This window comes from Dama dama, chromosome 4, assembly GCF_033118175.1.
Source record: "Dama dama isolate Ldn47 chromosome 4, ASM3311817v1, whole genome shotgun sequence".
Lineage (NCBI taxonomy): Eukaryota > Metazoa > Chordata > Mammalia > Artiodactyla > Cervidae > Dama > Dama dama.
The window spans coordinates 50343154-50415242 of record NC_083684.1 but is presented as its reverse complement, the minus strand read 5'-3'; the positions used below and the strand labels follow the sequence as shown (position 1 = coordinate 50415242).

At 41.4% G+C, this 72089-nt stretch overlaps 2 protein-coding genes, 1 long non-coding RNA gene and 2 pseudogenes across 14 annotated transcripts in view; 3 read left to right on the top strand and 2 right to left on the bottom strand.

Annotated features, from left to right (window-relative positions):
* Positions 1 to 6330, top strand: part of ZNF792 (zinc finger protein 792) — a 14042-nt gene extending 7712 nt beyond the window's left edge. For 3 of the 11 annotated variants that reach the window (XM_061138996.1, XM_061138994.1, XM_061138995.1), the window contains 4 exons: positions 1129 to 1282; positions 1512 to 1638; positions 2386 to 2508; positions 3154 to 6330. In XM_061138996.1, coding sequence (XP_060994979.1) covers positions 1229 to 1282; positions 1512 to 1638; positions 2386 to 2508; positions 3154 to 4778 — 1929 coding nt within the window. In that variant the 5' untranslated portion in view covers positions 1129 to 1228 and the 3' untranslated portion in view covers positions 4779 to 6330. Of the gene's footprint in view, positions 1 to 1128; positions 2509 to 2711 lie in introns of all 11 variants that reach the window. The other 8 variants (XM_061138997.1, XM_061138998.1, XM_061138999.1 and 5 more) reach the window with 6 other exon arrangements.
* A 6858-nt stretch (positions 6331 to 13188) lies between these two features.
* Positions 13189 to 17869, bottom strand: ZNF30 (zinc finger protein 30). The gene is given in 4 exon segments (XM_061139005.1): positions 13189 to 15438; positions 15441 to 16005; positions 16007 to 16059; positions 16062 to 17869. Coding segments are annotated over 4 exon segments (1578 nt in total). The 5' UTR covers positions 16621 to 17869; the 3' UTR covers positions 13189 to 15037.
* A 579-nt stretch (positions 17870 to 18448) lies between these two features.
* LOC133054217 (uncharacterized) lies at positions 18449 to 35649 on the top strand. Of its 2 annotated transcripts, none has more exons than XR_009692385.1 (5): positions 18449 to 18854; positions 22552 to 22903; positions 23632 to 23790; positions 27716 to 27886; positions 31460 to 35649. It is a non-coding gene; the product is annotated as an uncharacterized LOC133054217 (long non-coding RNA). The 2 variants fall into 2 exon arrangements; XR_009692386.1 differs by lacking the exon at positions 18449 to 18854 and adding an exon at positions 22197 to 22367.
* Positions 35650 to 35737: 88 nt separating this feature from the next.
* LOC133055064 (histo-blood group ABO system transferase 2-like) lies at positions 35738 to 44116 on the bottom strand (annotated as a pseudogene).
* A 16424-nt stretch (positions 44117 to 60540) lies between these two features.
* On the top strand, positions 60541 to 61323 carry LOC133055063 (histo-blood group ABO system transferase 1-like; annotated as a pseudogene).
* The last annotated feature ends 10766 nt before the right edge of the window (positions 61324 to 72089 follow it).

Genomic DNA, 72089 nt, shown 5'->3' with positions numbered 1-72089 from the left:
AGTGGACATACTGTAACACAATTATTGTTTTAAAATCTACCTAAAAACTCATCACATTTACATCTATTTAATATATTTATTTTTATTTATTTTTCCTCCAAAGTTGCATGGTTTATAGGATCTTAGTTCCCTGATCAAGGATTGAGCCCGGGGCCGTGGCAGTGAAAGCAACAAATCCTAATGACTGGACCACCAGGGAATTCCCTAATTTATTTGTTTTTTAACAATCATACTTAGAATACTCATAAAAATCTCATGAGACTTTAAAATAATCACTATCCTAAGTTTGTTTGTTTGGTGACAAACTTTGCAACAGAGACAAAATGAACCCATTTGGCTAATAAACCCAGGTAGAACAAAAGTTGTTTATATACATTATGTTTAATGTTAAATCTGAGATATACCTGTATTAATTTAACCAACAAGTTTAAAAGTAGCTCTTATTTACTAAAGATTATCCTAGATATATGAACTTGAAAAATATTTGGGTTGTTTTTTTATTACATATTTGAGAATTTTTATATAAGTGCTTATGTTTATAAGCCGATTAAATAGAGGTCTTTTACAAATTAATTTTGGCAGTGCCATCTGGAGGTAGCATACACATATGGACTTACAGACGGACACAACCAGAGATCATATAGTCCTCATTTTAAAACTTTAATCATGAATCAAGTACAACATAAAACTTACTGAGCATGTGTGCTCAGTCTATCAGTCGTGTCTGACTCTTTGCAACTCCACAGACTGGGGCCTACCAGGTTCCTCTGTCCATGGAATTTTCCAGGCAAGAATACTGAAAAGGGTTACCATTTCTTACTCCAGGGGATCGTCTTGATCCAGGGATTGAACCCAAGAGACTCTTGAGTCTCCTGCTTTGGCAGGTGAATTCTTTACCACCGCACCACCGGGGAAGCATATAAAATTTACTAGTTTATAAGTAACAGTTGGAATAAGTTAGATTATTTGCTCGGATTTTGTTCTTTGAGGAGAAGACAAATAAGATATGTGTTTGCCCTTGGCAAACTATTTTAAGGAGGCTGTAACTTAGAATTTCAGCCAGAGAGGCTTTTTAGCAGTTGATGTTTTAAAAAGTCTCTTTCTCTCTCTCTCTCTTTTCAATTTCAGGTTCTACTGATTGAGCTAATCCAGGCTCAGGCTCAGTGGGCTGTGTTTACATTCAAAAACATGATAAGGTTTATAACTTGAAGAAACAGAAAAAGAAAATATGCTTTCTCCTAGGAGTTTTGGAGTATCTTTGTCTCTTATCATATGCTTTAGGGTAATTATTAGGGGCCCTGCATTTCAGACACAAACTCAACTGGTATCTGTCTGCCTACCTGCCTGTGGGCATTTCTGTGGGCTGACACAGTAGTCATAGAAGGCGTGGAACCGGGGTCTGAGATCTCCCCTGTGTTGGGGAGCTGGGGAGGAGGGTGAACAGTGAACAGAGAGGGAGTCCTGAGGAAAGAAGTTGATCATGGAATGAACTGTCCCCATCATCATGACAGGGCTGTGTGACCTTTGAGGACGTGACCATTTACTTCTCCCAGGAGGAGTGGGGACTCCTTGATAAGGCTCAGAGACTCCTGTACTGTGATGTGATGCTGGAGAACTTTGCACTGATTGCCTCACTTGGTAAGGCTTTTACACCCACCCAGGTGTCCTGAGCTCATCTCTGCCCATTCCCTTTTCCCAAGAGGTGGTTCTTTCCTTCCCACAGCTGGGCTGTGGGCACTGCTTCCTCCCCTCCCCCCTGTCTGTTTTTTGGGCTGTGCTGGGTCTTCGTTGAAATGTGCAGGCTTCTCTAGTTGCAGTGAGTGGGTTTCTCTAGTTGTGGTGTACAGGTTTAGTTGCCCTGCAGCATGTGGGATCTTAGTTCCCTGACCAAGGATTGAACCCCAGTCCCCTGCATTGGGAGGTAGATTCTTAACCACTGGACCACCAGGGAAGTCCTCCCACCTCTTCAGGTATATGTGCTGTGGGTCCAGAGCTGAGCTGTGTGCAGGGTCCCAAGAGCTGTGTGCTCTCCCCAAGCAGCCTCAACATCTACTGTCTCAAAGCCTTGTGGGGAAGGGTCCCAGAAAGAGGAGTCTTGCAGTCAGCCCAGCAGATCCTGTCTGACTCAGCCACTGATCTCCTGGGTGATTGTTCAGATCTCTGACAGTTTGTTTGGCTCCTTTGCTTTAGCTAACATTCCCTAAGGCCTGACCACCAGGAATTCTAGGCACTGATGTGGTCACTGTTTGCCATGACCACTGGGATGTTCCTGCCAGATCTCCCTTGTGTGTTCCTTTTGTAATTATGTTTCCTTTCCTGTGTTCTATTGTGGGATAATTCACCTGGGCAAGTGCTGGTCCCTTACCTGCCCCATCTTCCCCTTAGGACTTACATCTTTCAGGTCTCACATAGTTGCCCAGCTGGAGATGGGGGCAGAGCCCTGGGTGCCTGACCAAGTGGACATGACTTCAGCCATGGCAAGAGGGGTGTATAGAGGGCCTGACTCAGGTAAGTGATGGGTGGGGGAGCATGTGACATCACTACTGTCTTCAAATCATGCCTGCCACATTTCTTGTGTTCATCATTCTTTTGGTGCCAAGCCAATGGACTTATATCTCTTCTACCTTTCCTTTCCTATTTTTGGTATGTTGACCACTGGTCATTTCTTCTCTGATTGGGGCCTCTGTCTGTGCCCCTCACTGTTTCCACAGCTCCCTCTGCAGCACTCTTCAGCATGGGCCTGCACTTCATGTGTCATGAGATGTGCACATTTCCTCTGATAGTCCTTGAACACCAGTTAAACAGTTGCAATTAGGTTTTCCCAGATCTGGACATACCCTTCTGCACAGCTCTCACAGGTTATCAGCAGCTGGAGTCCCCAAGAAAAGCTTTGTTGAGAACGGAGCTGAAGACTTGCCTTTCCATCTGATACTGTGCCCATCTTTGTGTCCTGGCTCCTGGTATGACCTCCCTTATTTCATGACCTTACCAGGCACAGGACTCCTGGGAAGACCATTCCTTATCTTGACCTTAGGCCTCTCATCTTGCCAACAGTCCCATGGACTCATTCCTGGGTCAGACTTGCATTTGTGATTGGATTGTTTCCTTCTATGAAAATTAACATGAATATCACCAGCATTTCTCTACTTTCAGATTTTAACTGTGGAACAGAGGGTGAGAAATCACCTGCTGGACTCAGTGTTTCTGTAGAAGTGTCACAGAACATGAACCCCAAGGCAGTTCCATCCACCCAGAAGGGCTACCCCTGTAACCTGTGTGGCCTACACTTGAAAAACATTCTGCATCTGGCTGAACATCAGGCAACACATTCCAAGCAGAAACCACACATGCATGAGGCACATAGGAAAGAGTTCAAGTTCAACGCCTACTTTCACCAGTCACAGATGCAGCAGAATGTGTACAAGTCTATTGGAAGGAATGAAGGCAGGGCCTTGCTTGTGAAGAGCTGCAGATATGACACATCAAAGAAATCTTTTGCATTCAGGGAGGATGGGAAGGCCTTTGTGGCCAGATGTGGTTTACTCCAGCATCAGGTCACTATCAGTGTGGGGGAGCCAGAGAAAAGCTCTGAAAGTGTGGTGGATTTTTCCACTGTGCAACTCCATAAGAAGTACAGTGAATTTGAGAATGCTCTCAGTGACAAACTTTCGCTTGTTCAGCAGAGAACCCACACTGGAGAAAGGCCTTATGAGTGCAACAAATGTGGGATATTCTTCAGCTTTGCTGCTGGCCTCTTTCAACACCAGAGAGATCATAATCGAGGAAAGCCTTATGAGTGTGGTGAATGTGGGAAATTCTTCAGCCAGCGCTCCAGTCTCATCAAACATCAGAGAGTTCACACTGGTGAAAGCCCTCACGTGTGCAGCGAGTGTGGCAAATTCTTCAGTCGAAGTTCTAATCTTATTCAACATAAGAGGGTTCACACTGGAGAAAAGCCTTATGAGTGCAGTGAGTGTGGGAAGTTCTTCAGCCAACGCTCCAACCTCATTCATCATAAGAGGGTTCATACTGGTAAAAGTGCTCATGAATGCAGTGAGTGTGGGAAATCCTTCAACTGCAACTCCAGCCTAATTAAACACTGGAGAGTTCACACTGGAGAAAAACCTTACAAATGCAATGAATGTGGGAAATTCTTTAGCCACTTTGATGGACTTGTTCAACATCAGATAGTTCATACAGGTGAACGACCGTACGGATGTAGCGTATGTGGGAAAGCCTTCAGCCGAAGCTCTGACCTCATGAAACATCAGCGAGTCCACACTGGTGAAAGGCCTTATGAGTGCAGTGAATGTGGGAAATTGTTTAGCCAAAGCTCCAGCCTCAATAGCCATCGGAGACTTCACACGGGTGAACGGCCTTATCAGTGCCCTGAATGTGGGAAATTCTTTAGCCAACGCTCCAGCTTTAATAACCATCGAAGACTTCACACTGGTGAGCGTCCTTATGAGTGCCTTGAATGTGGGAAAACCTTCAGACAAAGTTCTAATCTGAGGCAGCATCAGAAAGTTCACAAACCAGATAAGCCATATAAGTGCAATGAATGTGGAAAAGCCTTCAGCCAAAAGTCTACTCTCATCCGGCATCAGAAAATTCACACTAGAGAAAAGAGTACAGAGGGTGTTCTCCCTTCTTCTTCAGCACAACAGCACCTCCTAGAGATGAACTCTGAGAGTGGTCTTTATGAAGGAGCTGTCAGTCAGAAGTTGAACATTGTTCATCCAAATATCTATGCTGGAGAGATTCCCAATGGATGCTAAATAAATAGGAAGCTTTCTGGAGTAAGGCTACATTTTCTGATCCCAAATTTTGTCAGAGTTTTTGTCACTGCTAATGTCTGTGTAGAAGTCATCTCAGTTCTACCCCCTGGCAGGTCTCCAGAGTGTGTGCCAGCCACTTCCTGTTCTCAGGGAAGACAGGCCTCTGTTTCCTCTTTCAAGAGGGAATTGTGAGTAGCTTGAGACCATTGGAAGATGTCTTCCCTCCCGCTGTGACTGCTTTAGCTGTGATCATGACCCATCTTTGCCATGAAGACCTGATCTGGGTCCTACTGGCAGCTTGCAGAGGTTTCCTTTTCCAAGGACATTGTTGATCTTGTATGATGCTCATGATGGATTCATCCAGCTTCCACATTATCCATCCTTGACTTTACATCGCTCTGGTTTGGGTGATAAGGGCCTTATTGATAAAGTCACCTTTAATCTCCTGTATTCTGATAACTGTGTGGAGTGGGTTGAGAACAGAATGAAGGTCTTCCAAACCAAACAGGTCTCCAAATTTATTGCCTCAGTGAAGAGCAGGATGGCAGAGAACAATTCCCAGTCCAGAGTTGGCCTCATTTGTGTTGCTACCTGAGGTCTCCTAGGGAAGATTATAGGGCTTGGTGGGCCTAATGTTGTGACTTGAAGGGCATGAATTTTTGTAGATCAGAGGTTACCTTGAGGAAGGGGAGATTGTGCAACCTCCAGTGCATCTGGAAGCAGCCTGATTTAGGCCCATTTTTTTTTTTTTCCTGAGGATGCCTCCTATTCCTTAGCACTGTCGAGTAAACATTGTTTACCTGGTCTCTGCCAAGGAGTCATATGCCTTTGATGTCTAAAATCCAGTATATGTCACCTACTGTAAGACTTACTGGGTCCAATTGGCAGATTAGAGGGAATGTATCTGTTATAAAAGTGCATCCAAAATTCCCTTAAATGTAACTATGCAGGATTCAGGACTTGCAGAAATTCTCAAGACCTCCAGACCTCTGTCCTATACTAAGGCCACTGGCAGAGGAAATCAGCTAACGGTTTTGTGCATTATTGTAGGCTGTCTGCATTATTCATGTCAAAACCAGTGTTGTGTTAGCAGAGAAATGGGGACTAAGAGAAGGTAGATCTTGTAAGTCAGGGAGGAGGCATTTGTGACACAGCCAACCATTTTTGGTGCCAACACATGAGGAGAGAGGGAGTAAATCTTAAATTTTCTAAAATGAGTGGGAGAGCAGATTTTTACTTGCAACAATTTCTTTTAATGCTTTGTTGAGATATAATTTCCATGCAATAATTGGCTGTACATATTTAATGTGTACACTTTGATAAGTTTTAAAATATGTGTACACTCAGGGAACCAACACCACAACCATAATAATGAACCTATCCATCACCCACACAGCTACCTCGTGCCCCTTGACAATCCCTCCTTGCCTTCCCCAGAGAACTGTTAGCTACATCCCAAGGAAACTACTGATTTACCTTTTATTCACTGTGAATTTGTTTGCCTTTCCTAGAATTTTGTACAATGGGAAACATAAAGTATTTATACTCTGTTTTTGGTCTGTTTTTCTTTCATACAGCATAATCATCTTGAGAATCATCCATTCTGTGTATATGAAGAGTTCATTCCTTTTACTGCTGAGTAATCCTCTCCTGGGACCTTCCCAGATGGCAGAGTTGGTAAAGAATCCACCTCCAATGCAAGAGATGTGGGTTTGATCCCAGGGTCAGGAAGATCCCCTAGAGTAGGAAAAAGCAACCCACTCCAGATTCTTGCCTGGAAAATTAATGGATAGTGGACCCTGGCAGCCTGCAATCCATGGGGTCGCAAAGAATTGTACATGACTGAGTACACACACACATACACACACACACAGTTCTCTGATGAATGAATACCTTAACTTTTGGTTTTTTAATTTAAAATATCTCATAAAATATACAACATAAAATTTCCTATCTTAAGCATTGTTAGGTGTACAGTTTAATGGTATCAAGTATAGTCACGTTGTGTAACTGTCACTACTATTCATCTCCAGAATTCTTTTCATTTTGCAAAACTGAAACTATATTCATTAAACAATAACTTCTTATTCCGCCCCAAGCCCCTAAAAACCAATATCTAACTTTCTGTAATGGAATTTGACTACTCTAGTTACCTCACATAAATGTAGCTATATATTATCTGTCATTTTGTGACTGGCTTATTTCATTTAGCATAATGTCCTCAAGGTTCATCTATGTTATAGCATGTGTCAGAATTACTTTTCTTTTAAACTGAATAATATACCATTGTATGTATATGTCATATTTTGCTTATTCATTCATCCTTTAATAGATACTTGTTTCCACCTTTTGGTTATTGCAACTAATGCTGCTATGAACGTGGGTGTACAAATATCTCTTTGAAACCTGCTTTCTATTGTATACCTGACAGTGGAATTACTGGATCATATAGTAATTATATTTTTAATTTTTTGAGGAATCTCCATAATGTTTCCCTCAGTGTCTATACTATTTTACATTTTCAACAAGGGTTCTAACTTTTCCACATCTCTACTAACACTTGTTTTTTCTGTTTTTGTTTTTTCTTTTTAAATAATATCTATCCTGATGAGAATGAGGTGGTATCTCATTGTCATTTTGATTTGTATTTCTGTTAATGATTCATGTGCTTCTCTGTCATTTGTATATCTTCTTTAGAAAAATGTCATTTCAAGTCCTTTCCACTTTTTGAATAGGATCGTTTGTGTTTTGTTATTGAATTTTAGGAGGTCTCTATGATGTTGACTATTAATTTATTAGGTGTGTGATTTGCATATAATTTCTCCCATTCTGTAGGTTACCTTATTACTCAGTTGATAGTGTCCTTTAATGCACAAAAGTTTTTAATTCTCATGAGATTCAGTTGTCATTTTGTTGTTGCCTGTGCCTTTGGTGTCATATCCAGGAAATCATTGCCAAATTCAATGTTATGAAACTTTTGCCCCATGTTTCCTTCCAAGAGTTTTATAGTTTTGGGTCTTACTTACATTCAGGTCTTTGATCAACTTTGAGTTAATTTTTGTGTAAGGTGTTAGGTAAGGGTCCAGCTTCATTCTTTTGCAGGTGGATATTCAAATTTTCCCATTGATTGATCTTCATGTCAAAAATTATTTGACCACATATTGGAGGGTTTATTTCTGGACTCTATTCTATTCCATTAGTCTGTACTTTTATCTTTATGCCAATAACTCACTATTTTCATTAATGTGGCTTTGTATTACAGTAAGTTTTGAAAATGGAAAATGTTGAGTCCTCCAATATAGATATTCTCTTTCTTTAAAAAACAATTATTTTTTCTAATTGGCAGTGCTGGGTTTTCATTGGTACACCTGGGTTTTCTCTAGTTGTGGCAAGTGGGAGCTATGCTCTGATTTTGTTGCATGGGATTCTCATTGCAGTGGTTTCTCTTGTTGTGGAGCATGGGCTCTAGGGTGCATGGGCTTCAGTAGTGCAGCTTGTGGGTTCTAGAGTGCAGGCTCAGTAGTTGTGGCGCAGGGAGTTAGTTGCCCTGAGGCATGTGTGATCTTCCTGGACCAGGAACAGGAATCTGTGTTCCCTGCATTGGCAGGCGACTTTTAACCACTGGACCACCAAGTCCTTTGATCTCCTTTATCAAGAATGTTTTAGCTATTCAGTGTCCCTTGAGAATCCATATGAATTTTTGTATATATTTTTGTTTCCCTCCCCAAAAAAATGGTTACTGGGTTTTTGATTGGGATTCATGAAGTCTTTAGATTGCGTTGGGTAGAATCAACATCTTAACAACAATCAGTCATCCAATCCATGAACATGGGTTATGTGTGCCTGCTAAGTTGTTTAAGTTGTGTCTGACTCTGCAACCCCATGGACTGTAGCCCTTCTGTCCACAGGATTCTCCAGATAAGAATACTGGAGTGTGTTGCCATGCCCTCCAGAAGATTCAAGGGGATCTTCTTGACCTAGGGATTGAATCCACATCTCTTATGTCTCCTGCATTGGTAGGCAGGTTCTTTACCACTAGCGCCACCTAGGAAGCCTGAAGGTGGGATGTTTCTATATATTTATGTCTTTAATTTTTTTTTCAACAATGTTTTATAGTTTCTATAGTAAAGTTTTTACCTCCTTGGGTAATTTCTAAGTGTTTTATCCTTATTGATGCTATTGTAAAACAAACTGTTTTCATCATTTTCTACTCAGATTGTTCATTGTTAGTATATAGAAATGTAACTGAGTTTTCAGCAATGGTTCTGTACCCTACTTTGTTGATTTAATTTACTGTAATGGTAATTTTGTGGAGTCTTGAGGGTTTTCTAGATTTAAGATTATTTCATCTGTGAAAAAAGATAATTTTACTTATTCCTCTCCTCTTTGGATGCCTTTTATCTCTTTTTCTTGCCTGATTGCTCTGACTAGAACTTCCAGTACTATGTTGAATAGAAGTGGTGACAGTGGCCATTCTTTCCTTATTCCTGTTTGAAAAGCTCTTAGTTCTTTACTGCTGAGTATGATGTTAGCTGTGGGTTTCACATATATATCTTTTATTATGTTGAGGTAGTTTTCTTCTATTCCTAACTTGTTGAGTGTTTTTATTGTGAAATATTGTTGAATTTTGTCAAATACTTTTTCTGTGGCAAGTAGATGATCATGTTGTTTTTCCCCTTTATCTTGTTAATGTGATGTTAGATTATTTTCATATGTTGAATGATCCTTGCATTCAAGGAATAAATCCCACTTGAACATGGTGTTTAGTCCTTTTAGTATGTTCCTGAATTCTGTCTGCTAGTATTTTGTTAAGGATATTTGAATCAGTGTTCATAAGAAATATTGGTCTGTACTTTTGCTCTAGTATTTTTTTCTGGCTTTGCTATCAAGGTAAATGAATTAGTGTTCTCTTTCAATCTTCTGGAAATTTTTGACAAGGATTGGTGTTAATTTTTCCTTAAATGCTTGGTAAAATTCACTAATAAAGCCTTCAGGTTCACAGCTTTGTGTGTTGTTGGGAGATTTTTGATCACTCATTCATTTTGCTTAGTACTTAAGAGTTTTATTCAGATATTCTCTTTTTTCATGACTCTGTCTTGATAGATTTTGTGTTTCCAGGAATTTGTCTATTCCATCTAAGTTATTCACGTTTTTGCATACATCTGTTCATAGTACTCTTGTAATCACTTTTATTTCTGTAGAATCAGTTGTAATGTTTCCACTTTTATTTTTGTTTCTAGTAACTTGAGTCTTTAGTCATTTTAGCTAACAGCTTGTCAATTTTGTTAATCTTTCTGAAACACCATCTTCTGGATTCATTGATTTTTCTCTATTGTTTTTCTATTCTTTATTTGATTTATCTTTAAATCTTACTATTTCTTTCCTTATAGCTTTTAGTTTAGTTTGTTTTTTATTCTAGTTCCTTAAGTTGTACAGTTGAGTTATTGATTTGAGATCTTTCTTCTTTTTTAATACATGCTTTAAAGCTGTAAACTTCCTTCTTAATACTGCTTTTGCTGCACCTCATATGTTTTGGTGTGGTATGTTTTTGTTTTCTTTCATCTCTGACTATTTTCTAGTATTCTCTGTGACTTCTTCTTTGTTCCGTTGATTGTTTAAGAGTGTATTGTTTAATTTCCACAAATTTGTGAATTTTTCAGTTTGCCTTTTATTATCGATTTCTACCATCATCTGGTTGAGATTGGAGAAGACACTTTGTATAATATCTACCTTTGAAGATCACTTAAGCCTTAATTTGTGGCATAACATGATCTATTATGGAGCTGTCCTATGTGCACTTGAGAAGAATGTGTTTTCTGCTGTTGTTCAGTACAATATTATGTACATTTCTATTAGAGTTAATTGGTTTATTGTGTCATCAAGTCTTCTGTTTCTTTATTGATTATTTTTGTCTGGTTGTTCTGTCCATTACTGAGAGTAGGTATTCAAGTCTCCAAGTATTATTGTCGAGCTCTTTTGATTCTGCCATTTTTTGCTTTGTATATTTTCTTGATGTGTTATTAGGTGCTTAAATGTTTATAGTTGTTATATCTTCTTGCTGTGTAGAACCTTTTATTGCCATGTGAAATCTCCTTTGGCTTTTGTAACCTTTTCCCCCCTATAAAGTCTGTTTTGTTTGCTACTAATATAGCCACTCTTACTCTCTTTAGTTATTATTTGCTTGGAATATGTTTTTCCCTCCTTTCACTCTCAATGTACTATAGTTGGTTCACTTTTAAAAAGTCCATTCTGTCAATCTCTATCTTTTGATTGGATAGTTTAATTCATTTACATTTAAAGTAATTACTGATAAGGAAGGATTTACTTCTGTCATTTGCTGTTAGTTTTCTATATGCCATATAGCTTTTTTTGTCCCCCATTTCTTATATGACTATCATTTTAAATTTTAATGTGAATTATTTTAATTCCCTCATTTCCTTTTACATATATTCTATAGGTATCTTCTTTGTAGTTATCGTGTGGTTACCATCCTAAAGTTATAACACTATAATTTGAATTTATACCAGCCTAACTTCAATAACATATAAGAACTCTGCTTCTATACAGTTCCATCTCCAACCTTTTCAATTACCGATGTCACAAAATTACATCTTTGTATTTTGTATATCCAAAAACATAGACTAATAATTATTCTTTTTAATGTATTAGTTTCACAAATGTACAAATTTTTAACTGGAGTTACAGACCAAAGTTACAATAATAGTAGTTTAAAAAATTGCCAAGGTATGTACCTTTACCAGTATTCCTTCATATAGCTTTGAGTTATTCTAATGTCCCTTTATTTCAATCTGAAGGACTCCCTTCAGCATTTCTTGCTAGGCATGTCTAGTGGTGACAAACTCCCTTAGCTTTTTTAAATTTAAGAATTTATTAATCTTCACTCCCTTCTGAAAGACAGTTTTGCCAGATATAAGATTCTTGATTAACAGGTTTCTTTCCTTCAGCAATTTGAACATAACATGTCCATTGCCTTCAGGCTTCCAAGTCTTCTAATGAAAAAACTCTTGTGTATAATCTTACTGTGTATCTTTTGAATGTGACAAGTCACTTCTCTATCATTTCTTTCAAGGTTCTTCATCTCTGTTTTGATTGTGATTTCTTTTTCTTTTTGGCTGCGCTCATCTTTGTTGTGGTGCTAGGGCTTTCTCTTCTTGCAGTGCATGGGCTCTAGAGGGTGTGGGTTCAGTGGTTTTGGTCCAGAGGTTTGTGGGATCTTAATTTCTTGACTAGGGAATTGAATCCGAGCCCTCAGCGGTGAACGCTTGGCGTCTTCACCACTTGACCACAAGGGAATTCCCGAAAGCAGTTCACTTTGGTGATCAAAGGGCAATCTTTCACCCTGGTAAATGACATAGATGAAAGATCAAAAGCTAAGATTATATTTAATGGTAAAGAACTATATGTTTTCTTCCTAAGATTAGACAAGAGCCAAGATGTCCATTCTCATCCCTTCTTTTCTACATTATACTAAATGTCCTAGGAAATGCAGTAAGAGAAGGAAATTCAGACTAGACAGGAAGTAGTAAAAGTATCTTTATTCACAAATGACATGGTTAATGATATCATAGGAAAGAAAGTCAATATGCAGGAAAATTATATATATAATTTTCCAGTTATTCAGCAATATAATTTATCATAATATTAAAAATTATGACATACTTAAGTCTAAGTTTAACAAAATATGTAGAAAACCTGAACACTGAATATTATAAGACATTGCTAAGAAAAATTAAAGGCCTAAATAAAAGGAGATATATATATATATATATATGTTTATGGACTTGTGGACCAAACAGTGTTAACATATGAATCTCCTTATTGATCTATAGATTCAGTGCATTCCATATTATAATCCTCAAATCCATTTTGCCCTATAGAAATTGACAAGCTGATTTAAAAATGTGTAAATGAAAAGGACCTTCAACAAAGCAATTTGAGATGAGCAGCAATTTGGTACTAGAAGAACAAGAGACAGATGGTACCAGGGAATTGGGGAGTTTTCAGAAATACAAGTATATTTATATATTTTGCTAATTTTGAACAAAGCAACTCAATGGAGAAAGGCAATCTCTTCAAGAAATGGCCCAAGAATAAATGAATATTCCTTATTTTAACAGATAAATTGATTGCATACACTGTGATAATTATTGCATAAGTGGTAGGGTTAAAGAAGTGAACTATCAAATTCTGGCTTTTAATCCTGGTTTCCTGTAGGCATTATTTTTCTAATTAATTTTGTTATTTTAAAATTAATGTTCCAATTACAGTTCTTTCTTCATAGCAAAAGTTCTGATACATAGGTATCTTTTTATTATTCTTTCCTGAATAGGCTACAATTTCAAAATTTATTGTATATTGTATTTATTGTATTGTATTACAATACTATTTATTGTATTGTAATACAATGAATACAATTTCAAATTTATACATACATACATGTGATCCCTTCCCAAATGGAGATGTTAAAAATATCCCTATTCAGATCACTAGTTACAAAACAGGAACTGTATGATAGAAAACTCCAGCAGTGATTACCTCTACCACTTCTAATTAGTATTACTAATTACTATCAGTTGTTTAGCAATTAGTATTACTAATTATGGAAAACTCTGATATTAGGTGTTTGCAAATATATGCAGTATTACCTTGGAAGTGTTCTTCAGAATCCAGTGAAATCTTTTTAACTTACAATATAGAAAAAACCTGGAGTTGAGGAACAAGTTAAATGACAGTGTGAGGAAGCAAATATAGAAAGTGAGGCATTTGGTAAACAATATCCTTCAAGAAAAAGGTGGGGTTTAAGTGCAAAAGATTAATATTCAGGGGCAAAGTCTACAGCTTCCTCTTACATGCACAAATAACTACATACAATTAGAAAAGGAGATAGAAATAAAATAAAATGTTACCAACGATGTCAGCAATTTCACTATTCCTTCTACTTTTCTCTATGTTGAAATTTTCATTTAAAAAAAGTTGCAAAAGAAATTTCCAAGTGGACAGTTTAGTTTTCCTTTGTACTATTAATTTCCATCATATCCTAAGTTTTGAACAAAGAATGCAGACTATAAGCTATTCTCAACAACTTTACACACATTAAAAGGCTGGGTGTCTTTCATGAATTGTTTGATTCAACTTAAGAGGTGAGTTCTAAATTAATGTCGTCTCATGTTTCTTTCTTTCTACAAAGTATTATCCAGGAAGATTTACCTAACATTCTGAAATGGATGCATGGAGGGACAGGCATTTCTAAATTAATTACACCTGTAGGGTTTTACTCTCAAAATTTCACTACCAGTTAAAAACTACAATAATAATAAAACTAATAAATATTGAAAATATGTTTTTACAAGTATGTAAATTCTATTATCATCACCATCTTAAAACAATGCCCTGAGATGAAAAATATGGTGCCTGGTATCAAATAGGTTGTTAGATGTAGAATGACAATGATGAGAGTTATTATGTGTGACATGGCTAAAGGCTTTCTATTATGTATCATATTCAGTTAAGTTCAGTTCAGTCACTCAGTTGTGTCCAACTCTTTGTGACCCCAAGGACTGCAGCATGCCAGGCTTCTCTGTCCATCACCAGCTCCCCGAGATTACTCAAATTCATGTCCATAGAGTCAGTGATGCCATCCAACCATCTCACCCTCTGTTGTCCTCTTCTGCCTTCAATCTTTCCCAGCATCAGGGTCTTTTCCAATGAGTCAGCTCTTTGCATCAGGTGGCCAAAGTATTGGAGTTTTGGCTCCAGCATCAGTCCTTCCAATGAATATTCAGGACTGATTTCCTTTAGGATGGACTGGTTGGATCTCCTTGCAGTCCAAGGGACTCTCAAGAGTCTTCTCCAACTGGTTTTTAAAAATTAGGATGAATTATCTGATGTTCCAAATGATTTAAAAGCAACTGGAAGGCTTTTTAATTCACTTATTCAATCATATTAGAACATGTCATAAATGCTCTCAATATTAGGAGCATTAATAGTGTTTCCCACTTTCTCTGAATTGGCCACCAGTATGATGATGATATTCTGATAATCTAAACACAGGAATGACAAGTGAAGGCTTTCTTACGTTTTCTGAATTATATATCATGAATTCTCTAATAAAAGATAAGAATATTTTCTAAAAGCCTACCAACATATTTTATATTCAAAAGATTCTCACCAGCACAAATTCTCTGATGCTAAACAACATTTGAGCCATACATAAAGAACTTTTTAAATTCCTTAAATTCTTAGGGATTGACAGCCATGTGATTTCTCTGATGTGCTTTACGGCCTTTATGTCTAAATGCCTTCCTGCATTTTTTACATTTAAAAGGTTTTTCAACAGTGTGTATCCTCTGATGTTCAGTAAGGAATGAATTAAGTTTAAAGGTGTTTCCACATTCCTTACATTCAAAGGGTTTCTCACCTGTATGAACGCTCTGATGTCCAATAAGTTGTCCATGCACAGTAAAGGCTTTGTCACATTTGTTACATTCATAACATTTCTCACCACTATGAATTCTCTGGTGTTGAACAAGGTAAGAGCCAGAACTAAAGGCCTTCCCACATTCCTTATACTCATAGGGTTTCTCACCAGTATGGATTCTCCCATGTTGTGCAATGTATGAGGCATGACTAAAAGCTTTGCACATGTTTTACATTCATAGGGTTTTGCATCAGTGTGAATTTTCTGTTGTTGTATAAGATGTGCATATACTCTAAAGGCCTTTCCACATTCCTTACACTCAGAGGGTTTCTCACTAGTATGAACCCTCTGATGTACAGTAAGTTGATAGCAACTAATAAAAACCTTGCCACACACCTGACATTCATAGAGATTCTCACCAGTATGAATTCTCTGATGCTGAACCAGCTATAAGCCAGTACCAAAGTCCTTACCACCCTCCTTACACTCATAGGGTTTCTCACCTGTATAAAGCCTTTCATGTTGAACAAGGTATGAGGCTTGACTAAAGCCTTTTCCACATTCTTTGCATTCATAGGGCTTAACCCCTGCATGAATTCCCTGATGTGCATTAAGAAATGAACTAAGTCTAAAGGCCTTTCCACATTCCTTGCATTCAAAGGGTTTCTCACCAGTGTGAATACTCTGATGTCAAGTAAGCTGTCCATACACAGTAAAGGCCTTCCCACATTCCTTACACTCATAGGGTTTCTCACCTGTATGAATTCTCTGATGTTTAATAAGGGGCAGGGGAGCTAGTGCTAAAGGTGTTCCCACATTCTTTACATTTATAGGGTTTTTCACAGTATGAATTCGCTGATGTTGAACAAGGTATAAGAAGGTACTAAAGGCCTTTCCACATTCTTTACAGACAAAAGGTTTTTCACCAGTTTGAATACTCTGATGCCAAATAAGCTTTCCATGCAGTATGAAAGTTTTCCTTTCATTCTTTACATTCATAGGGCTTCTCACAGTTATGGGTTCTTTGATATTGAACAAGGTATGAGCTACTATAAAAAGCTTTTCCACATTCCCTACATTCATAGGGTTTCTCACTAGTACACAGACTCTGATGCACAGTAAATTGATGGCAACTGCTAAAGGTCGTCTCACATTCCTTACATGCATTTGGTTTCTCACCAGTATGAGTTCTTCCATGCTTAACAAAGGCTGAGCCTCTGATAAAGGCTTTCCCACATTCCTTACATTTTTAGGATTTCTCACCAACATGCAACCTCTGATGTACAGTGAGCTGATGTCCATTGCTAAAGTTCTCTCCACATTCTTTACACTGGTAGGTTTTTCCACTAGAACATGTTCTCTCATGTTGAACATGCTTTGAAACTTGACAAAAACTCTCCCCATATTCCTGACATTCACTTCATTTCCCTCTATTAAAATTTCTCTGATGCAGAGCAAAAGATGCACATTTTTTTAATAGGTGAGAATTTCTTTATAGCTGATTATTTCATCCTTCAATGGAAAAATCTGAAAGAAAACAAAAATTCCCAAATATTATATTTTCCTATAGGAGAAAAATTGGATTTCAATGGAAGGAACAAATTGAAAAGAGTATCCATTAAAAATAAGTAAACTAGATAATACTAAAATACTGTTATGAAAATTTTAAAAAAGGTCAAAGAGGAATGAAGAATGAGAGTATGTAAAAATAGAAAGGCTGGTGATTAGCAACAAAGGTTTCATTTCTGATACTTAGATATGGATGAGAATCTCTGAAGAGCCTGTTAAAAAACTGATACTCAAGCACCATCACAGACCCCATGAATCAAAACACACAGGGAACATTCCTGGGAACTAATATTTTTTTTAACATTTCAAACATGTTTCTGGTATAGATGAAATTTCATTCCCCACCTCCTTTTATACTTTACACTTAGAACAGAGTGCACATATCTTTCCATTAGTAATATGGTCCCTGCTTACCTAATCAGGCCTCATATCAAGTCATAATTCCCTTTGTTCCCTATTTACCTCACTTGCCCCTTTCAGCACCTGGAATGTATCACAAATTTTCTCATCTTTGGTTCCATCTGCAGGTGGCATCAACTCCTCCAAATCCTTTGGCACATGTTGTTTTCAGACTGGATTTTTCTCATCCTATATATGGTGGTGGTGGTTTAGTTGCTAAGTTGTGTCCAACTCTTACGATCCTATGGGCTGTAGCCTGCCAGGCTCCTCTGTCCATGGGATTCTCCAGACAAGAATACTGGAGTGGGTTGCCATTTCCTCCTTCAGGGGATCTTCCTGACCCAGGGATGGTTTAAGGTAAAGCATCACTTCATCAGGAATACTGAAAACTGCTAACCTTGTCTAAGGATGTCCATGCTTTTCTTTTCTGTTCTAATGTTTTCATTCTTGTCATTCCTACCTGTTTCAGTTGCACAATTATTTCTCTTTGTTATGATTTTTATTTCCCCCAAACCTCCCTCTAGTAGATAGTATTAAGGCCTTCATGACCTTTGCTTTCATCATGCCTATGGAGATACTGCATCACATGGAAAAAGGTATATAATCAAGTTTATCCCATTAGCTGATATATCACAAGGTGATTGTCCTGGATTCTCTGGGAAAGCCCTTCAAAGAGCTTTCTCTTGTCTCAGGAAAGAAGGGGAATCAGAGACATTCAAAGTGAGAAGATGAGACTTTGCCACCTGCTGGCTTGAAGACAGAGGGGGCCACATGGAAAGCATGAGAAAAGAAAATCTGCCAATAACCAGAAAGAGGTTGAAAGAGGACTCCATGTGCTAAGGAACTGCAGCCACAGGTGGTACTTTGTTTAGCCATCGCATGCTGAACTTCTGACCTACAGAACTATGTGGTAATAAGTAAGTATAGTTTTAAGCTACTAGTTTCTGGTAGTTTTTCACATAGTGGTAGACAGCTAATATACTTCCCAAGAGCAAGTCCAACCCCTGTTTCATTCAGCACTGAGTGGACAGATAACTCTCTAGCACAAAGTAGCAACTGATTACAAAAACAAAAACAAATACCTAGACTGAAGAAATGAACTAGGATATTATTAAAACACACTATTAAAAATAATTAACTGATAATCCATTAATATGAAATAGGGAATCTTTGAAAAAATAAACAGTTTCTGGAATGAGGCAGGGAAAATACAAGGTGAGCCTGAGGAAGTATGGAAAATTTCAAAGATTCATGGCTTTGGCCAAGAATCAGAGAAGACAACATGGAGCTCTGTGTGGCAAATACAATAACGAAAGGAGCACACATGATTATTTTGAATCATACATTCTTAATCTATGAGAATAAAAGATGAATCCATGATAACTTCTGTAAAAGGATAGAAAAAGTAATTTTTAATCCTTTTCACTATTGAATAGCCTCATACTTAGTATTTAACTACTAGTAAAGAATCAAATACTTTCTCTTCTGCTTTTCACTGGTACCCATGTTTTCAAGATAACCAAAAAGTGCTAGTTTAAGAGATAAGAAATAGTTACAGAAGAAACAATTGTAACAGAAAGTGTGTGTTTTCTCAGTTGCTTCAGTGGTGTCTTACTGTTTGCAACCGAGTGGACTGTATCCTGCCAGGCTCCTCTGTGGGGATTCTCCAGGTAAGAATACTAGAATGGGTTCCCATGCCCTTCTTTAGGGGATCTTCCCCACCCAGCAATTGAACCCACATCTCTTGCATCTCCTGCATTGCAGATGGATTCTTTACTGCTGAGCCACCAGGGAAGCCAAGAAGTAGGAATAGAAAAAACAATAGTAACAGAATATCTTACTGTAAATAATGATATTTTTTTTTCTGATGAGGATTAACAGTCATTGTTAAAATCATTATGACAAGTTGCTAAAGAAATGAATACTTCTTGACAACAAAGTAAAAACATAGATTACTCTTTAGTCACAGGGAGAGAAATTATTTGAAATAATGCAGGCATGGACTGTTTTCATTCTATTCCTGTGGTCAATTGTAGTAATGAACACAACCAGATGTCTTCTTAAAAATACATATCACCTCCTGTGATGTATTCCAGACAGAAACATTTACCTTTAACAACAAGGAGTATAGTACAGAGAACCAAATTCAATATCTTCTAATAACCTATAATGGAAAAGAATCTGGAAAACAACTAGATATATATGTGCATAACTGAAATACTTCGCTGTATACCTGAAACATTATAAATCAACTATACTTCAAGTAAAACAAAAGAGTTTTTTTTTTTTTTTAAGTTTACATTAAAAAAAATATTGTCATGCTATGTGATAAGCCCATAAGGGCATTTTGACCAAAATCAGGCCACTTGGATGGCCAACAAAGATAAGCACTGAATTTGTACACAAAAGTTGACTGGAAACTTGGACCAGATATGTTATCTCATTGAACTAAATAATAGCCTTTAGGATAAGTGTAATATGTTAGTCACTCAGTCATGTCTGACTCTTTGGGACCCCATGGACTATAGCCCACCAGGCTCCGCTGGCTATAAGTTTTCCCAGACAAGAATTCTGGAGTGGGTTGCCATTTCCTACTCCATTGGTTTGAACCTCCTTGTCTGAATGTAAACTAGGCTGTACAGTTCTGCTGTGAACAGATTCTCCTTTCTCCATTCCTACATTCTAATTGAAGAAAGAGACCATGTCAGCCAAACCAGAACTTGCTTTGTGGCTTCAGGATAAAATTAAACCATGGGAGAAGGAAAATATAAACAATATTCATCTGGCATTTACAAACATCTCAGTGGCTCAGTTTTCTCATCATTAAAATAGGGATTTTTAAGAATATCAGCTACTATATATGGTTTCCTTGAAGAATAAGAAAATTCAGTTAAAACACTAGGACAGAATAACTTCTTAACATGTGTTAGCTATTATTTTTGCAGAACAAATATTCTGCAAAAATATTAGATCTGGGCATGGAACAACGGACTGGTTCAAAGTTGGGGAAGGAGTATGTCAGGGCTGTATACTGCCACCCTGCTTATTTATATTCAGAGTACATCATGTAAAATGCAGGGCTGGATGAAACATGAGCTAGAGTCAAGATTGCTGGGAGAAATATCAATAACCTCAGATAAGCAGATGACACCACCTTTATGGCAGAAAGTGAAGAGGAACTAAAAAGCCTCTTGATGAAGGTGAAAGAAGAGAGTGAAAAACCTGGCTTAAAACTCAACATTCAAAAAACTAAGATCATGGCATCTGGTCGCATCACTTCATGGCAAATAGATGGGGAAACAATGGAAACAGTGAGGGACATTATTTTCTTGGGCTCCAAAATCACTGCAGATGGGACTGCAGCCACAAAATTAAAAGACACTTGCTCCTTGGAAGAAAAGCTATGCCAAACCTAGACAGTGTATTAAAAAGCAGACACATCACTTTACAGACAAAGGTCCATATAGTCAAAGCTTGGTTTTTCCAGTGGCCATGTACAGATGTGAGAGTTGGACCATAAAGAAGGCTGAGTGGCAAAGAATTGATGCTTTTGAATTGTGGTGCTGGAGAAGACTCTTGAGAATTCCTTAGATTGCAAGGAGATCAAACCTTATGGAAATCAACCCTAAATACTTACTGGAAGGACTGATGCTGAAGCTCCAATACTTTGGCTAACTGATGCAAAGAGGCAACTCATTGGAAAAGACCCTGATGCTGGGAGAGACAGAAGGCAGGAGGAGAAGGGGATGACAGAGATCAAATGGTTGGATTGGATGGCATCACCAACTCAATGGACATGAGTTTGAGCAAGCTCCAGGAGATGCTCAAGGACAGGAAAACCTGGTGTGCTGCAGTCCGTGGGGTCGCAAAGAGTTGGACATGACTGAACAACTGAACAACAACAAATACATATATGTGGAATCTAGAAAAATGGTACAGATGAACGTGCTTGCAAAGCAGAAATAGAGACACAGACACAGAGAACAAATGTATGGATACTGGGGCGTGGGAGATTGAAATCGACACATATACACTACTTTGTATAAAATAGATAACTAATGAGAACCTATTGCAGAGCACAGGGAGCTCTACTCAATGCTCTGTGGTAATCTAAATGAAATCTGAAAAAGAGGAAATAAATGTATAGTTGATTCACTTTGCTACATAGCAGAAACTAACACAACATTTTAAAACAACTATACTCCAATTAAAAAAAAAAAACTCTGTTTTTATTATAGATTGCTTATTGGTTATTTCCTACTACACAGGGATCCCCTAACATGATGGCTAGGCCTGAAATTAATGAGCTCATATAAGATGCTTTCACTTTATAACTCAAGACATCTTCTGGGTGGTTGGAATGGAAATTTTCCTTCAGAAGCCCAGGACTGCATGCATAGAGAGCCACTTCAGTAGAGTCTCTTTGAGACTGTTAGGAAGTTAGGCATAAGCAACGAGGGGAGGCCTGGCTGAAAGGGATGCAAGCAGATCTCTAAACTCCATCCCAGACACACCCAGGAGAGCTCACAGATGTGCCACAAAATAACCACAGAGACTTTTCAACTCCTGCACATGTGCCCTAGGTACACAGTGGATACAAAATGACCACAGGGACTTCCACAAGTAACCTTAGGCAGTTAGGTGTCCATTAAGGGCTCATGAATATTCTACATTTAATTAGAACAGACAGAATTATGGGAAGACATAAACAACACAACTTACTGTTATAACTTATAATTGTCAATCAGCCTTGAGCATATGCCTATTTGCGTTCTCTTTCATTGACTGGTAGTGGGTGCAAGCCCTACTTTGCACTGGGCATAACCAAAAGGAGGAGACTGGAAGTATAAAAGGAGGAAGCCAAGCAAGATCGATATAAAGGATAAAAAGAACTCCTTTGGGAATGTCAGACTAATAAAAAAATCTATTTCAGTTGAACTCAGCTATAACTTGTCTATTGTTCTACATCTTTTGGTCCATTACTTCAAGTTTTTGTACCTAGGAGACAACAACTGAGGAAGAGAAATAAATCAACCTGACAAGATCCTATGGACTGCAGCCCTCCAGGCTCCTCTGTCCATGGGGTTCTCTAGGCAAGAATACTAGAGTAGGTTGCCATGTCCTCCTCCAGGAAATCTTTTTGACTCAAGGATTGAACCAGTGTCTGTCTCCTGCATTGGCAGGTGGGTTCTTTACTACCAGCACCACCCGAAAGCCCAGGGCTGCATGGGAAAGAAGTTAAAATTTCATTGTGTCCAAGGGTAGATGTCACTGGTACACTCCCACTGCTATGATGAGGCCCCTTCTGGGTTGTCCTGACCTTCAATCATTGTTTAATCTTCCTTGACCTTCACTATCCCTTCCTAGTCTTTTCTAGGGTGCTCAGCTCAGCCTCCTTTGGGTCTGGATGGCACCCAGTCTGATACGGGAGACTGCCTGCTCAGATGGCAATCAGAGAGTCAATTTCCACCCTGGACAATGGGTCTTAACTTTTCTGAGTGGCTGAACACCTTGGAACTGCCAGGAGACAGCACCGGCTTTGTTTGAGAGTCCTGCCTGGACCCGGAGGAAAGGACTCCAACGGGAGGCGTTCTGAGCGTTTGGGATCAGAAACTGCCCCTTGGGGCGAAGGAAAAACCGGAAACCAATGTCTTCACGACCTGCAATTGCAGAACTGTATTTGAACACGAGCGAAAGTGGGGTACAGGCTCGAGGAAAGGTAGGTAGGTGGGTTGGTGGGGACAGGGGGTGATCCCAGACTGTGGAGACGCTAACGGTCTGTGACTGAGGAGAGGCCTGGGGGCAGGAGGGCCGAGTGCCAAGATTGCTGAGAAGCGCAGTTTGCGTGTCGTGGGATCCTTGGAGTGGGCGGGGAACCTCAGAAGTTCCAGCCGCCGGCCCCTCCTCCGGAAGCACTCTTGTTCAACGGATGTTGGGTGCCATCATAGGAATGGGCAAAACGGGAAACAGAGAAAGTGCGCGCCCAAGGGCGCGCGGATATGACAACAAAAGGCAAAGGGCGAGGTCCAACGGCCCATCCCCGGCTGAACTCTCTGAGCTTCGGGCCTTTCCTGACCAGGTTACAGGCGCTTACTACCAAACGGGCCCCTCCAGGTGTGGAGACTGCCTGGACAGGACAGCGGAGGCTCACTTGGCAGCCAGCATCTGTGAGCCTCTCACCTTCCCCCTCGGTCCCTGTCTCCGGAGGCGGAGGCTGGAGCCACTCTGATCCTCCCAGCACAGGGAGCCCCGGGTAGCGGGAGGGCGAGAGCCCTGAAGCTCCTGGGGCAACCGGCGTCCGCCCAGGCAGCCCTGCAGGCCGCAGAGGGCGGGGGGCTGAGGTGGGGAGGCGAGACCAGAGCAGCAGGGGCGTAAGACCCCTCAGCATCTTCCTTTCAGGCAGCTGCTATAAAGGACACATTTTTCCTTCCTCTCCTCCTCATACAGTAGTTGAGAGCTCCCGACACTACCTCCTCCCTGGTCGTCTCCAGCCCCGCTCCATGCCCTGGTGCCAGGGAAAGGTATGAACCAGCAGCATTACCATCTGGGCACTGAAGCTTTCCGAGGTGAAACCTGGGACGCTGCTTTCCACAACATCTTTTCCTGGTAACCATGTTCTCTCTTCCTTTCTTCACATTTGATAAAACAGCATATAAGCCTTATACTTTTTTTTTTTTTTTTAAGGTGGGATAGATGATAGCAGCAGCCCAGAATTTGAACCCAGTCCATCTGATTCTAGAGCTCCTGAATTTAACCACCTGGGCTGTGGCACCTCATCATGCCAGCATCACTTATAATTAAACAAATTAGTCTTTATGGTACTTATTGCAAAATTCAGTCTTAAATTGAGAACATTAGGGAAAACCACTAGGCCATTCAGGTATGACCTAAATCAAATCCCTTATGATTATACAGTGGAGGTGACAAATAGATTCAGGGGATTAGATCTGGTAGACAGACTGCCTGAAAAACTCCAGAAAGAGGTTCATAACATTGTACAAGAGGCAGTGACCAAAATCATCCCAAAGAAGGAGAAATGCAGCAAGGCAAAATGGTGGTCTGAGGAGGCTTTACAAACAGCTGAGAAAACAAGAGACGCAAAGGGCAAAGGAAAAGGGGGAAAATATACCCAACTAATGCAGAGTTCCAGAGAATAGCAAGGAGAGATAAGAAATCCTTCTTAAGCAAACAATGCAAAGAAATAGAGGAAAAGAGTAGAATGAGAAAGACTAGAGATCTCTTCAGGAAAATTGGAGATACCAAAGGAACATTTCATGCAAATATGGGCATGATAAAGGACAGAAACCACAAGGACTTAACAGAAGCAGAAGAGATTAAGAAGAGGTGTCAAGAATACAGAGAAGAACTATACAAACAGTATCTTCATGACCCAGATAACCACAATGGTATGATGTCTCACCTAGAGCCAGACATCTTGGAATGTGAAGTCAAATGAGCTTTAAGCATTACTAACTACTAACAAAGCTAGTGGAGGTGATGGAATTCCAGCTGAACTATTTCAAATCCTAAAAGATGATGCTGTTAAAGTGCTGCACTCAATATGCCAGCAAATTTGGAAAACTCAGTAGTGGCCTCAATACTGGAAAAGGTCAGTTTTCATTCCAATTCCAAAGAAAGGCAATGCCAAAGAATGTTCAAACTACTGCACAGTTGCACTCATTTTACATGCTAGCAAAGTAATGCTCAAAATCCTTCAAACTAGGCTTTAATGTATGTGAACCTAGAACTTCCAAATGTCCAAGCTGGGTTTAGAAAAGGCAGAGGAACCAGAGATCAAATTACCAACATCCGCTGGATCATAGAAAAAGCAAGGGAATTTCAGGGAAACATCTACTCCTGCTTCATTGACTATGCTAAAACCTTTGATTGTGTGGATCACAACAAACTGGAAAATTCTTAGAGATGAGAATGCCAGGCCACCTTACCTGTCTCCTAACAACAGGTCAAGGAACAACAGTTAAAATCAGACATAGAACAATGGACTGGTTCAAAATTGGGAAAGGAGTACATCAAGGCTGTATGTTGTCCCCCTGCTTATTTAACTTATTTGCAGAGAACACCATGCAAAATGCTGGGTTGGATGAAGCTCACGTTGGAATCAAGATTCCCAGGAGAAATATCAATAACCTCAGATACGCAGATGACACAACTCTTAATGGAAGAAATAAAAAAAGAACTAAGGAGCCTCTTGATGAAGTTGAAAGAGGAGAGTGAAAAAGCTGGCTTAAAACTCAACATTCAAAAAACCAAGATCATGGCATCTGGTCTCATCACTTCATGACAAATAGATAGGGAAAAAATAGAAACAGTGAGAGACTTTATTTTGGGGGGCTCCAAAATCACTGTAGATGGTGACTGCAGCCATGAAATTTAAAGACGCTCCTTCGAAGAAAAGCTATGACAAACCTAGACAGCATATTAAAAAGCAGAGACATCATTTTGCCAACAAATGTCTGTGTAGTCAAAGCTATGGTAGTCATGTATAGATGTGAGAGTTGGACCATAAAGAAGGCTTAGCACCAAGAATTGATGCTTTTGAATTGTGGTGCTGGGAAAGATTCTTGAGAGTCCTTTGGACAGCCAGGAGATCAAACCAGTCAATCCTAAAGGAAATCAACCCTGAATATTCATTGGAAATACTGATGCTGAAGCTGAAGCTCCACTATTTTGGCAAACCTGCTGGAAAGAGCCATCTCATTGGAAAAGACTGATGCTGGAAAAGATTGAGGGCAGGAGGAGAAGGGGGCAACAGAGGATGAGATGGTTGGATAGCATCTTCGACTCAGTGGACATGAGTTTGAGCAAACTCTGGGAGATAGTGAAGGACAGGGAAGTCTGATGTGCTGCAGTCCATGGGGTCGCAAAGAGTTGGACTTGACTTAGGAACTGAACAACAGCAAAACTTTTCTCTCAGCAATGTTTGTAATAAAGATCAGCTAATTACAACCTAAAAGAAGAATATATGAGATCATATGTTTGCATGTGTTCGTGCTCAGTTGCATCCAACTCTTTGTGACCCCACGGACTGTAGCCCACCAGGCTCCTCTTTCCATGGGATTTCCAGGAAAGACTTTTGGAGTTGGTTGTCATTTCCTCCTCTAGGAGATCTTCCTGACCTGGGGATCGAACCCATGTCTCCTGGCTCTTCTGCATTGGCAGGTGGATTCTTTACCACTGAGCCACTAGGAAGCCTGAGATTAAAATGTTCACAAAATTTATGTTACTTGCTATCTGGCCATTTCATAGAAAGCTTGCCTGTGCTATAGTTTTCTGTATACAGGTCTTACTTAGCTTTTTGCTAACTTATTCCTAAGGGTTTTCCGGGATTTATAAATGTTAAATAATGTCTTTAAAATAGTTCATTGGTAGTACAGAGAAAATATATTTATCTATCTAAATCTATCTATCTAATGTTAACCAAAATTTCAGAAATGGAGACTTAATTGAGATAAATAAGCTTTTATTTGTGGTTTGTTATGACTGCAGCCCATGAGGAGGTTTATAAAGGCAAAAAAAGAAAAAAGATTATGTAAATTATGTGCCAAGAATTAAAATTGGAGCTGGCACAAAGTAAGGGTGTTTGTAAAGCAAGAATAGGTTGAGGTCTGAAATGATTACCCAGTTGCAAAAGTTGGGGGGTTGGCATGGAAAGAGACTTTGAAACTACAAGGTTGCAGCTAGTAGCTTTTAGTAGATATTGTTTTGAAAAAGTCTAGTGGTGTCCCTGAGTTTGATATAGTTCAGAGAACATTTAAATTCCCAGAGATGCAAGAATGTGTTTAAATTGACTTTCACAATGGCCACCCAGCTCCATTTTGGATGTCTGAACCAGTTACACCATTCTGATTTTTAAATGCTTTTAAAAAGCATTTAATCATCATTTGCAACTAGGCTATAATTGCATGTTTGTTCCAGGAGTTTTATATGATGATTCTTTGATTTTTCTATACAGATGATCATGTCTTTAAAAAAAAAAAAAACCAGTTTATCTCTTTTCTTAATCTGTATACCTTTTATTTTATTTTGTTGCCTTACTGCATTAACTAGTATTTCAGTGTGGTGTTGAGAAGGAGTGGTGAGAAGGGAAATCTTTGCCTTGTTTCTGATCTTAGTGAAAAAAACTTCAGGTTTCTCACTGTTAGGTATGCTGATAGCTTTAGGTTTTTGTAGATATTCTTTACCCGGTTGAGGAAGGTCCTTTCTACTCTTAGTTTACTAAAAGAAAGTGTAGTTGCTCAGTCTTGTCCGACTCTTTGCGACCCTATGGGCTCCTCCATCCATGGGATTTCCCAGGCAAGAATCCTGGAGTGGGTCGTCATTTCCTTCTCCAGGGGATCTTCCGGACCCAGGGATCAAACTTGGGTCTCCCGCATTGCAGGCAGATTCTTTACCGTCTGAGCCACCAGGAAATCCCGAGTTTGCTGAGAGTTCTGATTTCAAATGGGTGTCAGAGTTTGTCCAGTGCTGCTTCTGCATCTATGGACCTGACCATTTGATTTTTCTTTTTTAGCTTGATGATGTGATGGATTGTATTACTTAATTTTCATCTTGCTGCTGGACTGGTTGTTGCCATCTCTCCCGTCACGACCTCTGCTGCCACTTCCTGTGCTCTGTCGCCTGCTCCATGGTCCAGTCTACCCACTTTTGGGTGCACAGATGGATGGATCGCTCAGGTGTCCTGGTATGCTGGGCAGAAGCATTTTTTCCCCCTCAGTTTTAGAGATCTGATGAGCTGTAAATCAAAGGGGAGAGAAAAAAAGAACAGGTCTCACTATCATGATGCTGATGTCACTCCTTTAGATGTTGAACCAGCCTTCCATGACTGGGCTAAATCCCACTTGGTCATGGTGTGTAATACTTTATATGCTTGTTAAGTCACTTCAGTCTTGTCTAGCTCTTTGAGACAGCTTGGAGTGTAGCCCTCCAGGCTCCTCTGTCCATGGGACTCTCCAAGAAAGAGTACTGGAGTGGGTTGCCATGCCCTCCTCCAAGGGATTTTCCCGATCCAGGAATCGAACCTGCATCTCGTGTCTTCTGCATTGGCAGGTGCTTCTACGCTAGCACCACCTGGGAAGTCCAATACTTTATATACATTGTTGGATGTGGTTTGCTTATAGTTTGTTGAGAATTTTTAGGTCTATGTTCATGAGACATTGTTCTGAAATTTTCTTGTCATAGGTATCTGATTTTGGTGTTAGGGATGCTGGCATCAGAGAGTGGGTTGAGGAAGTCTTTTCTCTGCTTCTGTCCTCTAAAGTAGATTGTAGAGAGTTGATATAATTTCTTTCTTAAATGTATGGTAGAGTTCCAAGAGTACCCATTTGGGCTTCAGGCTTTGTGTTTGGGGAAGTAACTATTGAATTCATTTCCTGAAGAGATTTAGGCTTATTCAAATGGTCTGTTTCTTCTTGTGTGAATTTTGGCAAATTGTGTCTTTTGAATAATTGGTCCATTTCATCTAGTTTATCAAATTTGTGGGCATAGATTTGTTTATGGTATTCCTTTATTATCCTTTTAATGACCATGTAATCTTAACAATGTTTCCTCTTTCATTTCTGCTATGTCTCTGGGGAGGCCTCCTTCTGAATGGGTCTCCACAGAATTGTTAACTTTTCAGACTTGTCCACACTGAGCTTCCAGAAACTTGTCAATGACAGTTCAGATTTTCCTTCTCTGGCACTGGTTCCCACAGTGGTTTCTGCTCCCGAGTCTTTGCTCTGGTAAGCTGTGACTCCTCCTCGGATTCACCTGTCTCTCCAGTCTTAGGGACAGTGGTTTGCCCTGTGGGCTCACCTCTTTCCCAGATCGAAGAAAATTTGTTGATTTTTCAGTCTGAGCTCTTTCCTTGTTAGGACAGAGTGGCAACCCCCAGGCTCCTTAAATGTGAAACTTGAAGTCTCCTTGTCTTCTTCTTTTTTAAAAAAATAGTCCATAGTCTGGCCATCCAGGCATGGACTATGGTTATTTTATTTTATTTTCTTGCACCAAATGGCGTGTAGGATCTTAGTTCCCCAACCATAGATCAAACCTGGGCCCTCAGCAGTAAAAATGCAGAATCCCAAACAACCGACCATGACAGAATTTCCTCGTCTTCATTTTTGGAAGGAGTTTCTGAAGAATTGCTTATTAATTCTAAGTTTTATCTGCTCTTTATCTGTCTTTATTTGCTCCCACATCCCTAATAAGCACTTCAGCTTTAACATATAGTCTTTGTCTTTCCTTCTGTATTGTAAATTCCTTTGGGGCAAGAGATGTCTTTAAACTCTGTATCATTCGGCCCAGCAGAATGTTTAGTACAGAATCATCACTAGATAAATAACAAAACATATAACAGCTGAGGAAAATGGTGTTTTTCTTTTTCTCCCAGCTTCAGATAGTTCTTATAACAGACAAATTGTCTTAGACAAGAAATATTTTCAAGAAATAAGTCTAGTGGAGACAGCAGGATTATACAGTCAGCCAGATCTGGGTGTCGCTGTTCAGTTGCTCAGTTGTATCCGACTCTTTGTTACCCCATGGACTGCAGCACGTCAGGCTTCCCTGTGAAATTATTACTATTGGGATTTGCTGTTTTAGGCCTTTAGAGTAATGCCAGAAACCAATTATTTTTCCAAATTGGTCTTTTCCAGTTATTTCCTTGAAAGAAGGAACTTTTCTGATTTTTATGGAGCATGAAAACATTTCCAGTATAATATGTGATATCCTAAACCTAAAACTGCAGTGCTTACAGAGTGGCTGTAGATGCCACATCCATCCTCTCTGGTAGAGTTATGAATATGTGGGGATGAATTGCCTAAGTCTAAATGAAAGAGAAAGACACAGATGAGACATTTGATTATCTTTAAAAGCCCAGAATTGTTAACTGTGTTTCCCTGAAACACACTTCAGTGTGATTTCACACTTCAGTGAAATCAGAGGGATGGGAGAGGAGCATAGAGGGAAGAGGCAAGAGAGGCTCACCACTCTCTTCTCTGAGCTTCAGTTCCTCATGGGTTGCCATCCCTCACATTTAGAATATTTAGATTTCAGGGACTTCCCTGGTAGTCCAGTGGTTAAGACTTGGCACTGCCAGTGTAGGGGACACAGGTTGGATCCCTGGTCTGGGAACTAAGACTCCACATGCCATACAGAGTGGCCAAATTTTTTAAATTTTTCAATAAAATATGGAGATTTCAGATTCAGCATATGCAGTTGTAGAGTATGGCTATACCACATCTTATTTTTAGTATATATATATTTATTTATATATATTTCATGTATAAACTTTGTATTATAGTCTTGTTCTTATTCATTGAGCCTTTGCTCATATATCTTTGCTCTTTTACCCAACTGCAGAGGAAAAATTCCCTTGCATGACTGGTGATATGTTGAGCCTGATTTGATTTTTCAGAGTTCTGTAGTTCAGCAAATAGGATGCAGTTTAGCCACACCATATATATATATGTGTTTATGTGTGTTTATAGGGGCTTCCCTGATAGCTCAGTTGGTAAAGAATCCGCCTGCAATGCAGGAGACCCTGGTTTGATTCCTGGGTCGGGAAGATTCACTGGAGAAGGGATAGGCTACCCACTCCAGTGTTCTTGGGCTTCCCTTGTGGCTCAGCTGGTAAAGAATTGGCCTGCAATGAGGGAGACCTGGGTTTAATCCCTGTGTGTTTATATAAGACCAGTCATATAATATAGATATATAACTGGTTTTGTATAAACTTTAAAAAATATATATGACTGACTTTATATATATATAGGAAGGAAATGGCAACCCACTCCAGTACTCTTGCCTGGAAAAATCCCATGGACGGAGGAGCTTGGTAGGCTACAGTCCATGGGGTCGCAAAGAGTCGGACACGACTGAGCAACTTCAAGTGTTATATATATATATATGTATGTATACACACATATATATATGTATATAGGCTTCCCTGGTGGCTCAGTGGTAAAGAATCTACCTGCAATGCAGGACCACAGGAGACATGGGTTTGATCCTTGAGTCAGGAAGATTATAATATATATATATATATATATATATATATATACACACACACACACACACACACACACATATAATCTAAGAAAGAAAGGGCATTTTGAGGCAAGTGGGTAAGGCAAAGGTGGGGGCAGCTTTAAGCTGCAAGAGGATACTGTCCATCCAAGACCAGAGGAAAACTAGCCTTTAGCTTGAACTGGCCAGGCTAACAGTTGAAACCAGGTATGAATGACATGGTTGATACTTACTGATCTCTTTCTTCTCTCTACAGTGGAACTTCGCGAGGCCAGTGTGTTGACTTCTGACCAGTCTCATCTGAAACCACATCCTTTTACACAGACATAAGCACTCTGAGGTATTGGGCCTCCAGCTTACTCTAGGAGGACAGAGAGCAGATTAAGTTTGTTTGACATAACTAGAAGGGGCTGAGCCTCTTCCCAGAAGAGCAAAGTCCATTCATGGTAACTACTATCAACTACCTTTTCTAGATAGCATTTGCTTCTAGTTGCAGAGACATTGTTTCTTTCAGCAGAAGAAAATGAGTGGATTGGTGATCCAATACTTCTATCTCCAAAGAAACGTGGATGGGTGATAAAAGTGCCCGAGGTGAGATTGCTGATTGCCGTGGCCATTTCAGAGCTTCATTTGCTCTGAAAGATACCAGCAAAGTTACTGACGTTTGTGTTTGTTTAGTAGTATTCATGCCTCCACATTAGAGAGAGTGTTCTGGGTGGGGCCCAGGTATTCTGAGTGACGGTAAGAATAGACATAGCTTCCTAAAAGTGTATGGTGTTGTTCCATTAGATTGTGGTATGACCATGAGCACCCAGCCAGTCTGAATGGTGGTGGGAACATAAATATCTAGAAGCATAGGTATGGCGCTACCTTTTCCCATCATATAACCTGTGCTCTGAACTATGTGCCCCAAGTACTCTTGACGGTTGCCCTTCCAATCACAGATATGATGCTGGCCCATCAGACAGCAAAAGATGTGCTGTGTCCAGATGGGCACGAGGTGTCTGGTGGAAGGCAGGGACAGCAGTGTCTTCTGGCATGTGTTTCTTCTCAGTGGTGCAGACTTCTCCTGGAGTAACAGATTTGCTCTTGGCTGGGTGGGCCCAAGTATTCAGATCAGATGCAGAAAGAGAAGATGCTAAACACTGGGATGGTGTTGGCCCTTCCTGTTGCAAAACACATGCTCTGTCCAGGTGGGACGCAGGAGTTCTCACTGTAGGTAGGGACATAAAGACCTCTAAGCATAGGTGAAGTGCTCACCCTTTTGATGGCTATAGACTATAGGCACAAAAAAAAGTGTCTCCAGCACAGTTATGGTTCTATATCCTTATCTGCAACAGATGTACCCTGTCTGGATGGGTCCCAGGCAATCTGAACACATGGAAGGACAGAAGTGTCTTCTGGCGCATGTTCCTTCTCAGTGATGCTCTCATCCTGTGGTAGCAGGTGGCTGGGCTGACTCTAGGTGTTCTTATTATAGGCAGGAAGGAAAGTATCTCCCAAGACAGATTTGCTCTCAGTAGCGCTGGCTTCTCCAATTGTAACAGGAGTATAGTAGGCTGACAGGACCCTGGAGCTCAGGTCTAAGCCTTCTTCCCCCAAATTAGCTGTGGTTCTGGGTGTCCCACTTGGCCTTGCTCCAAAGCTGAGTGTTTCAGACATGGAACTGGGGCCTGGGACATACACAATGACCCCAAAGCTGCCACTACCCACAGGTGCTGAAAATCCCTTAAATGCAAATGGTTCTCAAGGGATGTTGGCAAAAAGTGAGCCGCAGTCCTCAATACTGTGCATTCTGGTGGCAGTTCCAGAGCAAGAAAGAGTGAAATGAGGTGAAGTGCCACCAAAGGCTGGTTTGTTGTCCACAGGGATGTCAGAGTTAGAACATGGGATGTCAAACTCCTCAGAGCTGAGTTGTGCTACTTTGGGGTTCCAGGGATGCAGTAGACGCTAAGTGGGAGGATTAACTGGGGCAGCCGGGTTTCCCAAAGGGACAGCTCTTAAAGCTGTCAAGAGGAGGCAAGAAGATAATAGACTGGGAGTTGGTTATGGTAATCTACATCAATTTCATCAGAGTCAAAGACAGGCTTGGATGCCATGTCCGAAGAGGTGCTGGTTATTGGATTGAGGTGACTGCAGAATCAGTGGTAGGTGAGCCAGAAAAGACAAGGGACACTGGGGAGAGTGACTCATTCTGCTGCCCATATAGATCCCCAGCTGCCCCAAAGGGAAGTTTGAAAATTCAGGTAGGGCTGCGGACCATAAAAGCAGGTGGGCAAGTGGTGACTGACCTTTGCAGGGCATATCTGCTCTGTACTGGGATAGACCTGGTAAAATGCCAGGGAGCTCACACAGAGGAAGTGATTGCAGAAGCAGTGATGGACTGGTTGACGAAGTCTGGGATGCTCATGAAAGGGATTTGAAGAGAAGTCTGTAAAAAAAGAGGGAGGAGAATCCACCCACCTAGGTGAAGGTGATTCAGTTCTACAGAAGGTAGGCTTTGAGGAGAGGAGGGAGGTGTCAGGAGGTACGGTGAGAGCAGAAGATCCTGGGAAACTATGACTGAGGAACTAGATTGCTGATAGCATCTGTTCATTCTCGTTAGTACCTGGAACCCCACATATGGGTTGGAATCTGGAGTGAGGAACAGCAGCAATAGCAAAAGAAGGAGAGTTTGAAATTGTGCATCTCATTTCATGACTGATATCTGGTGTGGGGGATTAGTGACAGGTCAGTCAAATCAGTGGCTACTAATGGGGTGGTCTCTGGAATCTGCAAGGGGAGAGTGGCCAGTGGCAATGGAACTACAGTCCCTGGCAACTAACAGTGCAAGGGAACAGGCAGGTTGAGTGGCAGGCTATCAGCAGTGGCCTCAGTTTTATCCTATGGTTTTGGTGGTGCTGTGTTCTTCTCCAAGCCCAGGTCTTCAGCAATGACCGTACGCTGGAAGGTGGGACACAGGGCCTTTCGCTCGATCCCACGACAGCGGTAGTAGCCGCAATGGTGGCAGCAGTAGTGGCATTGCTGTGTTCTGTTTACAGAGCCCACAACTGACAGATGTGGGTTGAGAATTTCTCCTTGACAATGTATCTGAAAGCCTTCCTCTCTGAGTCTACTTCTTTGACTTCAGTGAAGCTGAAGAACTGAGTCAGTGCTCTTCATCAAGCTTTCTCAACCACTCTGGCCATAGGAAGCAGACTGTGGCTGGGCCAGACAGGCCAGCTGCACTTGGATCACTCTTGCAAAGAGGCCAGAAGCCTCCAGTGGGGCTGTGTGGTAGGGCCTTTGGGAAATGAGCTCGTAAAGATGCCGGTGATATCTTACCTAAGCTCTCTTCTTGAAATAGAGGTTTCCCTTCAGAGGCTCAGGACTGCTCCCAAATACATGACAACTTGTCATCAGGAGCCGAGGTGCTGGTGGTATACTTTTATTGCTGTAAGGACCCCTTTTCTGAAAGTCCTGCGTTTTGGACACTTTTTGATTCCTTCCTCCTTAGATATTCCCTTCTTTCACATTCCCAGTGTCTTCAGCTCAGTCTCCTCTAAGTCAGGCTTTGGAGGGTGATTGGATAGCCCAGAAGGAGAGTCAGTTTGTACCCCTGAGGGAAAATATTGACCATTTCTCAGTGGCTAGACTTTTTAAGATACAAGCAGACACCAGAGGCTTCTTCAGAGAGCCCCCTCCCACCCAATTCAGGACCCTCAGAGAGGAGCACTGAGGCTGTCTCATCTGATACTGCCTCTTAAGTAACATGGAGGGGCAGAGGCACTGGATTCACATAGAACTGCCTAAGAAAAGGGCCAGGAGAGAGACAGGGCAGTGGGATTCCCTCAGCCAGAAAGGAAACACAGGTGTAACCAGGGGTGGGGAAGGGGCCGGAGTGAAGCTTGCTGAGCAGGTTGCCCACAAGGGGCAGTTTGTGCACTGTCTGATCCCGGGAGCGTAGAGTTCACGACTTGGGAGAGTTCTCTTAGCGACCTGCTCCTCCAACGTAAAGCATGCACTGTTCGATCTGATGCTTTAGACACAGGAACATGTGAGAGAGAAAGAGCACCAGCTGGGCACCCACCAGCAAATAGCATAAGGAAAAAATGCCAAAGGCAAAGGATGAGGCCCAGAGGCCAAACCCCAGCAGGACCTTCTAGAGCTTTCTGACTTTCTGCTGCTGGTTGCGAGTGTTTGGTTTGACAAGATTGTTCAGTACTATAACTTCCAAGAGCCTGCATACCTGTCATCCCCAGGTATGTGTCCCCACGTCTGTGCGCACTTCAGTGCCTGACTCGAGGGCAGCAGAGGCTGCCTGTGCCTGAAGGTCCACCAGCCCTTTCTCTGTCATCACTAGTGGGCAGAGTCTGCTCAAAGCCAGAGCAGGAGAGGAGCCTAGATGCTACCAGTGTGGGGGCCTTGTTTGTGGGAGGCTGGGGCAGAGAGACTGAAGTTGGGAAGATGGGGGTGGGGGCGGGGTGGGAGGGCGGGATGCTCAGCCCTAGCCTTGTCTCATGTAGTTACTGTGAATCCAGACATCGTGGGACGGCTACAGCAGGGCACATGCTGAGACATGTGGTGGGGGGGCGGGGGGTGGTGAATTTACCCCAGCCTCTTCCTTTCGGATGCCCCCAGTTAACTCCTGCAACCCCGCCTGCCCCCTCTGTGATGGTAGGTCAAGGCTCCGAATACTGCCTCCTCTAGAGGCCACTTCAGCTCCACTCCAGCTCCTGGAGTCAGGTGTGCCTTTTCTGTGGCCACCCTGGAGAGGCAAGATCCATGCGCCTCACCAGCTGGACTGTGAAGGTTTCTCACGCAGAGATGTGGCTGTTGCACAACACATTATCTCCTGGCAGGCAGTTTCTCTTAGTTTTACAAATTTGGTAAAACAGCATTTAAGCCTTAGGCTGTTTCGAAAGTCACACAGGTAGTTAGTAGCTCAGCTAGAATTTGAGCTCAGGCTGATTCCAGAGCTCACAAACTTAACCACCAGCCTATGGTACCTCCTCTGCAGGAACGCATCATATATTTCCATTTTTGATACTTAATGTACCCTGTAATGAACACTGTCACTGCCTATGACAAAGTCTTCTTGGGCTCACCTCATATGTCAGCCATTGGCCACAATGAGCTCCAGTCTCCCAGGAGATGTAGGATAGTTACTGTCAGTTGGCAACACATCCGCATGATGAAGTTGTCTTTTATATGAGCCTGGCAGCAAACTTCACAACTGTGAGAGATCTTCTCCCATGTGCATGGACCCCGGGCACACCAAGTGGGTGGTGGATCCACCCTGGCCACCTACAAGCCTTCATGCCCCGAGGGAACCAGTCACTATTATAATTTATGATTCCATACACTAGCTTTCAGTGTATGATGAACTGAGATGAATAACTTAACTAGCTTTTCTAGTCCACAAGAGTATGGTATAACTTTCCCTATACTTAGGTCTTTTAAAACACTTATTTTGCTGCACAGGGTCTTAGTTGTGGCATGTGGGACCTTAATTCCCCAACCCGGGATCGAAACCAGGCCCCCTGCATTGGGAGCATGGAATCTTAGCCACTGGACCACCAGGGAAGTCTCTCCCTATATTTAGGTCTTTTGAAAAAAATTTCTTTCATAATATTTTGTAGCAGGGTTCCATAAATTCCAGCTTGTTGGTCAAATTTGATCCACAGCATGTTTTGTTGTCCCAATGAGCTTAAAATGGTATTAACATTTTAAAAACATTGTGAAAACAAAGTAAAACAGAGGAATATGCAACAGAGACCATACATAAACTGCAAAGCCTATAATAATTCCTGTTTGGTCCTTTAGAGCAAAAATTTGCCAACCCCTGTTTTGTATTAATAGTTTTGAGTGCATGGGTCTTGTACAGTGTTTGCTAATTTGTACTTTAGTTCTTTATGAGGTCTTAAAAATGCTACTGTAAATGGTATCTTTTAAGTTTTAGCTTTCAGTTGTTTACTGGTAGCATAGAGAATATAGAATTGGTTTATATATTGATTTTTGTATGCTGGAAACTTGTTAAAATCACTCTGTACTTCTGGTAGTATCTTTGTAGATTTCTCATGATTTTCTACATACACATTCATGACTTCTGTGAATAAAGAGAGTTTTTAAAATTTTTTTAATCTGTATTTTATTACCTTTATGTTTTTTTCTGACATCTAGTAAAATATCAGATACTGATGGAGAACAATGGACATGCTTTCCAGGTCCCAGATCTTAAGGGAAAAGTGTTCAGTACACTGTTAGCTGAGTTCTTTGTATATTTGCTTCATCACATAAAGGAAATTCCTCCAATGTCTCTCTGGCTGAGAGATTTTTTTGATAGGGGTTGGTATTACTCTGCACAAACATTTGAAATAATCATATGGCCTCTTCCCCTTTATTCTCCTAATATGGTGAATTACATTGACTGGTTTTTGAATGTTAAACCAACCTTGATTCCTGAGACAAACCCCATCCAAAGGGCTGGTCATGTTAGATCACCCTCTTGTATTTGGTTGGATTTGATTTCCTAAATTTCATTGAAGATTTTATGCCTATGTTCCTGAGAAATATTAATTTTTACATTTCTGTATTATGTTTTTGTTTTATGGTAATGCTGTCTTCATTGAATAAGTTAGGAGAAATCTCTTCCATTTTCAGAGTTTGTGTAACATTGGAAAAATATCTTAATTTTGTAATAGAATTCATGGGAAAACCCTACAAAAGTGAAATTTTCTTCATGGAAAAATGCTCATAGTCACTTGTTATTCCTAGAGTGACTGTCCAATCCATAGTGATGCCTCCACTTATACCTGATAGTGATAATTTCAGTTTTCTCCTTTTATTTCCTGGTCAGTCTTTCTAGAAGTTTGTCAATTTTGTTAATCTTTTAAAAGTCAATTTTTTTGGTGTTAATTTTTCTCTACTGTATATTTTCTCTTATCATTACTTTAGTTCTGTCTACTTTGGATTTATTTTTCTATTGCTATACTGTTAAAATGGAAAATTAATTCACTGCTTTACAATATGTATTTTAAATTTTGTAGCCCTATTTAGTGTGAAAAAAGCCAAGCACTTCCTGACAGACAAAACTGGGCCTATTCTACTTAGCTATTGTTGAGGCATATTCTCTACATCTGTTATTTGAGATTTAGAATTGCAAGCAAAGAAACATATGCCTGCCAATTTAAAGTAGAAAGATAACTTATTGAAAACCTATCAGAATCCCTGGAAAGCTAGAGAACTGAATTCAGCAAATAGGAATGAGGGAGGTCAGGCAGCCAAAGCATGCTAAAAAAGCTACTTATTGGGTCTCTACTGTCCTTCTCTGGGGCAAGGTCTGGGGCAAGTCTGGGGCAGAGGTATCTGGTCATCAAATATATGTCAAGTGCCTACATCCACACCAAAGCAGAGCCTGGGCATGATGAATGACTAACACTTTTACTTTAGGATAGTACTGTGATGGTATTTTATTATTTGGACTAAACTGTGAAATCACTGATTGTTGGAATTAAAGTTTTCTGGTGGTAAAACACATAGGTTGCCAAGTGCCAAGAAAGAGGACCTTGATTTTTGCATTGTGTTCTCCTCCTACCTCACACTACAACTTATTTTCGACTTCTGAGAAGTGTTAGTCGCTCAGTTGTATCCAACTCTTTGCGACCCCATGGAATGTAGCCTCCCAGGTTTCTCTGTCCATGGATTCTCCAGGCAAAAATATGGAGTGGGTTGCCATTCCCTTCTCCAGGGGATCTTCCCAACCTAGGGGTCAAACCCAGGTCTCCCGCAATGCAGGTAGATTCTTTACTGTCTGAGTCACAGGGAAGCCCAGAAGAGGAAGGAATTTGGCTTAAAGCTGAAGACTTTTTTGCATCTGCTTGACCGAGGCTGAGGCAAGTCCTGTGAGCCTCTCTGTCACAGCAAACAGGAGACTGTGTGCCTGGGGCCACCTTCCTTGTTCTGGAGAAGATGTCATCTCTGATCCCTTGTTTGGCAGGATAGACTGAGATTGCCTGCCTCCTCCTTTCTGAAGGGTGTTAGGAGTACACTGTGAGAAGCTAAAGGTGGGGGCAGCTCTAGGAACTTACCTTAACCCAGGAACCATGCCAGCCAAATGGTTATTGGTGGTGGGAGGGAGGGGGATGGGATGGCTCTGGGCCTGAATATACTTGGGGAGGTGGTGCTAGGCTTCAACCAGACAGTAAAAGGAAGCATTTTTTCTGCTAAAACTGGTTTTAATGAAGGATGGCATGCCAAGAGGAAGACTCAGGCTAGCTGAGCATGGCCCCTCTCTGAGCCATTCCTGGAAGCTTTGCTCATCAGTTTTTCTTCTTCATGACCCTAAATCTATACCGATATACTGCAGCAGCTGCTGCTAAGTCTCTTCAGTCGTGTCGGACTCTGTGCGACCCCATAGACGGCAGCTCACCAGGCTACCCCGTCCCTGGGATTCTCCAGGCAAGAACACTGGAGTGGGTTGCCATTTCCTTCTCCAATGCATGAAAGTGAAAAGTGAAAGTGAAGTCGCTCAGTTGTGCCCAACTCAGCGATCCCATGGACTGCAGCCTACCAGGCTCCTCTATCCATGGTATTTTCAGGCAAGAGTACTGGAGTGGGTTGCCATTGCCTTCTCTGATACCGATGTACAGCATGGACCAAATTCTGTACCTGATTTGGCTCCAAATAATTGAATATTTGACTATCCCACATGTACTCAGGGGAAAGGATCTTGGGGGGTTTGTGGTAAAGCAGGTATTTGTTCAGGTGGCTCTCATCATTTTGTGTGGCCTCAATGTGATTGGCCTGGTCAACCATCATCGCCTCATGGCAGGCCTTGGCAAGTCTGTAAACCTTGGGCATGGACCCCCCAAATAAGGCCCCTATATAATAAAATTCCCCCTTATCTTCAGGAATATGGGCCTGTGACTGAGGCTGGTGTTCATATTCAAAGTATTTCCGAGTCAATCCATAGAAGCCAGGATGGAGGGTGCTGAACAAGGAGGAGATGATCTCCACACCCACATCATCACTAAACTTCATATCCACATTTGCACACACAAGGTAATCCACCTCCTGGTGGAAGCGCTGCTCAATAAAATTGCTGATCACCTCCATGCAGTGAATGGAAATCTGCCAGTGGGCATACCTCTGGACCTTGAATATGACCATCTGCCGTCCTTTCTGAAGGGGAATGCGAGGAACATAGTCTGGTCGATCAGTGAAGATATAGTAGTTCACCCTGTGTCCCACCATAAAGTACATCTCAGCCATCTCCAGGAACAGCTTCAGGTGGAAAATGTCTTTTTTTTACAACAAACACAGTTAATCCAATGGTGATGTTCTGAAGCCAGAACTGCTCATTCACGATGTCAGTGCTGAAAGTCCCATTCCAGATGATGGGAGTCAGCCAGGGGGTCACAAGAAGGACATCTTTCCTAGGTGGTACAAGCACATCTGGTGGGGGATATACCATCCTTGATAATTTTACACTTTGTGGGGTGCAGTGTTCTTTAATAGTTACATTTGCCTCAGTTGGGATGTTTTCCAGTTTCTGGTTTCTGGGGTTCAGGTAACAATAGCCAAGAAAGGCTATGATGAAAATTGTTAGAAGAAAGTTCACTCGATGAAGCAAGCAGCATTTTTGTGTCCCAGCCAGTATTTGTAGTACCTGGGCCATGCCTGCATGACAGAAGAATGTCACCTCTTGTCTTCTCCATGATATGGGGGCACTCATCTCTCCTGACCTTCCACCCTCAATGTTCTCCCCATGGCAGGGTGAGACTGAACGGCCCCCACTCCCTGCTCACTACTCCAGCAGTGCAGTCTCCCCTGAGGCCTGACACCAGTGCAAGGGGACACCTTGACCCAAGGGCATTTTTTGGGGGTGCCCTGTGGAGAAAGATGGGATCCTGGCAGGGCCTCTATAGACTCAGTTTCTGTCTGAGGTGCTGTCAGAGTAACCAGGTGGCAGGAATTAGTCTACAGACTGCTGGAACTTAACAACCTGTGTGTAGGAGAGAAGTCTGGGCATGTGGAGCAGATTCGGGGCACTGGCTCAAGGCAGTTCACTGAGTAGGTCAAGGACAGAGATTGTGATGAAAGTGGGGCAGAACAGTAGCCACCAGAGTGCCTGGCCAGGGGGTCAGGTCTTGTGCACTGGCTTACCATTGACACTTACTGTCAATGAGCTAATCACCGGGTTTCCTAAAGTCTATTAAGTCAAGATCAGACTGTCTTCACGATCACATCTACACAGGCTAACATGGGCCAGCCTTTGGGAGGCCTGACTTAGAACCCATGATTCAGGTGGAGAGGAAAGAAGACCTATAGATCAAGGATGGTTTTCCTTTATCCCCTTTATAATTACTTAAAATCCATTGAGTATTTACCTTTTTTTTTATACCTACCTTCCACTCATGTTAGGATTAGACTACTAAACTTGATGCACATTATCTTGTTCAATCCTTTCAAGTCTAGGGGATAGATGCTACATTATCCTCATTGTACTGATGGAGAAATAGGCTCAGGGAGGTGGGTCTTGGTCCATGAATACAAAGCAGCTGGACTCCAAAATATCCTACATTCTCACCCTCTGACTCATTTGTGCCTTCTCTGAGGTTTCCTTTATTGAGGGAGTTTTTGTTTGCTTTGTTTTTGTCTGTTTTGTTTTTGTCGAGTTCTTTTGGTTTTCTTCCTTAGGCTTTGTATGCAGCTGTCCCTCAGACTAAGGCCTGAAGACAGTGAAGAGAGGCTGAGACAGTGCTCCATGCTAACTCAGGGCTCTGTACATTACCATTTCACACACCTCCTCCCTCTGATATCCTAGGCAGCTCCAAATATGTACCTCCCAGAAAATGAAGCTTCAGACACACGACCCCTCTTACCACACTGTGGGACCAACCACAGGTAAAAAAAAAAAAAAAATGGTCTCAAGGCCAGTGAGGAGTACCTGCCACCTGACCATGGAATGGGCTGGTGCTCCTGTATTGTTCTGTGATACCTTGCTCCCACCTTTCTTCAGAAGTGGGTGGCTGGCACTATGGGGAACAGTGTGGAGATTTCTTAAAAAACTGGAAATAGAACTGCCATATGACCCAGCAATACCACTTCTGGGCATACACACCGAGGAAACCAGAACTGAAAGAGACACGTGCACCCCAATGTTCATCGCAGCACTGTTTATAATAGCCAGGACATGGAAGCAACCTAGATGCCCATCAGCAGACGAATGGATAAGGAAGCTGTGGTACATATACACCATGGAATATTACTCAGCCGTTAAAAAGAATTCATTTGAATCAGTTCTAATGAGATGGATGAAACTGGAGCCCATTATACAGAGTGAAGTAAGCCAGAAAGATAAAGAACATTACAGCATACTAACACATATATATGGAATTTAGAAAGATGGTAATGTTAACCCTATATGCAAAACAGAAAAAGAGACACAGATGTACAGAACAGACTTTTGGACTCTGTGGGAGAAGGCGAGGGTGGGATGTTTCAAGAGAACAGCATTGAAACATGTATATTATCTAGGGTGAAACAGATCACCAGCCCAGGTGGGATGCATGAGACAAGTGCTCAGGCCTGGTACACTGGGAAGACCCAGAGGAATCGGGTGGAGAGGGAGGTGGGAGGGGGGATCGGGATGGAGAATACATGTAACTCCATGACTGATTCATGTCAATGTATGACAAAACCCACTTCAATGTTGTGAAGTAATTAGCCTCCAACTAATAAAAATAAATGAAAAAAAAATTGAGAAGCAAAAAAAAAAAAAGAGTAATCAAACAAAATCTAAAAAACAACAACAACAACAAAAAAAGAAGTGGGTGGCTGGGACTTCCCTGGTTGTCCGGTGGTTAGCAATCCACCTTCCAGTGAAGAGGATATTGGTTCAGTCCCTGGTCCAGGAAGACTCCTCATGCCACGTGGCAACTGAGCCCAAGCTCCTCAACTATTGAAGCCCACATTGCCTAGAGACTGTCCTCCACAACAAGAGATGCCACCACAAGGAGAAGCCTGTGTGCCCCAAATAGAGAGTAGCCCCCACTTGATGCAACTAGAGAAAGCCCAGGCTCAGCAAATGAAGACTTAGTGCAGCCAAAAATAAATAATTAATAAAATTTAAAAAGAGAAGTAGCTGGCTGGAGATGGGAGTTGCCCGGGGGTTATGAAGTCTTCTCAGTAGAGTTCTGAGCATGTTGGGAGGAAGAGTGTTCTGATTAGTGTCTTTTAATGGAGTCATCTCCTTATGATATAGATGGTGACTTTTGCTTTGCTGTGCATAAAGACGTAGCAGATTCCTGATGAGCACTCCTGACTGGAGGGCCCTCCCTAGGAAGTTTCAAAGAGGGTGCAGTGTGGCTTGTTTCTTTTATCCCTTGAGGCTTTGAAAGGTTGTTGTTGAACCACAAAAAGATGCTGGGATTCCTGGCCTCCGGAGGAGAAGAATTCAATCCGGGGTGGGGAGGGGGGGCGGGCAGAAACGAGGCTTGATTGCTTAGAGTTTTTGTGTAATAAAGTTTTATTAAAGTACAAATGAGATAGATAAAGCTTCTGACATAGACATCAGAAGGGGGCAGAAAGAATACCCCCTCCCCCCCCCACTAGTCTTTAGCTGGATGTTATATAGCTACTAGCAGTTAATTAAAGGAAGGAAATGTCTCAAAACTCAGAGAATGGCACCAGGTCCCTCACCCTGGTGCGTCTTGACATTAAGATGCATTTTGAGATAATCTTGGCACCAGGTGGGTCATCCTGGCCATAAAACGATTGACATGAATCTTGAAGAAAGGCAGATTCCCATACAAATATATAGTAATTGCAGCCATGAAATTAAAAGACACTTACTCCTTGGAAGGAAAGCTATGGCCAACCTAGATAGCATATTAAAAAGCAGAGACATTACTTTGCCAACAAAGGTCCGTCTAGTCAAGGCTATGGTTTTTCCAGTGGTCATGTATGGATGTGAGAGTTGGACTGTGAAGAAAGCTGAGCACTGAAAAATTGATGCTTTTGAAGTGTGGTGTTGGAGAAGACTCTTGAGAGTCCCTTGGACTGCAAGGAGATCCAACCAGTCCATCCTGAAGGAAATCAGTCCTGGGTATTCATTGGAAGGACTGATGTTGAAGCTGAAACTCTAATACTTTGGCCACCTCATGCGAAGAGTTGACTCATTGGAAAAGACCCTAATGCTGGGAGGGATTGGGGGCAGGAGGAGAAGAGGACGACAGAGGTGAGATGGCTGGATGGCATCACCGACTCGATGGACATGAGTCTGAGTAAACTCCGGGAGTTTGTAATGGACAGGGAGGCATGGCGTGCTGCGATTCATGGGGTCGCAAAGAGTTGGACATGACTGAGCAACTGAACTGAATTGAACTGAACTGAACATAGATTAAGAGAACAATGTATAACATACTGGTTTGTCAAGTCAGTTCTGAGCCTTTAGGCGAATTAACTTGAAGACAGAGTCTGGGGTAAATGCATAGTACATTAACATAGCTTAAGACAAACATTTCCATGAGAAAAATGCATTGGTTAGCTCAAGGTTTGAGAATAGTTAAGTTCAGGTGGAACCAAGTGTCATTATGGCAACACAGAATTTTAAGAGGAATCTCTTTTTAAATTTGTATAGAGAAGGGAAAATATATATATATATGCCACTAGTTTGTTTCCTCCTGCCACTTAAGAGAGAGATAAAAAATGTCTGACACTTGCAGACTATTTCCTACGTTGGAAACCCCTGGCCTTCCTGCCTGTTACCCTCTCAGTTTCCCAGGTTTACTAACCTCCTTTCTGAAGAATAAAATGTACTGAAGTGCTTTTGTGTTAATGGAGCCATACTTGCAGGCATCCCAAGGAAACCACTTGACTGAAAAGAAGTAGTCTTAGCTATGTCCACATATCTGACTGGAGGATTCCAGCAATACAGACTTGCAGTTCATTAGGAGAGAGCTTATTCCTTGAACTGGAGAGCTGGCATTCTGGAGGGGTATGAGGTACAGTGGGGTACAATCTCCTCCTGTGATTTTTGACAGGGACCGGGTTTGAATGCCCTCAGGATGCTGTTTCACCTCTGAACTAGGTGGTGGTCTCATGCATTGGGCGGAAGACAACTCAGCAGCTTGAGTGTCTGTGCATTTCTGTAGACCACGATCTACAGTCACAAGCATTATCTACCATATTTCAGCCTCCTAGCAGCCTTGAGAGATGAGAGTAAGCCCTAGCATTATAGATAAGGAAACTGAGGTTCAGTGTGTTAAAGTGTATGCTAAAGTCATACAGATGCTGGTCAGCAGAATCTGCTCCCACTGCCCATTGCTGGGGAGACAGGCTTGGCTAACTCACCATGTGCCGGTGTACATATTACAGTCACTTTCCTCTGAATCCCTCTGAATCCTATCTAAGGAATGGGAACAATGCCCTGCCACCTTACACATTAAATATAATTATTTTAAATGAAAATGCCAATATCTGAAGTATTTAGGGACCTGATTTTTTCCCTTTTCTTCTGCTGATTCTTGTTCATGGTGCCTTATTTCATTCTGTGTTTTGTGTTTTAAGTTTTTCTGAGCTCCTGTCATTGGAGAATTCCTTGGTAATTCTTGTACATTTCTTTGGAGGCTGGATTGAGAGATTTCTTCCAGATTTTATACATATGCTTCTGTCAGGCTTCCAAAACCAGCATCATCTTAAAACAAATTCTTAGCTTGAGGTTTTATTATTATTTTTTTTTGGGGGGGGTGTTCCTCTCAGTTAATTTATATTCAGATTCCAAATTCATCTGAAGTCCTACCAATTGAATTTCAAGGGAAATGTTTTTCACTACACTTATTATTACTTGTGAAACAGAAAAGATTGGGGAGTTTTTTTGTCTCTTATTTTATTCTTAGGTTAAGGGTATTGCATGCTGGGATTAGAATTTTATTAGATTTTTATGTTGTTGGATTCTCTACCTTGATGAGGCCCTAAGATGTCTGGTGTTGCCCATACCCCATTAGTCAATGCAAACTAAAGGTCAGTTTCCCTGAAGCTTGACAAATTCCTCCTTGGAAGAAGTCATCTTACCTCTGTGAGTTCCTGCTTTCTTTAGATTTTGGCTTCCTTCCTATACATCTTATCTTTTTGCAAACTCAGTGATGTACTCAAAACATGGAGAATCTAAATTATTAGCTAAACCAGTAGTTAAACTAAATTAATGGTTTTCAATGGGAATGATATTCAAGGTAACCAGATAATCATAGTGCTGAAATCCAAATTCAGTATTCAATACTTTTATGTTTTCACTGTAGATAAGCATAACTTTGTGACTAACACTAGTTTTCTTCCCAGAGTAATTTCATTTTTTATCTCACTGAGCTATTATAATATTGACTATAAACAGTGATGCCAACAGCTTACTTTGTTTCTGATTTCAAAAGGAATGTTAACATTTTACCATCAAGTATGATGTCTGATATAGCTTTTAATTTATTTTTTGTGGTAAAAAACATGTAATGTAAAATTTCCCATATTAACTACTTGTAAGTGTACTGTTTGGTAATGTTAAGTCTGTTCAAACTATTGTGAAACAGATCTCTATAACTTTTTCATCATATAAAACCAAAATTCTATCCATTGAACAACAATTCCTGATTTCTCCCTCCTTCTGGTCCCTGGATAGCACCATTCTATATTTTGTTTCTATGAGTTTGACTACTGGGTTCAAAAAGATTGGGAGAGATGACAGTTTTTTCATTGCCCAAATTTCAACAGAAGGTCACAAAGCATACAAAGAAAATACAAACCCTTGAATTACCTGACAAAGAATTTAAAATAACCACTTAAAGGTGCTCAATGAATGAAAAGAGAACACAGAAAATTAAATGACATCAGAAAAATCATGCATGAAAAAATAAGAATATCAACAAAAAGAAACTCTAAAAAAGAACAATCAGTAATTCTGGAGCTGAAAAATACAATAACTACAATGAAAAATGCACTAGGGAAGTTCAACTGCAAACTTGATAAAGCAGAAGAAGGAATGTGTGAACTTGAAATAAGTCATTTGAAATTATCAAGTCAGGGAAACAAAAAGAAAAAACAGTGAAGAAAAGAATTGCCTAAGGGACTTAAAAGATACCATCAAGTGGAACAATACATGCATTATGGGAGTCCTAGAAGAAGAGAGAAATAAAGCGGCAGAGAGGCTATCTGAAGAAATTGGCTGAAAACTTTCCAAATCTAGGGAAGAACATAGACATATAAATTCAAGGAGCTCAACAAATTCTAAGTAGTATTAATCCCAAAATATATGCACCAACATACATTATAACAAAGCTGTCAAAAATCATAGACAAAGAGAGAATCTTCAAAGTAGTATGAAAAAAAGTGACTTGTCATGTTCATAGGAGCTCCCATAAGATTATCAGTGGATGATGAAAGAAATCAAAGATGACACAAATAGATGGAGAAATATACCATGTTTGTGGATTGGAAGAATCAGCATAGTGAAATTAAGTATACTATACAAAGCAATCTATAGATTCAGCGCAATCCCTATCAAAGCTACCAATAGTGTTTTTCACAGAACTAGAACAAATAATTTCACAATTTGTATGGAAATACAAAAAACCTCGAATAGCCAAAGCAATCTTGAGAAAGAAGAATGGAACTAGAGGAATCAATCTTCCTGACTTCGGACCATACTATACTATGGTACTGGCACAAAGACAGAAATGTAGATCAATGGAACAAAATAGAAAGCCCAGAGATAAATTCATGCACCTATGGACACCTTATCTTTGACAAAGGAGGCAAAAATGTACAATGGAGAAAAGACAATATCTGTAACAAGTGGTGCTGGGAAAACTGGTCAATCACCTATAAAAGAATGAAACTAGAACACTTTCTAACAGCATACACAAAAATAAACTCAAAATGGATTAAAGATCTAAATGTAAGACCAGAAAATATAAAATCTTAGAGGAAAACATAGTCAGAACACACTATGACATAAATAACAGCAAGATCCTCTATGAGCCACCTGTAAGAATAATGGAAATAAAAACAAAAATAAACAATGGAACCTAATTAAACTTAAAAGGTTTTGCACAATGAAGGAAACTATAAGCAAGGTGAAAAAGCTGGTTTCAGAATGGGAGAAAATAATAGCAAATGAAACAATTGATAAGGAGTTAATCTCCAAAATTACAAGCAGCTCATGCAGCTAAATACCAGAAAAATAAACAACCCAATCAAAAAGTGGGCCAAAGAACTGAACAGACATTTTTCCAAAGAAGACATACAGATGGATAACAAACACATGAAAAGATGCTCAATATCACTCATTATCATAGAAATACAAATCAAAACCACAATGTGGTACCATCTTACACTGGTCAGAATGGCTGCTGTCAAAAAGTCTATAAACAATAAATGCTGGAGAGGGTGTGGAGAAAAGGGAACCCTCTTACACTTTTGGTGGGAATGCAAACTAGTACAGTCACTATGGAGAACAGTGTGGAGAGTCCTTAAAAAACTGGAAATAGAACCACCATATGACCCAGCAATCCCACTGCTGGGTGCACACACCAAGGAAACCAGAATTGAAAGAGACACGTGTACCCCAGTGTTCACTGCAGCACTGTTTACAATAGCTAGAACATGGAAGCAACTTAGATGTCCATCGGCAGACAAATGGATAAGAAATCTGTGGTACATATACACAATGGACTATTACTCAGCTATAAAAAAGAATGCATTTGAGTCCGTTCTAATGATGTGGATGAAACTGGAACCTATTATACAGAGTGAAGTAAGTCAGAAAGAGAAACACCAATACAGTATATTAATGCATATATATGGAATTTAGAAAGATGGTAACGATGACCCTACATGCAGGACAGCAAAAGAGACACAGATGTAAAGAACAGACTTTTGGACTCTGTGGGAGAAGGTGAGGGTGGGATGATTTGAGAGAATAGCATTGAAATATATATATTACCATATGTGAAATAGATGACCAGGGCAAGTTTGATGCGTGAAACAGGGCACTCAAAGCCAGTGCACTGGGACAACCCAGAGGGATGGGATGGGAAGGGGGAGTTCAGGATGGGGGGGACACATGTACACCCATGAATAATTCATGTTGATACATAGCAAAAACCACCACAATATTTTAAAGAAATTAGCTTCCAATTAAAATAAATAAATCAATTAAAAAAAGATTATCGGTGAAATTCTCAGCAAAAATCTTTCAGATGAGAAGGAAGTGGGGTGATATATTCAAAGTGCTGAATGAGAAAAAAACTGCCAAATACAAAAGTTATATCCAGAAAAACTGTCCTTCAAAACTGAAGGAGAGACTTAGGTGTCACTGATAAACTAAAGCTGAGGGAGTTAATCACACTGGACCTGAACTAAAGAAAAGTAAAGGGGATGTCTTTAAATTGAAAAGAAAGGTGATGACACAGCAATAGAAAACCATATGGAAACATAAAGCCTTCTGATAAAGAAAAAATCAGACAAATATAGGCTTTTAGTATTTTAATGATGTGTAAACAACTTTTAATTTTGGTACAGAATTTAAGGGACAAAAGCATAAAAACTATAAACCTATATTAATAAATATACACTATAAAAATATATAATTGTGACAGCAATAACCTAAAATGGGGGTGGAGAAGCAAAGGAGTGAAGTTTTTCTGTTCAACTGAGATTGTTATCAGTTCAAAATAGATTGTTATAACTTTAAAATGCTTCATCTTATCCCTATGGTAGCGAAAAAGAGAGTTATCTACAGAAGATACTTGAAAGGAAACAAGGAAGGAATGAAAGCATGTTACTACAAAAAAAAAAAAAAATCAATGAAATACAAAAGAAGACAGTAAGAGAAGAACACAGGGAAAAAATGGATGGAGATTTAACAAAATGGAAATATTAAATTCTCTATGAGTAACTAAGTGTAAATGGATCTAACTCTCCAATCAGAAGATATAGGTTGGCTGAATGAGTTTAAAAATAAAACAAACAATCCAACTATATGCTGCCTACAAGACTCTCTTTAGATCTAAGGAAACATACAAACTGAAAGTGAAATAATGGAAAAATATATTCCATGTAACCAATAGAGAGCAGGGTGGCCACACTACACAACACAAAATAGGTTTTAAGTAATAACAACAAGGAGAACAGTGGAGAAATAACTCCAGAAAGAATGAAGAGACAGAGCCAAAGCAAAAACAACAACCAGTTGTGGATGTGATTGGTGATGGAAGTAAAGTCTGAAGCTGTAAAGGACAATATTGCATAGGAACCTGGAATGTTAGGTCCATGAATCAAGGTAAATTGGAACTAGTCAAGCAGGAGATGGCAAGAGGGAACATCAACATTTTAGGAATCCCTGAAATAAATGGACTGGAACGGATGAATTTAACTCAGATGACCATAGTATCTACTACCATGGGCAAGAATCCCTTAGAAGAAATGGAGTAGCCCTCATAGTCAACAAAAGAGTCCAAAATGTAGTACTTGGGTGCGATCTCAAAAACGACAGAATGATCTCTGTTCGTTTCCAAGGCAAACCATTCATTATGTGATCCAAGCCTGTGATACTGTGATATCACAGTACATACTGTGTATCACTGTATACTGTATATTATATCACATTATATACTGTATATATACTGTGATACTGCCCTGAGCAGTAATGCTGAAGAAGCTGAAGTTGAACGGTTCTATGAAGACCTACAAGACCTTCTAGAACTAACAGCCAAAAAGATGTCCTTTTCATTATAGGGGACTGGAATGCAAAAGTAGGGAGTCAAGAGATACTTGGAGTAACAGGCAAATTTGGCCTTGGAGTACAGAATGAAGCAGGGCAAAGGTTAATAGAGTTTTTCCAAGAGAATGCTCTGGTCATAGCAAACACCCTTTTCCAACAACACAAGAGAAGACTCTACACATGGACATCACCAGATAGTCAATACCGAAATCAGATTGATTATATTTTTTGTAGCCAAAGATAGAGAAGCTTTATACAGTCAGCAAAAGCAAGACTGGGAGCTGACTGTGGCTCAGATCAACTCCTTGTTGCCAAATTCAGACTTAAATTGAAGAAAGTAGGGAAAACCACTAGACCATTCAGATATGACCTAAATCAAATCCCTTATAATTATACAGTGGAAGCGACAAATAAATTCTAGGGATTAGATCTGATAGACAGAGTGTCTGAAGAACTATGGATGGAGGTTCGTGAGATTGTATAGGAGGCAGTGATCAAGACCATTCCCAAGAAAAAGAAATGCAAAAAGGCAAAATGGTTGTCTGAGGAGGCCTTACAAATAGCTGTGAAAAAAAGAGAAGTTAAAGGCAAAGGAGAAAAGGAAAGATATACCCATTTGCATGCAGAATTTCAAAGAATAGCAAGGAGAGATAAGAAAGCCTTCCTCAGGGATCAATGCAAGGAAATAGAGGAAAACAATAGAATGGGAAAGACTAGAGATCTCATCAAGAAAATTAGAGATATCAAGTGAACATTTCATGCAAAGATGGGTACAACAAAGGAAAGAAATGGTATGGACCTAACAGAAGCAGAAGATATTAAGAAGAGGTGGCAAGAAAACTCAGAAAAACTATACAGAAATGATCTTTACGACCCAGATAACTATGATGGTGTGATCACTCACCTAGAGTCAGACATCCTGGAATGTGAAGTCAAGTGGGCCCTAGGAAGCATTACTACGAACAAAGCTAGTGGAGGCGATGGAATTCCAGTTGAGATATTTCAAATCCTAAAAGATGATGCTGTGGAAGTGCTGCACTCGATATGCCAGCAAATTTGGAAAACTTAGCAGTGGCCACAGGACTGGAAAAGGTCAGTTTTCATTCCAATCCCAAAGAAAGGCAATGCCAGAGATTGTTCAAACTACCACACCATTGCACTCATCTCACACGCTAGCAAATTAATGCTCAAAATTCTCAAGCCAGGCTTCAACTGAACGTGAACCATGAACTTCCAGATGTTCAAGCTGGATTTAGAAAAGGCAGAGGAACCAGAGATCAAATTGCCAACATCCTCTGGATCATAGAAAAAGCAAGAGAGGGCCAGAAAAACATCTACTTCTGCTTTATTGACTATGCCAAAGCCTTTAACTGTGTGGATCACAACAAACTGTAACATTCTTAAAGAGATGGGAATACCAGACCACCTTGCCTGCCTCCTGAGAATTCTGTATGCATGTCAGGAAGCAACAGCTAGAACTGGACATGGAACAACAGAGTGATTCCAAATCAGGAAAGGAGTACATCAAGGCTGTATATTGTCATCCTGCTTATTCAAGTTACATGCAGAGTACATCATGCAAAATGCTGGACTGGATGAAGCACAACATGGAATCAAGCTTGCCAGGAGAAATATCAATAACGTCAGACATGCAGATGACACCACCCTTATGGCAGAAAGTGAAGAAGAACCAAAGAGTCTTTTGATGAAGTTGAAAGAGGACAGTGAAAAAGTGGGCTTAAAACTCAACATTCAGAAAGAAAACTAAGATCATGGCATCCAATTCCATTGCTTCATGGCAAATAGATGGGGAAACAACTGAAAGAGTAACAGGCAGCGGAGACAAAAAATAACATAATGATTAGAAAGTCAACTTACTAGGAAGATATAGCAAATATAAATATGTATGTATCTAATATAAGAGGTCTCCAACATGAGACAACAGATGGAACTGAAGAGAGAAATAGCAATGCAGTCATAGTGAAGCTGTTAGTCACTCAGTTGTGTCTGACTCTTTGCAATCCCATGTGTTGTAGCCCACCAGGCTCCTCTATCCATGGAATTCTCCAGGCAAGAATGCTGGAGTGGGTTACTATTTCCTCCTCCAGGACACCTTCCTAACCCAGGGATTGAACCTGCATCTCCTGGGTCTCCTGCATTGGCAGGAGGATTCTTTACTACTGAGGCACCGGGAAGCCCAAATCAACCATTAGGGATTGGGTAAAGTAATTTGCTTGGACTTCTGGATATTAATCAAAGATCTAGTGCCCTAAAGTGAATGCCCTATCAAGAAGAAGTCACTCTCTGGGAATTCCCTGGTGGCTCAATGGTTAGGACTCTGTGCTCCCACTGCAGGGGGCACAGAGTTCAATTCCTGGTCGGGGTAGGAAGTTTTGTGCCATCTGCTTCTGACTCTTACACCATCTCCTCCCAGCACATCATGATGCACTTTGAGGAAGTGATGGTCAGTTCCCAGTTCCCTTCTGTGATTCACAGAGAGTAGAGTGGATCAAATAAGCAACATTCGAACCTATCTGGGAATTGCCTGACAGACTATTTTCTGGGTCACCTAACTCAGACCTCATACAGTCAAAAATGGCATAGCTAATACCTAAGGCTAGAGGAAGCATAGGGAATTAGTGGACATGGCTTGTGAAAACCACAGGGACCACAGACCTGCAAACACTTAGGGCAAGAGATTATTAATTGATGGATACAGTAGAATAGATAAGAACCCAAGAAGAAACAGGAGTCAGAATCTCAGGGAAATTAAGACATTGAGATGCAGCTATGTGTATGGAGCAATCAGACAAAAAGCATGCAGCCAGGCCCAGAGAGGGTGCAGGCTTTGAAAAGGTCTGAGAAAACCTTAAATTTTTATACCAGGCTGATTGGAGGTCTTACCCAATACCTGACAAACTGCCAACACAAAGAGAGGTGACTATTTTTACAAATTAACATTTTTCAACAAAACATCACAAGGCATATATAAAAAAATGAGGAAACACAGCTCATTCAAAGGAGCAATTTAAATCTCCATAAACAGTCCCTAAAGAAACACAGGCATCAGACTAACTATAAAAAAGACTTTATAACAACCTTTTTAAAAAAATAAACAAAAGAGCTAAAGAAAGACACAAAAAACTAAAGTATATATTTTTAAATGATATATACACACAGTTGGAATACCAAGAAAGCATAAAAAAAGACCCAAACAAAATCTTGAGTTAAAAAATAAAGGCATTGAAAAAACTCACAAATGGTTTAATAGTAGACTCCTTTCTAAGGAAATAAAGAGTCAGCAAACGTGAAGATAGATAATTTGGAATGAATAAGTCTGAGTTATAAAAAGAAATTTAAAAAAATTTTAAGAAGAAATTAAAAGAAAAAATTTAAGTGAACAGAGCCTTAAGGACTTATGCGACTGTCAAGTGGAATCATGTACACATTATGGAAGTCTTAGGAGGAAACGAGAAAAGGACAGAGGGCCCATTTGAAGAAATAATGACTAAAATCTTACCAAATGTGATGGAAGTCCTAATGAACAAATTCAAAAAGCTCAACATATTCCAAGTAGGATAAACCCAAAGAGAATCACACTGTCATTATAATCAATTGTTGCATATTATAATCAATCACACATTATAATTAAGTTGGTAAAAGACACAGAATTTTGAAAGCAGCAAGACAAAAGAAAATTTTCTTGTACAAGGGATCATTAATAAAATTACAAGAGAATATCTCAGGAGAAAACTATCCAGCAAGACTGTCCTTCAAAAATGAGAAATAAACACATTCCAAAATAAAGAGAAACTGAAAAAGTTCATTACCACTAGATCTGCTGGATGAGTAATGCTAAAGGGGGTCCTTAAAGCTGAAACATAAGCAGGTAAGACTACCTAGAAGACATAAAAATATAAGGTTCCTCTATAATGATGAATAGACAAATACAAAAGCCAGTATTATTAAAATACTAGATTATAATGCCAGCTTTATTTATTTATTTATTGAAGTGTAATTCATTTACAAAGTTATATTAATTTCAGGTATACAAAAGAGTGATTCAATACTTTTATAGATCATGCTTCATTTAAAGTTATGAAATACTGGTTATATTTCTTGCGCTGTAACATAACTTGATTCTATCCTATATATTTTATACCTAGTAGTGTGTACCTCTTAATTTCCCTTCCCCTATCTTGCCCCTCCCCACAAACCTCTCCAGATCAGTAACCGCTATTTTGTTCTCTCAATCTATAAAGTCACTTCTGTTTTGTTATATTCATTTGTTTTATTTTTTATATTCCACATATTAGCAAAAACAGTGTTTGGCTTTCTCTAACTTACGTCACTAAGTATAATACTCTTCAGGTACATCTATGATGTTCCAAATGACAAAATTTTATTCTTCCTTATAGCTGAGTGATATTCAGTCATGTGTGATTGGTATGTCTTTCTTATCTATTCATCTGCTGATGGGCCTGGTTGTCCATATCTTGGCTGTTGTAAATAATGTTATGACCGTTGGGGTGCATGTATCATTTTGAATAGCTGTTTTTATTTTCTTAGAATATACTCAAGAGTGGAATTGCTGGATCATATGATAGTTCTGTTTTTATTTTTAAAGGAACATCCATACTGTTTTCCATAGTGGCTGTACCAATTGACGTTCTCACCAATTTTGTTTCCTTCACTGTACAAAAGCTTTTAATTTAATTAGGTCCCCTTTGTTTATTTTTGCTTTTGTTTCCCTTGCCTGAGGAAACAGATCTGAGAAAAAAATGTTGCTAAGACTTATGTCAAAGAGTATACTGCCTATGTTGGCAGGTAAGTATTGGAGTCACATTCATTAAAACAGCTCCAAATAGCAGCAGATGCTTCTTGTAGTTTACCAGATCATACCTCTTTAGTCTATCAATTCAAGGAAAGCATCCCTGTTAACTCTGGGTGATGGGATATTTGTAAAGGGTTAGATGCCCAGTATCCCTAAAAGACGATGCTGTTATTGTGCTGCACTCAATATGGCAGCAAATTTGGAAAACTCAGCAGTGGCCACAGGATGGGAAAAGGTCAGTTTTCATTCCAATCCCAAAGAGAGGAAATACCAAAGAATGCATAAACTAACAAACAATTGCACTCATTTCACGTGCTAGCAACATTATGCTCAAAATCCTTCAGGCTAGGCTTCGGCAGTATGTGAACCAAGAACTTCCAGATGCAGAAACTGGGTTTAGAAAAGGCAGAGGAACCACAGATCAAATTGCCAATATCTGCTGGATCATAGAAAAAGCAAGAGAGTTCCAGAAAAACATCTACTTCTGTATTACCAAGTAGGCTAAAGTCTTTGACTGTGTGGATCACAACAAACTCTGGAAAATTCTTAGAGATGGGAATACATAGCACCTTACCTGTCTCCTGAGAAACCTGCATGCAGGTTAAGAAGCAACAGTTAGAACCAGACCTGGGGCAACTGGTTCAAAATTGGGAAAGGAGTACGATAAGGCTGTTTATTGTCATTGGACTTAACAACTGAACAACAATCTCCCTCATGGCAGATATTGCACCCAACCACTAGATGGTAGTACAGCCACACCTCTTCTCATTCCTCTTGACTAAGACAGAAGCTCAGCAACGTGTTTACATCAATGTGTTCACTGCTTGTTTAACACAGCGGCTTGACCAAGCTCTTCTTTTCAAACTCCACCCTTACTGAATGCCCCAGTCACATGAACCAAATTTTCAGTGACAGATTAACATACTTCACATTTCTATTAGTTGATCCCATCCTTGAGGCGTCATCCTTTGTGCATTTCTCTTACTTTAGGACCCTTCCTTTAGGACCCTTCCTTGATATGTAGAGCTAATATAAATCCTGCTCTTCTGCAAGATTCAAGCCCCAACCCCTCAAGCTACTCCCCTGTGCCATTACCAACTAGGCTACCAAGGCAAAAAGCATTATGGTTGGCAATGCAGCCATAACACAATTATTGGACCAATAACACATGATAGAACTTTTAATGCATTAATCCTGTAAACCAAAAGTATGAGTAAATATTACAGGCTATTTGAACCCAGGAACTTTTTTAAGCATGGATATTTTGGACCAAGGACCATTTGGTATACAACAGAGATGTTCATGGACATTTTCAACAGGCCCTACTTCTGGGTATATATCCAAAGGAAATAAAAATAGGATCTCAAAGAGCAACCTCTACTCATGTTGCAGCATTATTCACAGTAGCCACAAATGAAAACAGCCTAAACTGCTCATTACTGTATGAATGGATAAAGAAGATGTCACACACACACACACACACATACACACACACACAAAATGGGGTGTTATTCAGCCATGAAAAAGGGTAGTAGGGTAAAGAAGCAGGTGTTTGAACAATGAAAGTGGTCAGTGGTAATGGCTTGAACAAGATCCAGGTACTTGTGTTGAGCAGGCTGGAGTCAGGGAGGCTACAGCCCAGGGCCTGACACATGGGCCAGTGGGGCCATGGAGTCAGGAAAGCCTGGAGGGTCTCAGGCTAGTGCCCTGGCAGATCTGCTAACAGTCAGGACCTACTCAAGTGGTCAAAAGCTACACTGTGTCTCTCTCCCTGGTTCTATACCATTGGTGACTGCCCCATCCTCTCTACCTCTTCATTCTGTAATGTTCTTTAACCTCCAGGATTCCCAGGGAAGTGCTATGATGAACAAACTCATGGATTCCCTCTTCTACTGCCATAAGCATATTTCCAAGACAGTCACCAAAGCCACAGACATAGGGCTAGACCCACAAGCACATGAAGCCCATGCTCCCTATGACTGGAGAGCATCATAACTAGACAGACATAGAGACACTAGAGAGTGTCATTTCCTCATCAAAGCCGTTGTTCAGTTTTCTGGCATTCGTAACATCACAGTGTTGTCTACAGGTCTGCCACTACATCAGCATTATGACTAGGCATGGCACTCAAGATTATGCTAACATTCTTACGCACAGCTGGGCAAATGTCACAGTCTGGACCACAAAGGCAATGTGTCAGTCCCTTAAAAGACACTTATTAAAATTCACTCATCTTTTCCTCCTAGAATGCTAAGAACAACTCTGAGAAGGTTTCAGAAACCATGGCTCCAGCCGCCTACTTCTATGGGAAGGCAGAAACAAGGTATCACAGAATAGCCCAAGAGCACCAGGCAGCTTCAGGGTGCAGACAGCAGGTGATCCCTACCCACCATGGGACTTTCACACCCACTGTTAGTCTCATAGCAGGCTGGCAGGAGTATGTTTCAGAGGAGACATATGCTTGGAACAGCCTAGGACTGCAGAGCGAAGTATGTGTGTTGGCAACACGATAAGCCTAGAGTCAAAAACGGCACTGGATCAGGTTCCCATACCATCTTAGGGACTCTGCCTCAACTGCTATTGGAAGCATATGGGAGAGACCCAAAGGCACTTGACGGAGAAAAGAGCCCAGAAAAAGGAAACTGCAAAGAATACACAAATGAAGCCGAGGGTCAGAACACAGAGTAGCCAAGAACCCAATCCTGGAGTCTGGCTACTTAGCTGGCTTCTGCACTTAGCAGCTGGTCATGTGGTCATAGGCTAGTCACCCACCTCTCTGAGCTTGTCTTTCCATCGGGACCACGAGGATAATGTAGCATCCACCTCCCAGGATCACTGTAAGGAGTCAGCAATATAATGTACACAAACTTCAGCAGCATAATCCTAACTGCAATGCAAGACCTAGGATCTCCATCGTGAATGTTCAGTGTAATTTTAAATGATTATTAGAGTGATTATTAGAGTAAATCAAGGCTGTATATTGTCACCCTGCTTATTTAACTTATATGCAGAGTACATCATGCAAAACGCCAAGCTGGATGAATCACAATTTGGAATCAAGATTGCTGGGAGAAGCATCAACCTCAGATATGTAGATGATACCACTCTAATGGCAGAAAGTGAAGAGGAACTTAAAGAGCCTCTATATGAGGGTGAAAGTGCAGAGTTAAAAAGCTGTCTTAAGACTCAGCATTCAAAAAACTAAGATCATGGCATCTGGTCCCATCATTTCATGGCAAATAGAAGGGGAAAAAGTGGAAATGGTGACAGATTTTGTTTTCTTACCCTCCAAAATCACTGTGGACAGTGCCTGTAGCCATTAAATTAAAAGACACTTGCTCCTTGGAAAAAAAGGAAAAGCCATGACAAACCTAGACAGCATATTAAAAAGCAAAGACATCACTTTGCTGACAAAGGTCTATGTAGTCAAAGCTCTGGTTTTTCCAGTAGTCATGTATGAATGTGAGAACTGGACTATAAAGAAGGCTGAGTGCCAAAGAATTGATGCTTTCTAACTGTGGTGCTGAAGAAGACTCTTGAGAGTCCCTTGGACTGCAAGGATATCAAGCCAGTCAATCCTAAAGGAAATCAGTCCTGAATATTCATTGGAAGGACTGATGCTGAAGCTGAAGCTCCAGTACTTTGGCCACCTGATATGAAGAGCTGACTCATTGGAAAAGACCCTGATGCTGAGAAAGATTGAAAGCAGGAGGAAAAGGGGGTGACAGAGGATGAGATGGTTGGATGGCATCACCAACTCAACAGACATGAGTTTGGGCAAATTCCGAGAGATAGTGAAGGACAGGGAAGCCTGGTGTGCTTCAGTCCATGTGGTTGCAAAGAGTCAGACACAACTTACCGGCAGAACAACAAAGAGTAATATAGGAAAACAATCCTTGATCTAAATATCTTTTATCTGTTCCACTACAATGACCAAATGAGGCCTCCTGAATGATGGCCCACAATAGACTGTATGCATGTGACCTTGAACATAGTCTGTTCTCAACTTTATTGACTTTTCAGGAAATTAGTGCTTATGTAAATTTCTCACAGTCAGTAAGTATCAAGAGAAGGCCAGAACACAAGCCCTCTGAGGTCCTGGTCAGGTCCTCTGGTGGCTGCTGCCCTGTCCTGCTTCATCACAATCTCTGTTCTTGACCTGGTCAGTGGCTGCCCTTTGGCTAGTCTCCTGAGCCTGTTTCAGGAGCCCTGCCTTCTCTCCTACAAGCTGGCCTGGAAGTTCTAGTAGACAGTTGACCGAATCCTACCACCTGGTTACTTTGACATGATCTTATATCAAACTTGAATTTATCAAGATTCTGCCAGTCCAGAAGTCTTACTCAGCTTGGTGGTCCTAAACATCCAACTCCCAGGGTCCCCTGGCAGGTAGAATCTCAAGAGGACCAGGCAACATAAGCACCTTGTGGTCCATGCATCCTGCCTTCCTGTGCCCAAGAGAGACTGCTGTGAGTGGAAGAGTGAGAAGGGGCAGGTTCTTAGCAGCATCTAGGTGATCCTGGTTTTAACAGTCTGAAGTGGAGGTATGGCCTGGCTTGTCAAGACATTGTTAAAGAACCCAATATGTTACTTACTTCATTGAATGAACTTTCTTCTTTTAATACCTCTTGCCTTGGCCTTCTTTGGCTATTGTTACCTGAATCCAAGAAGCCAGAAGTTGGAAAGCATCCTAACCTGGGGAAGCAAGGTTCTTAGAAAAACCCATGGTGAACAAGGTGTAAGATTATCAAGCATGTTGAATCTCCAGCCAGATGTACTAACACCCCCTAGGAAAGATGTCCTTCCTGTGACCCCCTGGCTGGCTCCCATCGTCTGAGACAGGACTTTCAACACTGACATCCTGAATGAACAGTTCCAGCTTCAGAATATCACCATTGGATTAACTGTGTTTGTTGTAAAAAAAATACATTTTCCACCTGAAGCTGTTCCTGAAGATGGCAGAGAAGTACTTCATGGTGGGACATAGGGTGAACTACTATATCTTCACCGACTGGCCAGACTACTTTCCTCGCATTCCCCTTCAGAAAGGACGGCAGATTGTCATCCTCAAGGTCCAGAGCTGTGACAACTGGCAGGAGATCTCCATGCACTGCATGGAGGTGATCAGAAATTTTACTGAGCAGCGCTTCTATGAGGAGGTGAATTACCTTGTATGTGCAAATGTGGACATGAAGTTTAGTGATCACGTGGGCATGGAGATCCTCTCCTCCTTGTTTGGCACCCTGCATTCTTACTTCTATGAGCTTAGTCGAGAAAACTTCCCCCATGAATGCCAGCCTCAGTCACAGGCCCATATTCCTGAAGATGAGGGAGACTTTTATTACACAGGGGCCTTATTTGGGGGGTCCGTGCCAGAGGTTTACAAACTCACCAAGGCCTGCCATGAGATGATGGTGATCGATCAGGCCAATCTCTTCGAGGCCACATGAAATGATGAAAGCCACCTGAACAAATACCTGCTTTATACCACAAACCCACCAAGATCCTCTCCCCTGAGTACATGTGGGCTGAATAGAAATCAAAGGGTGTCTGGGATGAGCAAGTCCAGGCTTGCCTTACAACATAAAGAGGATTAGATTTAAAACTGTCAACTAATTGCCACAAAATCAGGATTACCAAAGGAAGCTTCCAGAAAGGACTCAGAGAGAGGTGATGGCCAGGCAGTCGTCTTCCTCCAGACATTAAATTAAAACCAGTTTTATAAGAAAGAGTGTAACTCTACTTCCTTTCAGAGAAGGCAATGGCACCCCACTCCAGTACTCTTGCCTGGAAAATCCCATGGATGAAGGAGCCTGGTGGGCTGCACTCCGTGGGATCGCTAAGAGGCGGGCACGACTGAGTCACTTCACTTTCACTTTTCACTTTCATGCATTGGAGAAGGAAATGGCAACCCACTCCAGTGTTCTTGCCTGGAGAATCCCAGGGATGGGGGAGCCCGGTGGGCTGCCATCTATGGGGTTGCACAGAGTCTGACACGACTGAAGCGACTTAGCAGCAGCAGCTACTTCCTTTTCCCTTTTTTTTTTTTTTTTTTTTGAGAGAAACTGCTAATGCCTCTCACCATCTCCTGCAAATTCAGACAGGCCTGTCCTCTCTCCCCAACTCTTCATACACCAAACACATACCTTAGACTGGCCTGATTCCAGAACTCAAGCACACTTCCTGAGTTGGCACCACCTTTAGCTTCTATGTGCTCCTGGCACCCTTCAGGATGGAGGAGGCCGAGGTCGGAGGCTGTGGTGGGGGAGCAGGGAGTCTTAGCTTGCCCTGATGTTTCAGTGATCAGAGATGAGATTTTTTTCCAGGACAAGTAAAAATGCTCCTAGACACAAAGACTCTTGTTTGTGTCTAGACAGGAGTCTTGTGGTCTGTGCAGGAGTTGGAAAAGAATTTCCAGATGTGAGGCAGAATGAGAGGAGAATAAAATTTATTCGAGTGGGAGACATAGAAAAGTGGGCCAGCTCAAAGGTGAGCCGAACCCTTTTGCAGGCTAGCAGCCAATTTTTATAGCCTCAAGACAGAGAAAATTCCTATTGGAATGGTGGCATTAGGTGATTGATTAGGATGCTATAAGGTAGGTAATAGGGTAGGCATTTTACCTAGTATAGGGTCAGGGAACTGGCTGGTTTAGATCCAGAGGCTCATGGCAACGGTTGCTATGGGGCTTGGTCAGTTCCAGAGATTTTTATCCTGTGACCTTTGTATAGGGCTCCAGACACCCCTCTCTGGCTACTGCTCTGGTCTAGACCTCATGGTTACTCTTGGATACAGGCTAGCAACTTTTTCTCAAGATCTCCCACTTTCATTTTCATTACCACCCCCATGTCCACTCTACCCTAAGCTGCCTTTGGGAACCTTTTATTTTTTTAATGGGGTTCCCCTAAAATGTTTTAATTTCTTTTATAATGAGAGCTGATTTTTGCTGTATACTTTGTTGCATTTTCTTTTCTTTTTTAGAGAAAGAGAAGAAAGTGAAGTTGCTCAATGGTGCTCAACTCTTTGTAACCCCATGGACTGTAGCCTGCCAGGCTTCTCTGTTCATGGGCTTCTCCAGGCAAGAATACTGGGGAGGGCTGCCATTTCCTTGACCCATCTTGACCCAGGGATCGAACCAGGCCTCCTGTATTGCAGGCAGACTCTTCACCATCTAAGCCACCAGGGAAGACTTTTTTTTTTTTTTTTTTTTAATTAGTGTATAATTGCATTACAATGTTGTGTTAGTTTCTGCTGCACAACGGAGTGAATCAGCTACATGTATACACATATCCTTTCCCTTTTGGACTTCCCTCCCACCTCTGGGAACCTTTTAAAGCCCTAGCTCTAGGTTCAAAAGCCTCTATGTCTACCATCCCATTCAGAGAAAGCCCTAACTGCTCAACCTGCCAGCCACTCCAAATCTATTTCCTGTAGACAAGAGACTAGGTAGGAGACTGGCCCCAGGTTTCCCAAATATTCCACTCAAATGCACTTCCAAGCCTTTGCACACCATGGTCCCTCTGCCTGTAACATTATTTCACTTCAATCACATCCAAGTATCTGAAATGGGGGATACCTCGCCCCCGGGACCCCCAACCCCCACTATGTATCAAGTCCTGCAGAAACAGTCTGACTTGAAAGTGAAGGGGCAGGCACCACCCACTCGGGTCTTTAGGATTCAGAGGTGGCAGTTCCCATGGGTGAAGATTTGGAGAATGCAGTTTATGCGATTTCCATCAGGGAAACCACCACCAGCCAAGCCCATTGGCAGAGCTGAGCGGGGAGGGGCAGGTCACCAGGCCTGGGTGCTCAGCCAGACCCTCATCCCCACCTGCCTCAGCCACGCAGCCACCACAAGAGGCACTCTCACCAAGCCTCTCACCAACCACCTCCATGAGCAGGGACACATTCACTTTCATGCCTCCAGTTCACCTTATCTTGGGCCCACAAAGAATGCTCAAACTACCACACAATTGCACTCATCTCACACTCTAGTAAAGTAATGCTTAAAATTCTCCAAACCAGGCTTCAGCAATGCATGAACCGTGAACTTCTAGATATTCAAGCTGGTTTTAGAAAAGGCAGAGGAACTAGAGATCAAATTGTCAACATATGCTGGATCATCAAAAAAGCAAGAGAGTTCCAGAAAAACATCTATTTCTGCTTTATTGACTATGCCAAAGCCTTTGACTGTGTGGATCACAATAAACTGTGGAAAATTCTTCAAGAAATGGGAATACCAGGCCACTTGACCTGCCTCTTGAGAAACCTGTATGCAGGTCAGGAAGCAAAAGTTAGAACTGGACATGGAAAAACAGACTGGTTCCAAATAGGAAAAGGAGTACATCAAGGCTGTATATTGTCACCCTGCTTATTTAACTTATATGCAGACTACATCATGAGGAATGCTGGGCTGGAGGAAGCACAAGCTGGGATCAAGATTGCTGGGAGAAATATCAATAACCTCAGATATGCAGATGACACCACCCTTATGGCAGAAAGTGAAAAAGAAAAGAGTCTCTTGCTGAAAGTGAAAGAGGAGAGTGAAAAGTTGGCTTAAAGCTCAACATTCAGAAAACTAAGATCATGGCATCTGGTCCCATCACTTCATGGCAAACAGATGGGGAAACAGTGGAAACAGGGGCTGACTTTATTTTTGGGGACTCCAAAATCACTGCAGATGGTGATTGCAGCCATGAAGTTAAAAGACGCTTACCCCTTGGAAGGAAAGTTATCACCAACCTAGACAGCATATTAAAAAGCAGAGACATTACTTTGCCAACAAAAGTCCATCTAGTCAAGGCTATAATCTTTCCAGTGGTCATGTATGGATGTGAGAGTTAGACTGTGAAGAAAGCTGAGTGCCAAAGAATTGATGCTTTTGAACTGTGGTGTTGGAGAAGACTCTTGAGAGTCCCTTGGACTGCAAGGAGATCCAACCAGTCCATGCTAAGGCAGATCAGTCCTGGGTGCTCATTGGAAGGACTGATGCTAAAGGTGAAACTCCAATACTTGGGCCACCTCACGTGAGGAGTTGACTCATTGGAAAAGACCCTGATGCTGGGAGGGATTGGGGGCAGGAGGAGAAGGGGATGACAGAGGATGAGATGGCTGGATGGCATCACTGGCTTGATGGACATGTGCTTGAGTAAACTCTGGGAGTTTGTGATGGACAGGGAGGCCTGGCATGCTGCAATTCATGGGGTCACAAAGAGTCGGACACGACTGAGCGACTGAACTGAACTGAGACAGCATATTAAAAAGCAGACATTACATTGCCGACAAAGGCCTGTCTAGTCAAGGCTATGGTTTTTCCAGTAGTCATGTATGAATATGAGAGTTGGACTATAAAGAAAGTTGAGTGCAGAAGAATTGATGCTTTTGAACTGTGGTGTTGGAGAAGACTCTTGAGAGTCCCTTGGACTGCAAGGAGATCCAACCAGTCCATCCTAAGGGAGATCAGTCCTGGGTGTTCACTGGAAGGACTGATGTGGAAGGTGAAACTCCAGTACTTTGGCCACCTGAGGCGAAGAACTGACTCATTTGAAAAGACTCTGATGTTAGGAAAGATTGAGGGTAGGAGGAGAAGGGGACGACAGAAGATGAGATGGTTGGATGGCATCACCGACTCAATGGACATGAGTTTGGGTGGACTCCAGAAGTTGATGATGGACAGGGAGGCCTGGAATGCTGTGGTTCATGGGGTTGCAAAGAGTTGGACACGACTGAGCGACTGAACTGACCACTAACCATATACTCAAGAATCATATCAGGCGAACAGAATGAAGATCAACCAAAACCAAATGAAGATCAATCAACCAAAATGAAGATCACCGCAGATAAGAAAACGCTGGAAATCCCCTCCAGATGTATTTCATGCGCATGGAAAGCCGTCTCTCTAAGGCCTTCATTGGTCCCGCGTCACAGCCCCGCAGTGCCCGGGCGTCTGGGTAATGTAGTTCGCAGCAGGCCGCGGACCTGGGGAGACACGCCCACCACAGGCTACTGGGCAAGCGCCAGGGGAAAGGTGGGGTGCTGGAAATGATTGTCAGAAACTGAGACCTGGAGGGGCTCTCATTTCTCTTAAAGGTACACACCCAAATTTCCAGGAAATGTAGTATGCAAATGATAACAGAAATCTTTAGTGACCTTACTTAGATGTTCTCCAAAGCTGCAGAATCAAATAGACGCACAATACCACAGTGTCAGTCTGATAAAGTGTCCTCCTATTAGCTGGGAACTAATATGTTTCTTTTTGAATATACATAGACTAAAGCATGCAGGTCAAGAAGCAACAATTAGAACTGGACGTGAAACAGCAGACTGGTTCCAAATTGAGAAAGCAGTACTTCAAGGCTGTATATTGTCATCCTGCTTATTTAACTTATGTGCAGAGTTCAGTTCAGTTCAGTCTCTCAGTTGTGTTCGACTCTTTGTAACCCCATGCACAGCACGCCGGGCCTCCCTGTCCATCATCAACTCCCGAAGTTTACTCAAACTCATGTCCACTGAGTTGGTGATGCCATCCAACCATCTCATCCTCTGTCGTCCCCTTCTCCTCCTGCCCTCTGTCTTTCCCAGCATAAGGGTCTTTTCACACGAGTCCACTCTTCGAATCAGGTGGCCAAAATATTGGAGTTTCAGCTTCAGGATCAGTCCTTCCAATGAACACATAGGACTGATCTGCCTTCGGATGGACTGGTTGGATCTCCTTGCAGTCCAAGGGACTCTCAAGAGTCTTCTCCAACACCACACTTCAAAAGCATCAATTTTTCGGCGCTCAGCTTTCTTCACAGTCCAACTCTCATATCCATACATGACCACTGGAAAAACCATAGCCTTGACTAGACGGACCTTTGTTGGCAAAGTAATGTCTCTGTTTTTTAATATGCTGTCTAGGTTGGTCATAACTTTGCTTCCAAGGAGTAAGAGTCTTTTAATTTCAGGGCTGCAATCGCCATCTGCAGTGATTTTGGAGTCCCCTAAAATAAAGCCAGCCCCTGTTTCCACTGCTTCCATCTACTTGCCATGAAGTGGTGGGACTGGATGCCATGATCTTAATTTTCTGAATGTTGAGCTTTAGTACATCAAGAGAAATGCTGGACTGGATGAAGCACAAGCTGGAATCAAGATTGCTGCGGAAAATATCAATAACCTCATATATGCAGATAACACCACCCTTATGCAGAAAGTGAAGAACAACTAAAGCACCTTTTGACAAAGGTGAAAGAGGAGAGTGAAAAAACTGGCTTAAAACTCAACAGTCAAAAAACTAAGATCATGGCATCCAGTCCCATCACTTCATGGCAAGAAGATGGGGAAGCAATGGAAACAGTGACAGACTTTATATTTTGGGACTCCAAAATCACTGGAGATGGTGACTGCAGCCATGAAATTAAAAGATGCTTGCTCCTTGGAAGGAAAGCTATGACCAACCTAGACAGCATATTAAAAAGCAGAGACACTACTTTGCCAACAAAGGTCCACCTAGTCAAAGCTATGGTTTTTCCAGTAGTAATGTATGGATATGAGAGTTGAACCATAAAGAAAGTTGAGCGCAGAAGAATTGATGCTTTTGAACTGTGGTGTTGGAGAGGACTCTTGAGAGTCCCTTGGACTGCTAGGAGATCAAGCCAGTCAATCCTAAAGGAAATCAGTCCTGAATGTTCATTGGAAGGACTGAATGCTGAAGCTGAAACTCCAATACTTTGGCCATCTGATTCGAAGAACTGACTCATTTGAAAAGACCCTGATGCTGGGAAAGATTGAAGGCAGGAGGGGAAGGGGATGACAGAGGATGAGATATTTGGATGACATCACCAACCTGATGGAAAAGAGTTTGAGCAAGCTCCGGGAGTTGGTAATGGACAAGGAAACCTGGCGTGCTGCAGTCCATGGGGTTGCAAAGAGTCGGACACAACTGAACAACTGAACTGAACTGAGACTAAAGCTTAGAGTTCAATTTTGTGAGCCTCAATTTATTTGGTCAATGACAAGAGAGAAAGAACTCCAGACAATATCAGGAAAACATTTTTAATTTAAGTACACCAAATTAAAACTTGTGGGATGCGGCCCAGGCAGTACTTAATGGAATGTTGCTGATTTAACTGCTCATATGAAAAAGGAAGTGAGCTTTAAAAGCAAGGATTTAATTTTCAATTCTAAGATTAGAGAAAAGGAGAACAAATTAAATCCAAAGTAGAAATAAATAATAAAGGAGTAGCAATAGAAAGTATACCTTAGAGAAAATTAACAAAGTGGATTTTTAAAAATATTAATAAAATTGATAAAACTCCAGCAAGTTGGATCAAGAAATAAAAAGGGAAAAAATCAAATGGCCAGTATGAGGAATAAAGAAGGGAACTTCACTATAGTTTTGACAGATAATTAAAAGGGTAACAAGTGACTATAAACTCCTTTTGTTGATGAAAATTGCAGATCCAGATGAATTTTATCAAACATGTAAGGATGATACTTTACCAGTGTTATATAAACTCTCAGAGTGTAGCAGTAAACATTTTCTGACTCATTCTACAAGGCAAATATGACACTAATACCAAAGCCCAACAGTAAAGAAATTCACAGTTTAATATCCCTCATGAACATAGATATTAAAAATCTTTAACAAAATTTTAGGAAATCGAATCCAACCAGAGAGCAAAGGTTGATCTAGGGGTACCAGTGGGATTTGTCCCAGGTGTGCAAGGTTGGTTTAACACTCAAAAACCAATCAAAGCAATTCATCACATTAAGAAAATAAAGAAGGAAACTCATGTGATTATCTTAAAACTGTGGGAAGGTAACTGACAAAATGTAAGGGCCTCTTCAGAAAATCTTTTGACAAAATAGGAATTGGAGGAAATTTCTTTTAAGTGATAAAATGCCTCTATTAATATAACAAACTTCATTTAATAGCATACTGAACACTTTCCTCTAAGACCAAGAAAATGATGTCTCTTTTCTCAATATTTTAGGCTGTAGCAAATAAAGACAGTAAGAAAAATAAAGGCATACAAAGTAAAGAGGAGGAAATAGAACTATCTTTATTCATTGACAACATGATTCTGTAAATACAAAGTCCTAAGGACTCTGCAAAGAATCTACTAGAAGTAAAGAAAAAATTTAGTAAGGTTTCCACATACAAGGTAAATACACAAAAATCAATTGTATTTTCCACCAATGAATGACTGAAAATTAAAATTTAAAAGATAAAATTTATGATACCTTATAAAGTATTTAGGAATAAATTAACCAACATTGCATAATACCTATACACTGAAACTACAAAAGAGTTGCTGGCAAATTTTTCTGTAAAGGGCCAGATAGTAAATATTACAGGCTTTACAGGTTACATCTTGTTGTATCTTCTGTTTTTCTTTTTTTTTTTTTAATTTAATAACTGTTAATACTATTCTCAGCTCACTGGCATTATACATCCACATCCACATTTTACATCCACAAAAACAGGCTGTGGACAGAACATGGCTCATGGGCTATAATTTGTCAACCACTACTACAAAGCATTCTGAAAGAAAATTTAAAAGTCCTAAACCTAAAGAAAATATGTACCAGTCTGGTAGAGTGGAAGAATTAATATTGGTAAGTTATCACTTCTGATCATGATCCTTAAAGTGAATCTATAGGATTATTACAAGAGATACTGTGTCCTTGAGTTGGAAGACTTTTCACCCAACGTGAATCCTGCGATAAATCTCCTGTCCTGCACCCACAGCTCACAGCTGCTGAGTTTGCTGCATGGCTCACTTAGCAAAGAGATGCCTGAGGGGTGATTTTGACAATTTCTGCTCTCTGTCCTTCTCTCTGGCACTCCCAGAAGATTCTGAAGGTACCCGAGCTCAATGTGGCCTGTGGGTACCTTGAGTTGAACCAATTCAGACCTCCTACTATGCACTGCATGTGCTCATCAGAGGTGTGCCACGGTGCTGAGTCCCTTAAGGACTATAAAAATGGTCACCTACAATGCCTACATGAAGAGGCACCACCACAGTCAGGCGGATAACACATGAGCTCTGGAATCAGACTGAGTTCAAATCCTGGCTTCTCCACTAACATGCGTGTGAGCTGAAGAAGGTTCTAAGGGTTAAATTCTGTTTGCAATTTGTAAAGTATACAAAAAGAATTGAGGAGAATCTGCCTGCATGGAAAGTTATGTTGCAGGGTGCAGCGTCTATCTGGTCAGGTCAGGTCTGGGTGCCCCACCTCAGAAAACTCCCCAGCTCGGGATGCTGGGGCCTTGCTCCTTTCCAGAGAAGGCATGCCTGCTCCTGGACTTGGAACAGTGATAGAGAGATTCCCCCAAGGAGGCACGTATGGTAGCCCTGAGCTACTAGCATGAAAAGTGGAAGGTGTGGAGTAAACTGTGGTGGGTGGTGGCCACCTGAAAGGAAGAGACTGGGGTCAGAAGCTGCTCATCCTTTCCCCTCACTTTAGCACCCATTCTCTTGCAGGTATCCCAGGCCTTTTGGGCAATGACTGGAACAGAGCTGAACCCTGGTCCCCCAACCCCCACCTCTTTTACCCTGACTCCTTCCTGCAAGCCAGCCCTGACCCTGGCGGGATTCAGGTTGCTCTGGCACTTTGGCCTCTGGCTTTGGCAGGCTCTGCTCAGCAGTGACCCTGGGGAAAGGGCCGGGGGACTCGCAGGGACTGGTTGCTGAGCCTCGGTGTGGAGGTACCTGCACCTCTGGGGGTGACAGTTGTGCAGGCTCTGAGAGTTCACAGTCCTGAATAGTCCTCCAGACCACAGGGCGCTTGTGGTACCAAACACTTGCAAAGGGCTGCCTTGAAGAGCTAAAACACTCCGCTGGGACTGGGCAGCTGGGCTTTGCCCTTTGCCCTCTTGTACTATTCCATCACTCCCCTTTGCTGGAGGGCCCTTTCTCTGTCAATGCATTCCAACGCTGTGTCACAAGCATCAGGCTGATCTGCGCACATTTTACCTTGGAGGAGCTGGTAGTGAGGAGAGCTAGAGTTTGCATAGGACACTCTCAGGTTCAACTGCCCTCGATGGGCAACTTCCTCAGCAAGTTTCACTCCTTCCTGTGCCAGAGCAGCTCGCCCTCCCTGTTCCCCCTTCTGGCAGGGATCTCTCTGGAGCACCTGTGCCCTTACTCCACCCTGTTCCCAGCAGGTTCTACCCAGACCTAGGGCTGTCACCTCCTCAACTTTTCTATCACCCTGAAGAGGCCTCATCCAGTCCAGCAGGCTTGGGGCTCCTCTCCAAGATCTTTCCCTTGGGAACCTGGTGGCAGTGGTCTGTGTTGGTTTAGTTGCCAAGTCATGTCCAACTCTTGTGACCCCATGGACTGGAGCATGCCAAACTCCTCTGTCCATGGGATTCTCCAGGCAGGACTACTGGAGTGGGTTGCCATTTCCTTCTCCAGGGGATCTTCCTGATCCAGGAATTGAACGCAGGTCTCCTGCTTTGCAGATTCTTTCTTTTTTAAAGTTTTTATTTATTGGGCTGTACGGGGAGTCTTCTGTCTTCCCTGTGGCAAGCAGGATCTTCAGCTGCAGCATGTGGGATCTAGTTCCCTGACCAGGGATTGAACCCAGGCCCCCTGCACTGGGACTCGGAGTCTTAGCCTCTGGACCACCAGGGAAGTCCCTGCAGACAGATTCTTTACCGATTGAGCTGTGTTCTGGTAAGACTCTCCAAGTGACAGTGCTGTATGCTTACACCTCAGAGATGTGCAGCCACTCAAGAATAGTAAAGAGCCCTCCTCCAGGGCCAGAGGGAGTCCCCTTGCTCTGCTCCCTGAGCAGGCCTGCTTATATGAGGCCTGGGCCATCCAATCCGTCCCTAGATCCTTGTCTAAAAGGAGATCAGGTTGATGGCACCAGGAGCTCACAGAAAAGGGACAGCACAGGAGGATGATCAAACAGTGATCAAAAAGCAGGACTGTCAGGGAGGAGCCACCACAACAGGGGGAATATCCTATCAGCATCTAGACCCCTTTGGGTGGTAGCAGCCTTGGGGTCACTGTGTGACCCCAAACGCCAGCACCATGTCTGGGGCAGGCACCCAGCTTTGGAGCTAGGCTTGGGAGAACACCCAACACTATAGCTCACATTGTATAGGCTTAGACCTGGTACCTGTCAGCCTATAGCACCCACCACTGCGTTTAGAGCGACCAGGTTGTATGGAGTGAAAACTGTCCTGGGAGACCTTTCCTTCCTGCCTACAGTCAGAGCACCCGAGGCCCACTCTGCCCAGCGCGCCTGGTCCTACTGAAGAAGACAGCAGCCCTGAGAACAAACTCACTCCTGAGGCATGACTGCTCC